General features: G+C 40.9%; 3 protein-coding genes and 1 long non-coding RNA gene across 5 annotated transcripts; 3 read left to right on the top strand and 1 right to left on the bottom strand.

Annotated features, from left to right (window-relative positions):
* The first annotated feature begins 12967 nt into the window (after positions 1 to 12967).
* On the top strand, positions 12968 to 35535 carry LOC307201458 (vomeronasal type-2 receptor 26-like). 2 transcript variants are annotated; one of them, XM_079950692.1, is made up of 5 exons: positions 12968 to 13200; positions 27312 to 28172; positions 28357 to 28584; positions 29814 to 29940; positions 35446 to 35535. In XM_079950692.1, exons 1-5 carry the CDS (start codon positions 13057 to 13059, stop codon positions 35451 to 35453), a joined length of 1368 nt encoding a protein of 455 aa, XP_079806818.1. In that variant the 5' UTR covers positions 12968 to 13056; the 3' UTR covers positions 35454 to 35535. The 2 variants fall into 2 exon arrangements, with proteins under 2 accessions (XP_079806818.1, XP_079806817.1); XM_079950691.1 differs by lacking the exon at positions 35446 to 35535 and adding an exon at positions 33696 to 33811.
* LOC307200443 (vomeronasal type-2 receptor 26-like) lies at positions 14416 to 25476 on the top strand (the record flags this gene model as incomplete). The annotated part of the gene is made up of 4 exons (XM_079948988.1): positions 14416 to 15132; positions 16245 to 16371; positions 22744 to 23656; positions 25196 to 25476. 3 exons carry the CDS (start codon positions 14416 to 14418, stop codon positions 23646 to 23648), a joined length of 1749 nt encoding a protein of 582 aa, XP_079805114.1. The 3' UTR covers positions 23649 to 23656; positions 25196 to 25476.
* On the bottom strand, positions 16507 to 18597 carry LOC307201461. The gene is made up of 3 exons (XR_013832722.1): positions 18277 to 18597; positions 17569 to 17648; positions 16507 to 16640 (listed from the first exon to the last, which is right to left on the bottom strand). It is a non-coding gene; the product is annotated as an uncharacterized lncRNA (long non-coding RNA).
* On the top strand, positions 30646 to 31752 carry LOC307201459 (vomeronasal type-2 receptor 26-like). The gene has a single exon (XM_079950693.1). It carries the CDS (start codon positions 30847 to 30849, stop codon positions 31747 to 31749), a length of 903 nt encoding a protein of 300 aa, XP_079806819.1. The 5' UTR covers positions 30646 to 30846; the 3' UTR covers positions 31750 to 31752.
* Positions 35536 to 60948: the final 25413 nt, after the last annotated feature.

Genomic DNA, 60948 nt, shown 5'->3' with positions numbered 1-60948 from the left:
TGGCTCTGGCTCTGGCCAGAGCAGCGATGTCACGCTGGCCACGTGACCCGGAAGTGTCTCCAGACAGCGCTGGCCCCTGGCCTCTTAAGTGAGATGGGCGCACAACCCCAGAGTCTGTCAAGACTGGCCCATACGGGCAGGGGTACCTTTACCTTTACCTTTATCTATCTATCTATCTATCTTTCATCTATATAGATATATGTATATATGTATATATGTATACATATATCTATATACACAGTAGGACAATGACTATAGCTTTTCTAGATCTAAAGGGTAGGAGGGAAAAACATTTTGAATAATTAAACATGGCGGATGGCCATCTCAGTTACGAAGATGCATGCAAGAGAACAAGGGAAAAGGTGCACCTCAAAAAAGCAGAATAATACTTGAAAATTATTTAAATATGAGGTGACTGAAGTAGTACTTTCTGAATGTCTTGAATCATCAGATGTCTATGAGTTCCAGTGTTATGAGAGAGGGAGAAACACTTTTCTGTATCCACCTCCCCTATGCCAAGCTTAACTTTGTAAATTTCTACCAAATCACCTCTCATTCATTTTTCATTTAGATTAAAGAAGTCCCAAACCTGTAACCTTTCTTTGTAAGGGAGTCACCCCATCCACTTGATTGTATTAGTTCCCCTTTTCCGAACTTTCCCCAACTCTACAATGTCCATTTTGAGGTGATCTGAACTGTACACAGTATTCCAAATGTGGTTGCACCATAGATTTGTGTAATGGCAATACGATTTTGGAAATTTGATATTTTATATTTTATTAGGCTTGGTGTCACAGGTCTATTTTTTCAGGTGGGTAGGGCTGCCCACCTCTTAATCATATGACATCATTAGGATATAACATGAAAGTTGGACAGCTCCACTGCCCACCTCTCAAAATCTCTTGTGCAGGGATGGAAAACCAAATGTGGCCTAGAAACCCTCCCCAATTTGCACCTGAGGCAAATTGTTTTGAACTGTGTTTTGTTCAGAGCATACCCATTTGTCGCAGACCTCATATCATATATATCATATGTGGGACATGTAGAGATGTACCTGGATCCAACCCACCTATTAAATTTGGCTTCTTTTTTGGTAAACAAAGATCTGGGCCCCCTCTGCCCTACAACCTCAGAACTTCCAAGGTAATAATATTAAAATATAATTGTTGTCCTCTTTCATTTGTGGATTAGACACGACCTCTTTCCCTATGCACTGAGACTTGCAAGCCAGGTTTTAGCAAGAAAGTGAAGGAAGGGGAGCCATTTTGCTGTTATGATTGCATCTCATGCCCAGCAGGGAAGATTTCGTATGAGGGTAAGACCCAGAGTTTTCTTAATATGATTGGCTATATGTAAAGAAATAGGCCTCTAAAATAAGGAACACAAAGTGATTATGGTAAGTCTGAGTCAGAGGGCCTTGTTGGAGATGCAAAAATCCAATATGGTTTTCTTGGTGGAATCATTTGACTTTGTTTTGAATGTGAGCTGGTCGCCCATGGCCTCCTTGTCTAAACTTCATCCCAAGACCTCAGAACATGTAAAGAGAGGGGTTGGTCTCATCTGACATCCTTGTATGAGTTTCTGTGTTTATGAGCAATCTCCTCCTTGAAGTCTCATTCAGGTCCACAAATGCAGTGTGGCTAGTTATTTATTGACTCAACAATAGGGAAGTTGGGATAGGCTTGGAAGATTATGGCCTCTGTGGTTCATATTTATCTTCCAAAATCCTGTTGTCTCATTACTGGCAAACAAGAGGGTTGGCTTCCGGAAATTTTGTTTATATAAAATGCAGTTGCATATAAAAATATGCAATATACATATTAATTTCCCTTCTGACACACTCCGCCTCCCAGCCTCTGGGTCCTCATGTAGGGTCCAAACAAACTCTCAGCTCACCCACAAGAGTCTTGCAATGAGAAGAGTTCCTGGAAACAGTGGGCATCACCCTAGTCTCTTGTTTCTTACGAGCAGGCACAAGCAGGATGGTACTTCCTCAGGCTGCCCACAACTATGTGCCATTCAGTTGCACTCTCCACAACCAGTTCCAGGAGCAGCAGGTTTGTTGAGTTTCTCAGGTAGTCCAAAGAATGGGGAAGGCATCCCCTCACTCAGAGCCCCCCTTTTGTATTATTATTGAATTTATATACTGCCCTATACCAGAGGTCTCTCTCTTCACCTCTGTCCTTTTCTCCTCCAGCTGCTAGAGAGAGAGAGAGAGAGAGAGAGAGAGAGAGAGAGGTGTGACATGAGAAGCGAGCACAATGTACTAGTTGAGAAGAAAGTATACATTTTAATTCATTTTAGATTAAATAAATGAAAATAGCATAACAGTTTACTAAATTGTCTTCAACATTGATTATAAACTGCCTTGGAAAAGGAAAATCAGGACCTGGTGTAACATTGTCCTTGGTAATGCACTACATTTGAGGTTTTCTTGTATATATTCAAAAATGCCCAATTTTCATAGATAAGTCATTGCTTGGAGTCTCTTGGGATGACAGGATTACATAAACTTTATGCAAGATTAGCATGTCCCACATATGATTAGCATAAACATGCAAGATTAGCATGGATTGTATGGTTTGGGACACCAGTATAAACCTCATAACTCATTGCTTCTTCTCCAGATATGAATGACTGTTTTAAATGTCCAGATGAATATTATCCCAACAAAAACCAGGATTTGTGTATTCTGAAGGAAATAAGCTTCTTGTCTTATGAAGAACCTTTGGGGATCAGTTTAGCCTCTTTTTCGCTTTCCTCTTCAATCATCACAGCTCTAGTGCTAGGGACGTTTCTGAAGCACCACAACACACCCATTGTCAAAGCCAACAACCGGGATCTCACCTACATGCTCCTCCTCTCCCTCCTGCTCTGCTTCCTTTGTGCATTGCAATTCATTGGACAGCCTCAGAAGGTGACATGTCTTCTTCTCCGTGGCTGTTTCTTGTGTGCTGGCAAAAACGATCACTGTGATTCTGGCTTTCATGGCCACCAAACCAGGATCCAGGATGAGGAAATGGGTGGGGAAGAGGCTGGCCAACTCCATTGTGATTTCCTGCTCCTTTATTCAAGCAACCATTTGTATTATGTGGTTGGCATTTTCTCCCCCATTCCCAGATGTCGATAAGCACTCAATTTATGGAGAAATTGTTCTAGAATGCAATGAGGGTTCTGTAACTATGTTTTACTGTGTCCTTGGTTACATGGGCTTTCTGGACTTCCGGAGCAATGGCTGCCCTCTTCTAACTGTGAAGAGGGAGCTCCACAGGAACGGGTCGTCCGCTACGGCGCAGCGGAGACCCACATCGGAAAACCACAGGCAGCGTAAGCCTGTGGCTGTGGGACTCGGCGGGCACCAGGAGCGCTCCCCGAAACGAAGAAGGGACCTCGTAAGAAGCTCCGGAACGTAGAAGGGTGTGCGGTGCTGTGAGTCAATCGCTCTTTCTGTGGAGTGAAGCCACGTAGCTGCTGTCGGCGAGCGCTGTCCTCTTTTCCTGGAATCATTCGGCTTGAAACAAACAACTCGTGAGTAAGATAAGAAAAGACAAGGTTCGGGACTAAAATTTTTGTTAATTCGGCTAAAAGCGAGAGACGTAACCAGGAAGTCCGTCTCTTGCCACTGCCTAAGATCTAAAGCAAAGGCTTTGATGTTTGGAGTCTTTGAAGAGGTGTTAAAAGACAATCAACTCTTACATCTATTTAAGCTACTTTAGGACTTAACTTTTTAAAGCCTCATTTTATTTCATGAACTGTGTGATACCTCCACTGTTGGATTTACAAATTGACAAAAAATCCCAGGCAGTCGGGCTGCCTAGACACCAGAACTGTCAGATTGCAAGACTTTGATATTTTGTTGCTGGAGCCAGTATTAGCTGAGCCTAAATGGAACTGTTACTTGGAACTGTTACATTCTGCACTTATTGAGACATTGTTATATATTGAGACCAACTCTGCCAAATATAATTGCTGAAGGTTTTCTAGGAAATTAAAGGCTGTTTGGACATTCTTTTTAAAGTATTGAAGTTTGGAAAATTTTTAATAATTGATATTAACTAATTTGACTCCTTCCCTACAATACAAGTGGACTCCCCCTAGAGGATTTTTGGTTTTCTAACTATACGTGACTTTTCTTTTGGTTTCCTTTCCTCCTATTTGGTTGTTTATCTTACGGGCTTGTGGATTCCCATGAGAATATACTCAGTTTGACCTTGACTCGTAGACAGAAGTGGAATGAGCGGCACTGGGAGACAAACAAGAGCGGGTAGAGGAAAAAAGCAAACAACTTTGAATTTACTTTCCCAGCCGCGTAGATCATCAGTCCCTGATGTTTTGGAACTAGAAGAAAGTGAGCAGCTGTTGGGTGAAGATATGGCAGCAGGTGGAACTGCTTCAGTATTAGACAAAATACTTGAAAAATTGGAAAGCTTAGATAAAAAGGTGGATGAACAAACGTCAAAGATTGACCAGACCAGAGAATCTGTTAACAAGTTAACTGAACAAGTCACTCTGAACGCGCAAGCAATTAGCAACTTATCTGAATCCACGGTAGAAAATCGGAAATTGGCAGAGGAAGCCATCCAGAAAACTGCGGTATTGGAGCAGGAGGTGAGACCACTCCACAAGAAGGTTGGGGAACAACAGGCCTATCTGTCTATGATTGAACTTCGGGCCAGGGAAAATAATTTAAAATTGAGGTTTATACCAGAACTTGAACATGAACAAGGGAACTTAACGGAGTTTTTAACAAAAGAATTTTCCAAGTGGTGGCCTTTGGAGGAAGAAAAGGACTTTAAAATTGTGACTGCTTTCAGGCTTGGGAAATTTATAAAGAAGGACAAGCCCAGAGATTGTTTGATTACCTTGAGATCCAAGGAGGAAAGGGACAAAATACTAGGACTACACTATGGAAAGTCACTTGAAATTTTGGACAAAAGAGCAGAGATTTACAAGGATATTCCTAAACAACTTTTGGATCTTAGATCCACCTACCTTGAAGTAGTCAAGCTCTTGAGGAGCAACTTGATTATCTTTAGGTGGGAATTTCCACAAGGACTATCTTTTACGTTCAGGGGGAAGAAGGTGAAAATTAAAACAGCTGAAGACAGAGACAAATTTTTGAATACCTACGGGGAGGACCTTCAGAAAGGACTTGAAAGACCCTCAGGGGCTGGATTACAGCTTGTACCTACACCTACACCTTCGGGGTCTGTAGACCAGGATAAAAAGATACCACCACCAGAACAATAACAGATTTTACCAGGATGTCTCTGCAACTTCTGAGCTGGAACATAAATGGCGCCAACATTCCGGAGAAAAGGAGAAGGATATTTCATATTTTGAAAAAAGAACAATTGGACATTATTTGCTTGCAAGAAACACATGTGACTAGGCTACATAGAAAAGTGTTAATAAATAAAAGATTAGGCCAAGAATTTATCTCATCGGATCGAGTAAAGAAAAGAGGGGTGGTGATATATGTAAAAGAGAGCCTGTCACCAAAATTTTTATTTAAAGATGAACAAGGACGAATTTTGGCAATTGAGATCCAGACCCAAGGAGAAAAGTTTTTGTTATTAGGAATTTATGCGCCAAATGAGGGAAAATCGGAATTTTACAAGAAGCTGCATGAGATTATGCTGGACTATCTGGACTATGATAACATCATCATGATGGGAGATATGAATGGAGTGGTATCAACCAACATGGACAAGTCACATAGTCAAAACGTGACAAAAGACGGCAGACTACCGAAATCATTCTTTGAAATGACTGACAACATGGACTTGATTGACATTTGGAGAACAAAGAACCCTCTAGGAAGAGAAGGAACATTCTTTTCTGAAGCCCAACTGACATGGACAAGAATCGACCAAATTTGGATAACCAGAGGCCTGGCACCCAAGATAAAAAAAGTGGAAATCTGCCCAAAGACTTGCTCCGACCATAATGCGGTGAAAATGGATATGAGTTTAACTCCAACCGGCTCCTTTAGATGGAGAATGAATGACAATTTGTTTAGAGATCAGAACATTATTAAAAAGGCCCAAAAAGCTTTGAAGGACTACTTTGAGATAAACCTGAACACTACGGTGGAAAAAAGAACTGTCTGGGACGCAAGTAAGGCGGTTATGAGGGGGTTTCTGATACAACAGAATACTATTAAGAAAAAAGTACAGAACGATAAGAAAGATAAGATTCTGGAGAAAATTAAAGAAGGAGAGAAGAAGTTAAGATCGAGACCGAAATCAAAGGAGATAGTAAGAGAAATCAAACATTATCAAGCACAATATTCAAAATTGATAAACCAGGAAGTGGAATGGAAAGTTAAGTTAATGAAACAAAGATCCTTTGAATCGGCAAATAAATGTGGAAAGCTGCTAGTATGGCAGCTGAAAAAGAGACAAAAGCTGAACACAGTAACAAGTTTAGAAATTGAGGGAAGAAATATTCAGAACCCAGTGGAAATTAGAAAGTGCTTCCAGAGATATTTCAAACAACTATATACTCAAGGGCCGCAAAATGAATCAGAGATAGAACAGTTTCTAAAGAAGAATGGTTTACCAAAGTTGTCTCTGCGGAACAGAACAATCCTGAATTATAAAATAACACAATTAGAGATCGAGGAGGCCATTCAGAATATGCAACTGGGTAAGTCTCCAGGGCCAGATGGGCTTACCTCCAAATATTATAAGACATTGAAAGACTATTTGATACATCCATTAATGGAGGTTTGCAATGAAATTATGGAGGGGAAGAAGGCACCGGAGTCGTGGAAAGAAGCTTTCATCACATTGATACCCAAACTAGAAACTGAAAAGACACAACTTAAGAACTACCGCCCCATCTCCCTCCTAAATGTGGATTACAAAATATTTGCAGACATTTTAGCAAGTAGATTTAAAAAAAGTTTTGAATGAAGTAATTCACAAGGACCAGGCAGGCTTTCTCCCAGGTAGACATTTGTTTGCAAACACGAGGAACATTATTGATATTCTGGAACTCTTGCAAACAAACATTAATACAAAAGCAGTTTTGATATTTATAGACGCGGAGAAGGCCTTTGACAATATCTCCTGGAAGTTTTTGAAGAAAAATTTGGAAGGATTGGGAGTGGGGCGGGGGTTTTACAATGGGATAGAGGCGATTTATTCAGAGCAAAACAATGTGGTGACAGAAGAGATTAGAATTGAAAAAGGAACACGACAAGGTTGCCCTATATCCCCTTTGTTATTTATATCGGTCCTGGAAGTGCTCTTGAATATGATCAGAGGAGACCGGTTGGTGGAAGGTATCCAGGTCAGAGCGAAACAATATAAACTGAAAGTATTTGCAGATGACCTAGTTTTGACCCTACAGGAGCCAGAGCCTAGTACTAAAAGGGTATTGCAATTGATTTATGAGTTTGGTCGAGTGGCGGGATTTAAACTTAATAAGCAAAAAACCAAGGTTTTAGAAAAAAAATTGACTTCTTTAGAATCAGAAAGGTTTCAGAAAGAGACAGAATTAAATGTGGTTAAAAAAGTAAGATACCTAGGGGTAAACATAACAGCGAAGAACAGGAAGTTATTTAAAGATAATTATGAAAAATGTTGGTCTGAAATTAAAAGGGATCTAGATGTTTGGTCAAGATTGAAACTTTCTTTGACAGGACGTATTGCTGCTATTAAGATGAATGTATTGCCAAAAATGTTGTTTTTGTTTCAAACTTTGCAGATTGTAGACAAAATGGAGTGTTTTGGGAGGTGGCAGAGAGATATTTCAAAATTTGTCTGGCAGGGAAAAAGCTCAGAATTAAGTTTAAGATATTAACTGATGCTAAAGAAAGAGGGGGCTTTGCCCTGCCAGACTTAAAGTTGTATTATGAATCAGCAGCTTTCTGCTGGTTGAAAGACTGGCTACTTCTTGAGAACACTGATGTTTTAGATTTGGAAGGATTCAACAATGCGTTTGGGTGGCATGCATATCTGTGGTATGACAAGGCTAAAATACATAAGAACTTCAAGAACCATGTTGTCAGAAAAGCAGTATTTAATGTCTGGTTGAAATATAAAGACTTATTGGAAAACAAGACCCCAAGGTGGTTATCACCAATGGAGGCTAAGGCCTTGAAAAAACTCAATATGGAGGCCAAATGGCCGAAATATTGGGAAATAATAGAAAAAGATGGAGATAACTGGAGGTTGCAGAGTATGGAGAAAATAAAAGATAAAGTGCGAGATTGGCTACATTATGCTCAGATTAAAGAAGATTTTAAGTTGGACAAAAAGGTAGGATTCCAGGTGGAAAAATCAAAGTTAGAAACAGAACTGTTAGAACCCAGCTCTAAGATACTTTCAAGAGTGTATAATTTGCTGCTAAAATGGAACACACAGGATGAAACGGTCAAATCAGCCATGATAAAATGGGCACAGGATATAGGGTACAACATCATGTTTGCTGACTGGGAAAAGTTATGGACCACAGGTTTGAGATTTACGGCATGTAATGCCTTGAAAGAAAATATTATGAAAATGATTTACAGGTGGTACATGACCCCAGTCAAGCTTGCAAAGATATACCATGTGTCTGATAATAAATGTTGGAAGTGTAAAGAAGCTGAAGGAACATTCTTTCACCTCTGGTGGACTTGCCCAGGAGTGAAGGTTTTCTGGGAAATGATTTATAATGAACTGAAAAAGGTATTTAAGTATACCTTCCTTAAGAAACCAGAGGCCTTTCTCTTGGGCATTGTCGGTCAGAGTGTGCAAAAGAAAGATCGAACCTTTTTTATGTACGCTACAACAGCAGCAAGGATAAAGGTAAAAGGTAAAGGTACCCCTGCCCGTACGGGCCAGTCTTGACAGACTCTGGGGTTGTGCGCCCATCTCACTTAAGAGGCCAGGGGCCAGCGCTCTCCGGAGACACTTCCGGGTCACGTGGCCAGCGTGACATCGCTGCTCTGGCCAGAGCCAGAGCCGCACACGGAAACGCCGTTTACCTTCCCGCTGGTAAGCGGTCCCTATTTATCTACTTGCACCCGGAGGTGCTTTCGAACTGCTAGGTTGGCAGGCGCTGGGATCGAGCAGCGGGAGCGCACCCCGCCGCAGGGATTCGAACCGCCGACCTTTCGATCGGCAAGTCCTAGGCGCTGAGGCTTTAACCCACAGCGCCACCAGCAGCAAGGATACTCATCGCTAAAAGCTGGAAAACTCAAGAATTACCCACACTGGAAGAATGGCAGATGCAACTGATAGACTATATGGAATTGGCGGAGATGACGGGCAGAATCCGAGACCTGGGAGAAGAACTGGTGGAGGAAGATTGGAAGAAATTCAAGGACTATCTACAAAAATATTGTAAATTGTATGATTGTTAAGAAAGATGTAAGATCAGCAAAAACATGGCTTCAACAAACTAATTATAAAGAATACAAATTTAAATTTAATTGGAAGATGAAAAGATAAATTTTGGATAAGTAACATTTTATAATTAAGTGTCAATAAGAGTATGTTAAATTTTAAAATTTGAGATATTAATATTGAAAAATTATATTATATGAATTCAACCAAGTTAATAATTTGCTGGTAAAATTTATGAGCTTAGAAAGCAGGAACAAGGGTTGTGAGGAAGTCCAAAGATGAATATGAAATGTGGATTTTGGAAAAGATTGTGTTATTACATATGTATTTTATTGTTAAACTAAAACTTAATAAATATTATTAAAAAAAAAAAAAAACAATTTATGGAGAAATTGTTCTAGAATGCAATGAGGGTTCTGTAACTGTGTTTTACTGTGTCCTGGGTTACATGGGCTTTCTGGCTATGGCCAGTTTCAATGTGGCTTTCCTTGCCAGGAAATTGCCTGACAGTTTCAATGAAGCCAAGTTCATCACTTTCAGCATGTTGGTCTTTTGCAGTGTTTGGTTATCCTTTATTCCCTCCTACCTGAGCACTAAAGGAAAATACATGGTAGCTGTGGAGATCTTTTCCATCTTAGCCTCCAGTGCTGGGGTGGTGGGGTGCATCTTTTCCCCTAAATGTTACATCATTGTTTTAAGGCCTGAACTGAATGATAAGGAACAGCTGATAAGAAGAAAGGCTGGATGAATGTCGGTGTGTTTTGCTCTAGTTTGCACAATCAATGGATATTTGGTTGTTTGGGTGTTTATGATTTTTTTTTTACTTGGTAGATCTCTTCAATTTCAATTTTCTTTGGACCTTTCTATCTTTTGAACATATATACACACTCTCTTGCCTAAAAAACAAAACCCTTGCACTCTGTAGCAAGATCTCCTTATGTATATACATGTGGCCATACACTTGAATTATTTAGAGCAAGTCATCTTGCAACCCATGAACCTATAACACAGAGTTGAGCAGAGTTGTGTAACTTAAACTCTAAGAGTTGAGGAGATTTCACCCCTCCCATATCCAAGAATCTCCTGATGATCTCCTGATGGTCTCTGCTGACTCTCCAGAGAGGAGGAGGCATGTCCTGCTATCTAATTATTCTGCCCAGCACCACATCTGTGTGTGAGAGAGAGTCAGTCAGTCAGTGTGTCGGAGAGAGAGTGAGTGCTAGAGATCGTGTTTAGAGATAAGATTGCTGCTAGGAGCAGCTGCAGGCACTCAAAGTAGCATTGATTTATGTTCAGAATATTTAGCTCTGTATATAGTTTTGTATTATAGCTGTAGTTATAGAATAAAAGGAAGATACTCTACAGAGCTGCTCTCCGAGTGGTTTATACTCTGCAAGACTCTGCAAAACGCTGCTGCGCAACGACTGTATTATTGTGCAAGTGAATCCGGTGCTCTCAGCTCTAAGCTGTGAGTCCACAGCACTGTGACCTGTCCCTGTGAGAAAGGTGGTCTCTGGCAGTGCTACCCAGCTCGCCTAGCCAAGTCGGGGTTGAGGTGCATGAGTCCAGTTGGTACACTGGCTCACGGGCGATGCTGAGATTCAGAGAATTTAGCCAAATAATGCATGTGCATGGCCTGGACAGATTTTTCCTGGTGCCTAAAGATATATACAGTGGTGCCTCGCAAGACAAAATTAATCCGTTCCGCGAGTCTCTTTGTCTAGCGGTTTTTTCGTCTTGCAAAGCAAGCCCATTGACGGCTTAGCGGATTAGCGCTATTAGCGGCTTTTAGCGGCTTTTAGCGGCTTTTAGCGGCTTAGCGGCTTAGCGGATAAGCAGATAAGCGGCTTAGCAGCTTAGAAAAAGGGGGGAAGGAAAAAAAAACCCGCAGGAAGTCGCAAGACATTTTCGCCTTGCGAAGCAAGCCCATAGGAAATTTGTTTTGCGAAGCACCTCCAAAACGGAAAACCCTTTCGTCTAGCGGGTTTTCCGTCTTGCGAGGCATTTATCTTGCGGGGCACCACTGTAATGACGGTAGCAGGTGAGCCACAATGAGGAGAGCACTCCACAAATAGGGAATCACTGCAAAAAAAGGCCTGTTCTCGTGTTGCCACCCTCTGCATTTCTTGTGGAGCAGGCACAGGAAGAAGGGCCTCATATGATGAGTACATGGTCTGGGTCAGTTCATTTGGGGAGAGGCAGTCCTTGTGGCATTGTGATCCTGAACAACTGAAGGCTTCATTGGAAAAACCAGCACTTTTATTTGGCCTGGAAACTAAAGGGTAGTGTGGCAGTTGTGCCATTATTGCTGTTATATGCTCAAACATTATTGCACCAGTGAGCAACCTGGCCACTGAATTCTACACTAGCGGTAGTTTCCAAACAATCTTCGGACGCAGACCCTTATATAACACATTGCTGTGATCTCACCTAAAAGTTACCTTTCAAATACTCATCCAAGCCAAAGCATCCTTTGATACTCAAGTAGATGGAAGGAAAGAGGAAATCTTCAGATGTAACAAACAAGTTTCCTTCTGCAATTACACAGAGGAACCCCAACCTTGACTTTGTAATTATTTCCCTCTGTTATTACAGCAATTACTATTATTCATTATGTTGCATGTTGAACCCCCTGTGCAATTTGAATAGGAAAGAAATTGAAAGTTGTTATTTAGTCAATATACCCATTAGAATTTGTAACTACTGCTAGGGTATAGTGGTGTTTAAACTTCAGGGTTCTGACCTATTTGAAAACTGAATGAACATTTAAATCAGCTGGTGACATTCAAAGAATGTCATATTTCTCAAGTGAATATTTGCCTTCAGACTCAGGATGGCGACATTTGCTATTTTGCTGCTGACACTGCTTCCTGAAATGACATGCAAGACTCACATTGTGAAGTGTCATGTCCATGATCCACACCCTCCACTTCACAAGTATCACCAGTCAGGAGACCTCATCCTTGGTGGCTTAGCTTCTCACAGCTTCATCATTTCCAATGCATTAGCCTTCACTAAAGAACCCCCACAGGCATTGCCTGAAGAGCTTGCGTAAGGAGTTGCCCTTTTTTTATCTCTTTCTGTTTTTCTTAGCTTCTTTCTCTGAATATTGAAAGCTATGGCATATGGATTTTTGAACATAGAAAGCATAAAGAATTCAATTAAGGATATGTCCCTTGTTCCCCATAGCAAGATAATAGAATATGATAAATATAAATTTCTTTCACTGACTAATATAGGCTTGCATAGACTAGTTCCATATCTATTTTGAAATCTATTGTGGTCCATCTTAACAGGGAAAGGAATCTCAGTGATATGTGATAGATTTTGTATTCTTCCTTTATATGTTCCAGAGTTTAAAAAAATGTTTTTAACACATAAAAGGGGGTTAATAGGCTTACTGAAAAACAAAAACCAAGCAATTTTGTACACTACCCTGGACTGCATCCACAAATGTGGTTTAAAATACTCTACTATTTCATAAAGCAAACAATGATAAGAATTCAAAAATTGTGATTTATAAAATGAGAGATATCTTTTTGATACAGAATGCAATTTGTATTACAGAGTAGTAACTAAGAATTACCAGCACATCCTAGCCTTGGAATTTGCAGTGAAGGAGATCAATGCCAACCCTCAGATCTTACCCAATACCACCTTGGGCTTCCACATATTTGACAGCTATTTCATTGCAAAAGGGACCTATCATGCTACAATGCTGCTAATGTCCAGCCCAAACAGATTGGTCCCCAACTACAAATGCGACATCCATCATCATTTGATAGCAGTCATTGGGGGACTGGACCCCCTAACCTCTCTTCATGCTGCAACAGTCTTGGATATCTATAAAATTCCACAGGTATAATGTATCCATCTCTGTGCTGAGCATCATGGATTTAAAGTTGTTGTTTTACTTTCATGGTTGCTTTGCCTGCCGTATTTCACCTTGTGGTGCAGAGGCCAAAATATGTGAACTGGTGTGGTGAATAAAGCATAAGCTTCAATACCACAGCAAGACTCTTATACAGGGGAAGCAATTTGAATTTATTGATACAATTTGGAAAAAACACACAAAATAAATACTTTTTATATGAAGACAGACTAATTATGCAGGTTGATTTCCATTCAGTCACCAATCTTTCGGGGGGGAAATGTACAAAAGTCTCAGGGTTGGAAACATAACTGCCTCACAAATTTAATACAAGGAGATTGAAATGATGGTGATTGAGTGGGAGTTGAAAATGGCAGCTTTCGGATTGTGCTTCTCAGAAGTGGAGTGACAAGTTATGGAGCATAAATCCCATCAAAGGAAAATTTAGATGAGAATTCATGGGACTATGCTAAAATTAACCCACATGTGGTATCGAATATCTACTAGACTGTAATACATGAAGTTGATGTTATGCCCACATTGTGTTCGCAGGAATGAAGGCAGAAGGGTGTATGTATGTCTTTATGAAGGAAATTTGCATTTACTAAGGATTTGTGGTGCCATAGCATAGGATCAACATGGGCATGCAAATGCAAAATGTTGGCAGAAGGGTGTCTGTGTGTCTTTATGCCGGGAGTATAAGCAAATGTTATAACAGAAGCTGCTAAATGTGTTATGACTGAAAAAGAAAGCTACAACAATGTAGAGTGTCCAGGGTTTAAATACAGCAGGACACTTCTTTTCTTGGAAACATGGTACCTTTCTTGTTCTTCTTTATAGTGACAGTCTTCAACATCCAATTTTCACTTTTATTTGGTGTGTGCGCTTAATTTTCAACAGTAACACAAAATACTTTCAGTATTATTATTTTCAGCATCTTGTATTGAGTGATGGAGCAACATTGTCCATACTCAAAAGGTAACTTAAATGTTGGATAAAAATGACTGAGTATATTCATAAAACTATTCCTATTCTATCTTTTTCTGCAATCCCTTTTAGCTCATATATAGCCCTGCTCCAATCATGGAGGATAAAACTCCAGGCCTTTCCTTCTACCAAATGGTCCCACAGGAAGCCCTTCAGTATAAGGGGATTCTCTCCTTACTTCTGCATTTCAGGTGGACCTGGGTTGGTCTCCTTACCATGGATCTTGAGAACGGAGAAAGATTTGTGCAAGCTGTGGTTCCAATGTTTTCTTCTAGTGGAATTTGTTTTGCCTTTATAGAAAGAATCTCCAAATTATCTCTTGTCACTGAACTTAAAGACTTATTCCAACAGGCTGCAAAAGTATGTGATGAAGTAATGAGTAGCAAAGCCAATGTGATGATCTTCTATGGAGAATCTTATTCTATGATATTTCTGAGATGGTTTCCATATTTATCTGAGCAAATGCATGGGAATATTAACCCAAAGGGTACAGTGTGGATATTGACAGCCCAGGTGGAGCTGACTTCTCTCGTTTATCAAAGGACTTGGGATAAAGAAATAATCCACGGGGCTCTGTCCTTCGCAATTCACTCCAGTTATATATTGGGATTTCAACAATTTACTGCCAGTAGAAAACCTGCCACCTCAAAAGAAGATTATTTCATCAAGGACTTCTGGCAGCAGGCCTTTGCCTGTTCATTTCCAGGTACAGTTGCAGAAGATGTGGATGTGGATATCTGCACCGGAGATGAGAACATGGGGACTCTTCCTGGGCCTTTCTTCGAAATGAACATGATTGGCCATAGCTACAGTATCTACATGGCTGTTTATGCCATGGCGCATGCTGTTCATGACATGGTCTCATGGAGACTCAAATCAAGAATGTTAAAGGACCAAGGGCAGTTGTCATTTCAAAATCAACAGCCATGGAAGGTAATGAAGCCAATTTTCTCTTCCAGTAGAGCACCATATCATGGGTGCTGAAATAGTCCATGGTTTGTTCAATAAATTATCTCCCTGTTTTTGTTTGTTTGTTTCTTTGTTTGTTCTTTTTTGAGACTGTTGCCAGTGAATATATTTGTAAGACTGATACACATCCTCTTCTTCTGATTTCCTTTTTCAAATATAGTTCCATCATTTCCTCAGAGGTGTATTATTTAATAATAGTGCTGGAGATGAGGTTTCCTTTAACCAGAATGGGGAGTTGAAAGTTGGGTTGGATGTTATTAATTGGATTGTTTCCCTAAACCAATCCTTTCATAAAATTAAAGTTGGGAGGATGGATCCCCAGACATCTTCACTTCAAGTGTTCACCATCCATGAAGATGCTATAACATGGCAAACGCGGTTTAACAAGGTAGGGAGATATCCAATATGGAATGAACATTGACTTCAGTACTGAAACCGATTTAGAATTCTTCCCCTGCCCTGTACCTTTTGGTAAAAAAAGGAAATAAAATCTCTCTCTCTCTCTCTCTCTCTCTCACACACACACACACACAGAGAGAGAGAGAGAGAGAGAGAAAGAGAGAGAGAGAGAGAGAGAAACACAAACACAAGCTAGGAATGGGATGATCTATGCAAATTTACAAAGAGCAACCATCATATGAAGAATGCATGGTTGTGATTTGCTTATGGTGAGCAGTCAAAAGCCGGAACTGCAACTGCTTTTTTGTTTGTTTGTGTACCTTTGAGGCTTCTCCTGCTTTACCTTCTAATAGAGTAAAAGGAGCAGACAATTGCTATGCCTGTCATACTTTAAGGCCTTTCATTAAGTGTCTTCCCTCTCTGCAGACAAAGTTGGAGTATGCTGCTTGTGGTTTTTATTACAGGATGTTAGACATGAACATCTAGAAAACATCTCAGTTACAGAAAATGTATTCATATGATTGTGGGTGACAGGAGAAAGCCTTAACCATCCTTGGTGATTGGGGAGGGAGTTGGATTCTTTTCAGGTCTCTGTCCACTTTTCTAGTAACAGGGGTCAACTCTACTGGAACCATAAAGATTCCCAGCTCTATATTTTATTTTGTTTCATGGATTAGGCAAGGCCTATTTCTGTATGCAGTGAGAGTTGCAGTCCTGGTTCAAGCAAGAAAATGAAGGAGGGGGAGCCATTTTGTTGCTACGATTGCACTCCCTGTCCAGAAGGGAAGGTTTCAGACCAGATGGGTAAGCAATATCACATACAGAAATAGGAAGTAGATGGCCAGTAATTCAGAGGAATGGGAATAAGCATAAATATATGCATACAATATGATTACAGGTTTTATTCTTTTTTTAAAAAAAAAAGATTTTTTTTGAGGTGGGGAATGGTAAATCTGAGTGATGCAGATCTTGTTGAAGATGCAAAAATCCAACCAGGTTTCCTTGGTGGAATAATTTACCCTTGTGTTGAATGTAAGTTGATCGGTCCACGGCCTCCTTGCCTCATCTTCATCCTGTGACCTCAGAACAGGCAAAAAGAGGGGTTGGTTTTACCTGTCTTCCTTGTATGAGTTTCTGTGTTTATAAGCAATCTCCTCCTTATAGTCTCATTCAGATCCACAAATGCAGTGTGGCTAATAGTTTATCCACTCAGCTATAAGGAAGTTGAGATGGGCTTGCAAGATTATGGCCTCTGTGGTTGATAATCACCTTCCCCAATCCTGTTGTCTCGTAATAGGAGAACAAGGGGTTTGGCTTCTGGAAACTTTGTTTATATGAAATACACAATTGCATATAAAAATGTTACATTTACACACACACACAAGCACGTGCGCACACACACACACACATTTTCCTTCTGACATACCCTGCCTCTCAGCCTCTGGGTTCTCACCTAGGATCCATGCAAACTCTCAGCTCAACTAAAAAAGTCTAGCAATGAGAAGAGTTCCTGCAAATAGTGGGCATCACCCTAGTCTCTTGTTTCTTATGGGCAGGCAGAAGGGAGTTGGTTCTTCCTCAGGCTACCCTCAGCTGTGTCCCATTCAGCTGCACACCCAGTTCCAGGAGCAATAGGTTTGTTGAGTTTCCCAGGTGGTCCAAAGGGTGGGGAAAAGGCACCTCTTCACTCACACCCCGTTGATTGACTGATTGATTGAATGAATGAATCTGTACACCCGCTATACCCAGAGGTCTCTTCCTTTTTTCCCTTCTGTACCGCTTTATATTTTAAAGAAAAATCTAAAAAAGGCTTTACAGCTTATTAAATCAATAAAACATAAATAAAACAATCGGAAGAAAGTCAAATATAGAGTATGAAGTCAAAGAAACATAACAGAAAACTAAAATATTATCTTAATGATTTCAAAGAAAACATTTCAAAGGAGGTCAACTACGGAATACATATTTAACATAGTAGGGATGGGTCAATGTGGGACCAACCTCCTAGGCCAGGTGGAAAGGGCCTTGCAGGGAGCGGCCTTCACACCTTCTTCACCCTCTGTCATTTTCTCCTCCAGCTGCTGGAGGGAGACAGAGAAAGGTGTGACATCAGAAGAGAGCACAATGTTTTAGTTGACTAGAAAGTTTACATTTTAATCCACCTTAGATTAATATTTTTTAAAAAGAAAAGGCATAAAGTGTAAAGAAGAAATAAAGAGTAGAATGCTTTATTGAAATGTCTTGAACCTTCATGATAAACTGCCTTGGCAGAGGAAAATCAGGACCTGGTGTAACACTGTCCTTGGTAATGTACTACATTTGAGGTTTTGTTGTATATATTTAAAAATGCCCAAATCTCGTAGATAAATTGTTGCTTGGAATCTGTTGGGATGACAGGAGTACACAAACTTTAATCTATGCAAGATTAGCATGGATTGTATGGTTTGGGACACCAATATAAACCGCATAACTCATTGCTTCTTCTTCAGATATGAATGACTGTTTTAAATATCCAGATGAATATTATCCCAACAAAAAACAGGATTTGTGTATATTGAAGGAAATAAGCTTCTTGTCTTATGAAGAACCATTGGGGATCTGTTTAGCCTCTTTTTCGCTTTCCTCTTCAATCATCCCAGCTCTGGTGCTAGGGACGTTTCTGAAGTACCACAACACTCCCATTGTCAAAGCCAGCAATCAGGACCTCACCTACGTGCTCCTCCTCTCCCTCCTGCTCTGCTTCCTTTGTGGATTGCTATTCATTGGACAGCCTCAGAAGGTGACATGTCTTCTGCAACAACCTGTTTTTGGCATCATCTTCTCCGTGGCTGTTTCTTGTGTGCTGGCAAAAACGATCACAGTGATTCTGGCTTTCATGGCCACCAAACCAGGATCCAGGATGAGGAAATGGGTGGGGAAGAGGCTGGCCAACTCCATTGTGATTTCCTGCTCCTTTATTCGAGAAACCATTTGTATTATGTGGTTGGCATTTTCTCCCCCATTCCCAGATGTCGATAAGCACTCAACTTATGGAGAAATTGTTCTAGAATGCAACGAGGGTTCTGTAACTACTGTGTCCTTGGCTACATGGGCTTTCTGGCTATGACCAGTTTCAGTGTGGCTTTCCTTGCCAGGAAGTTGCCTGACAGTTTCAAAGAAGCCAAGTTCATCACTTTCAGCATGTTGGTCTTTTGCAGTATTTGGTTATCCTTTATTCCCTCCTACCTGAGCACTAAAGGAAAATACATGGTAGCTGTGGAGATCTTTTCAATCTTAGCCTCCAGTCCCTAAATGTTATATCATTGTTTTAAGGCCTGAATTGAACTATAAGGAACAATAAGGAACAGCTGATAAGATGAAAGGCTGGATCAATGTGGGTGTGTTTTGCTCTAGTCTGCACAACCAATGGATATTTGGTTGTTTGGGTGTTTATGAATTATTTTCTTGGTAAATTTGTTCTATTTCAAATTTTTTTGGACCTCTCTATCTTTTAAACATATGCACACTCTCCTTCCTAAAAAACAAAACCCTTGCGCTCTGTAGCAAGATCTCCTTATGTATATACATGTGGCCATAAACCTGAATTATTTAGAGCAAGTCATCTTGAAACCCATGAACCTAAAACAAAACTTGATCAGAATTGTGCAACTTATACTCTAAGAATAAGGGCTTAGAGAATTTAGCCAAATATTGCATGGCCTGGTTATATATGATTTTGCCTGGTGCCTAAAGATATATAATGACGGTACCAGGTAAGCCACCATGGGGAGAGCACTCCTCAAATAGAGAATCACAGCAGACAAGGCCTGCTCTTGTGTTGCCACCCTCTAGACCTCTTGTGGAGCAGGCACAGGAAGAAGGGCCTCAGATGATGAGCACACAGTCTGGGTCAGTTCATTTGGGGAGTGGCAGTCGTCGTGACATTGTGGTTCTGAGTAACTGAAGGCTTAATAGATCAAAACCATTACTTTTATTGTTCCTGGGCAACCAGTGCAATTGTGCCAGGATTGGTATTATATGCTCAAACTTTCTTGCACCAGTGAGAAACCTGGTTACTGAATTCTACACCAGCTGTAGTTTCCAAACCATCTTCAGAGGCAGCCCCACATATAACACTTTGCAATAATCTAATTTACAAGTTACCAAAGCTTAGACGAATTACATTAGGCCTTACTTGTCCAGATAGGAGCACAACTGGGCCACCAAGGCCACCTGAGCTTCAAGTGACAGCAGTGAATTGATAATTATTCCCAGGTTGTGTACAATTTCCTTCAGAGGGAGTGTAACAATCAAGAGCAGGCCACCTTCCATCCATACTGTCTAAGGAGCCCCCCCCACTAATGTCCTGCAATGGTAATAGCTCTTCAAATACACTAAGAATTGCATTACATGGTAAAGAAATATGGACCATAAAGGCTGCAGAATAGAAGAAACCCAGAAGATCTCAAATTCATAGAGTAGGCAGTAGTATAATCACCGGGTTCTAAGCACTAAGGCAAACACAGTGACTTGCTGGGTTGTCACCTCTCAAGGCTCCAGAGCTCTGGTGGAATCCTCATTAACTTGTGCATGGTGCCCAGTGCCAAATCCCCGAACTGTTCCAACTGAAACAGAGAGGGTACTGCATTATACAAATTTCAGCAGTTGCTGGTCTCATCTCTTTACCCTGGCTTTCGACACTTGGTATGCCAATTTCTATCACCCCCATATTTACGCAGGTGGCGCTGTGGGTTAAAGCCTCAGCGCCTAGGACTTGCCAATCGAAAGGTCGGCGGTTCGAATCCCTGCGGCGGGGTGCGCTCCCGCTGCTCGGTCCCAGCGCCTGCCAACCTAGCAGTTCGAAAGCACCTCCGGGTGCAAGTAGATAAATAGGGACCGCTTACCAGCGGGAAGGTAAACGGCGTTTCCGTGTGCGGCTCTGGCTCGCCAGAGCAGTGATGTCACGCTGGCCACGTGACCCGGAAGTGTCTCCGGACAGCGCTGGCCCCTGGCCTCTTAAGTGAGATGGGCGCACAACCCCAGAGTCTGTCAAGACTGGCCCGTACGGGCAGGGGTACCTTTACCTTTACCTTTAAGTTGTTTAAAATACTGCTTCATTTGTTGTAACCCACCCCTGAGTGGGAGGACAGGTAATGTAATAGAGGGAACAAGCAAAACCCTTGTGAAGCTACAGACATGGGCAAGCTTCTTGGGACCCTACATCAGTGCCCTCTCTGTCTTCCCAAAGGCTAAGAGGTTCTTTCTCTGGCATTCAGAAGCAAGACAAGAAATAAGTGGCAAAGGAGGGATTTGAGGCTACAGATTGAAAGGACTCAGCAGCTGGATTGTTATCAATTAGGCCTTGCTCTTCTTTCCTACTCAAACAAGAAACCAATTCAGAATTCTTCTCCTGTCCTGTACCTTTTGGTTAAAAAAAGGAAATAAAATCAATCTCTCTCTCTCTCTCTCTCTCACACACACACACACACACAGAGAGAGAGAGAGAGAGAGAGAGAAACACAAGCTTGGGATGGGATGATCTATGCAAATTTGCAAAGAGCAACCATCATATGAAGAATCCATGGTTCTGATTTGCTTATGGTGAGCAGTCAAAAGCCTACCCACAATTGTTTTTTTTGTTAGTTTGTGTGCCTTTGAGGCTGCTCCTGTCTGACCTCTCTGCAGACCAGGTTGGAATCTCCTGCTCATGGTTTTTATTATTGGGTGTTAGACATGAAGCTCTAGAAACCTCTCAGTTACAGAAAATGTATTCATATGATTGTGGGTGACAAGAGAAAGCCTGAACCACCCTTGGTGATTGGAGAGAGAGTTGGAATCTTGTCAGGTCTCTGCCCACTTTGCCATTAATAGGGGTCTCCTCTACTGGAACCATAAAGATTCCCAGCTCTATATCTTCCTTTGTTTCATGGATTAGGCAAGGCCTATTTCTGTATGCAGTGAGAGTTGCAGTCCTGGTTCAAGCAAGAAAATGGAGGGGGAGCCATTTTGTTGCTATGATTGCACTCCCTGTCCAGAAGAGAAGATTTCAGACCAGATGGGTAAGCAATATCACATACAGAAATAGGAAGTAGATGTCCACTAATTCAGAGGAAGGGGAATAAGCATAAATATATGCATACAATATGATTACAGGTTTTATTCTTTTTTGGGGGGTGGGGAATGGTAAATCTGAGTGATGCAAAGGGCCTTGTTGAAGATGCAAAAATCCAACCTGGTATCCTTCGTGGAATAATTTGCTTTTGTTTTGAATGTGAGCTACCGTAATCGGTCCATGGCCTCCTTGCCTCATCTTCATCCCGTGACCTCAGAACAGGCACCGTTGATTGACTGACTGATTGATTGATTGATTGAATCTGTACACCCCCTCCCCTATACCAAGAGGTCTCTTGATTGATTGAATCTGTATACCCCCCCCCCCATACCAAGAGGTCTCTCTCTTATTTTTTTATTTTTTATTTTTCTGTACCGCTTTATGTATTTAAGAAAAATCTTAAAACGCTTTACAGCTTATTGAATCAATAAAACATAAATAAAACAATCTGAAGAAAGTCAAATATATAGTATGACGTCAAAGAAACATAACAGAAAACTAAAATATTATCTTAATGATTTCAAAGAAAAAACATTTCAAAGGAGGTCAACTACGGAATACATATTTAACATAGTAGGGCTGGGTGAATGTGGACCCCACCTCCTAGGCAAGGTGGGCCTTGCAGGGAGCAGCCTTCATGCCTCCTTCACCCTCTGTCCTTTTCTTCTCCAGCTGCTGGAGGGAGAGAGAGAGAGTGAGGTGTGACATCAGGAGAGAGCACAATGTATTCATTGAGAAGAAAGTTTACATTTTAATTCACCTTTGATTAAGATTTTGTTTTAATGGCATAAATAGTAAACCAAAACAAAAAAGATCAGAATGCTTTAATGAAATCTCTTGAACCTTCATGATAAACTGCCTTGGCAGAGGAAAATCGGGACCTGGTGTAACATTGTCCTTGGTAAAGCACTACATCTGAGATTTTGTTGTATATATTCAAAAATGACCAATTCTCATATATAAATCATTGCTTAGAGTCTGTTGGGATGACAGGACTACATAAACTTTAATCTATGCAAGATTAGGATGGATCGTATGGTTTGGGACACCAATATAAAACTCATAACTCACTGCTTCCTCTTCAGATATGAATGACTGTTTTAAATGTCCAGATGAATATTATCCCAACAAAAACCAGGATTTATGTATTCTGAAGGAAATAAGCTTCTTGTCTTATGAAGAACCTTTGGGGATCAGTTTAGCCTCTTTTTCGCTTTCCTCTTCAATCATCACAGCTCTGGTGCTAGGGACGTTTCTGAAGCACCACAACACTCCCATTGTCAAAGCCAACAATCGGGACCTCACCTACGTGCTCCTCCTGTCCCTCCTGCTCTGCTTCCTTTGTGGATTGCTATTCATTGGACAGCCTCAGAAGGTGACATGTCTTCTGCGACAACCTGTTTTTGGCATCATCTTCTCCGTGGCTGTTTCTTGTGTGCTGGCAAAAACGATCACAGTGATTCTGGCTTTCATGGCCACCAAACCAGGATCCAGGATGAGGAAATGGGTGGGGAAGAGGCTGGCCAACTCCATTGTGATTTCCTGCTCCTTTAGTCAAGCAACCATTTGTATTATATGGTTGGCATTTTCTCCCCCATTCCCAGATGTCGATAAGCACTCAACTTATGGAGAAATTGTTCTAGAATGCAATGAGGGTTCTGTAACTATGTTTTACTGTGTCCTTGGTTACATGGGCTTTCTGGCTATGGCCAGTTTCAGTGTGGCTTTCCTTGCCAGGAAATTGCCTGACAGTTTCAATGAAGCCAAGTTCATCACTTTCAGCATGTTGGTCTTTTGCAGTGTTTGGTTATCCTTTATTCCCTCCTACCTCAGCACTAAAGGAAAATACATGGTAGCTGTGGAGATCTTTTCTATCCTAGTCTCCAGTGCTGGGATGCTGGGGTGCATCTTTTTCCCTAAATGTTATATCATTGTTTTAAGGCCTGAATTGAACAATAAGGAACAGCTTATAAGAAGAAAGGCTGGATGAATGTGTGGGTGTGTTTTGCTCTAGTCTCCCAAACCAATGGATATTTGGTTATTTGGGTGTTTGTGAATTATTTTCTTGGTAAATTTGTTCAATTTCAATTTTCTTTGGACCTCTCTATCTTTGAAACATATATACACACACACTTTCCTAAAACCCAAAACCCTTGCACTCTCGAACCAGACTTCCTTATGTATATACATGTGGCCTCAAACCTGAATTATTTAGAGCATGTCATCTTGAAACCCATGAACCTAAATCACATCTTGATCAGAGTTGTGCAACTTATACTCTAAGAATAAGGGCTTAGAGAATTTAGTCAAATAATGAATGTGCATGGCCTGGTTATGTAGGAAAGAATTTGCTGGTGCCTAAAGATATATAATGATGGTAGCAGGTGAGACACCCTGGGGAGAGGACTCCACAATATGGGAACCACTGCAGAAAAGGCCTGTTGTCATGTTGCCAACTTCTGGACCTCTTGTGGAGCAGGCACAGGAAGAAGGGCCTCAGATGATGAGCACACGGTCTGGGTCAGTACATTTGGGGAGAGGCAGTCCTTGTGGCATTGTGGTTCTGAGCAACTAAAGACTTTATAGTTCAAAACTAGCACTTTTATTTGTCCTGGAAAGCAATGGGCAGCCAGGGCAGTTGTGCCACGATTGGTGTTATATGCTCAAACTTTATTGCATCGGTGAGCAACCTGGCCACTGAATTCTACAACAGATGTCGTTTCCAAACCATCTTCAGAGGCAGCCCCACATCTAACACATTGCCATAATCTAACCTACAAGTTACCAAAGCATAGACGGAAGATTTCTGTTCTGGCATTCAGAATCAAGAAAGACACAAGTGTTGAAGGAGGGATTTGAGGCTACAGATTGAAAGGATTCAGCAGCTGGATTGCTGCTAATTAGGCTTTGCTCTTCTAAAAGTAAAGGAATCATTCTGCCCTCCAACTTCATTGATGATCCCTCCCACCACATTTCTGCCACATTCCCTCTTTAGAAAATGTTCCCCTCCCACAACCTGCAGTATGTGCTATTAAGTTGCCTTCAAATCTTCAGCATAGTGCTCCTAAAGCATGTTTAAGTGTACATTAACACCAAACTATGATGTTATACATCTGAAGCCTTGGTGCCTCCCTCATGCAAGCCAAAGTATCATTTGATACTCAACTAGGTGGAAAGTGTGGGGGAATCTTCAGATGTAACAAACAAGTTTCCTTCTGAAGTTACACAGAGGAACCCCAACGTTGACTTGGTAATTATTTTCCTCTGTCATTACAGCAGGGACTATAATTAATTTTATTGCATACTGAAACCCCTGTGGAATTCGAAAAGGAAAGAAATAAAGAAAGTTGTTATTTGATAAATATGCACACAAGAATTTATAACTACCGCTAGGGCTTAGTGGTATTTATACTTCAGAGTTCTGGCCTATTTAAAAACTGAATAAACATTTAAATCAGCCTTCGCAACTGGTGACATTGAAATTTTCTGTGTAAAGAATGTCATGTTTCTCAAGTGAAGATTTGCCTTCACACTCAGGATGGCAACTTTGCTTATGTTGCTGCTGGCACTGCTTCCTGAAATGACATGCAAGACTCACATTGTGAAGTGTCATGTCCATGATCCACACCCTCCACTTCACAAGTATCACCAGTCAGGAGACCTCACCCTTGGTGGCTTAGCTTCTCACAGCTTCATCATTTCCAGTGCATTAGCCTTCACTAAAGAACCCCCACAGGCATTGCCTGAAGAGCTTGCGTAAGGAGTTGCTCTTTCTTTTATCTCTTTCTGTTTTTCTTAGCTTCTTTCTCTGAATATTGAAAGCTATAGCATATGGATTTTTAAACATAAAAAGCATAAAGAATGCAATTGTTTCCCTTGTTCCCCATAACAAGATAACAGAATATGATAAAGATAAATTTCTTTCACAAGTTCCATATCTATTTTGAAATCTGTTGTGGTCCACCTTAACAGGGAATGGAGTCTCAGTGATATGTGATAGATTCTGTATTCTTCCTTTATATGTTCGAAAGTTAAAAAAAATGTTTTTAACACATAAAAGGGGGGTTATCAGACTTACTAGAAAAGAAAATCCAAGCAATTTTGTACCCTACCCTGCACTGTATCTACAAATGTGGTGTAAAATACAGTACTATTTCATAAAGCAAACAATGATGAGAATGCAATAATTGTGATTTATAAAATGAGAGATATTTTTTTGATACAGAATGCAATTCTCATTTTAGCGTGGTGACTAAGAATTACCAGCACATCCTGGCCTTGGTATTTGCAGTGAAGGAGATTAATGACAACCATCAGATCTTACCCAATACCACCTTGGGCTTCCACATATTTGACAGCTATTTCATTGCAAAAGGGACCTATCATGCTACAATGCTGCTAACGTCCAGCCCAGACAGATTGGTCCCCAACTACAAATGTGACATCCATCATCATTTGATAGCAGTCATCGGGGGACTGGACCCCCTAACCTCTCTTCATGCTGCAACAGTCTTGGATATATATAAAATTCCACAGGTATAATGTATCCATCTCTGTGCTGAGCATCATGGATTTAAAGTTGTTGTTTTCCTCCCATTGTTGCTTTGTTTGCTATATTTCGCTCTGTGGTTCAGAGGCCAAAATATGTGAACTGGTGTGGTATTTAAGCATATGCTTAAATAAGTCAGCAAGACTCTTATACAGGGGAAGCAATTTGAATTTATTGATACAATTTGGGGGAAACCAAATAAATACTTTTTAATTTGCAGAAAGGATAATGATGCAGGCTGTTTCCCAAACATTCACCAACCTTTTGGGGAAATTTTTACAAAAGTCTCAGCATTGTAAACGTCATTGCCTCACACATTTAAATATGAGGGTTGATTTTTCTGATGGTGTGCGGTGGGAGTTGAAAATGGCAGCTTTTGGATTGTTCTTCACAAAAGTGGAGTAAAACATTATGGAGCATAAATCCCATCAAAGAACACTTTGATGAGAAGTCATGAGGCTATGGTAAAATTAACCCACCTGCGGCATTTAATATCTACTAGACTGTACTACATAAAATTGATGTTATGCCCACATTGTGTTCGCAGGAATGCAGGCAGAAAGGTGTATGTATGTCTTTATGAAGGCAGTGTGCATTTGCTAAGGATTTGTGGTGCCATAGAAAAGGCTCAACATGGGCATGCAAAATGTGGGCAGAATGGTGTCTGTGTGTCTTTATGCCAGGAGTTCAAGTCCATGTTATATCAGAAGCTGGGAAATCTGTTTCGACTGAAAAATAAAGCTACAGCAATGTAGAGTGCCCAGGGTTTAAATACAGTAGGACACTTTTTTCCTGGAAACATGGTACCATTCTTCCTCTACTTTATCAACTTAGTGACAGTCTTCACCCTCGAATTTTCAGTTTTATTTGAGGGGAGTACCCTATATTTGCTACAGTAACACATATGACTCCAGATGTATTTCAGTATTATTACTTTCTGCATCGTATTGAGTAATGGAGCAACACAGTCCTTACTCTAAAACCCATGGGTTTGTAGTTTTTGTTTATTCTGCTGGTGTACATTTTAACTGTTGAATAAAAATGACTTAATATATCCATAAAATCATGATTATTATTTCTTTTTTTCCCTGCAATCCCTTTTAGCTCATATATAGCCCGGTTCCAGTCATGGAGGATAAAACTCCAGGCCTTTCCTTCTACCAAATGGTCCCACAGGAAGCCTTGCAGTATGAGGGGATTCTCTCCTTACTTCTGCATTTCAGGTGGACGTGGGTTGGACTCCTTACCATGGATCTTGAGAATGGAGAAAGATTTGTGCAAGCCGTGGTTCCAATGTTTACTTCTAGTGGCATTTGTTTTGCCTTTATTGAGAGAGTATCCAAATTATCTCTTGTCACTGATCTTAAAGACTTAATACAGCAGGGTGCAAAAATATATGATAAAGTAATGAGTAGCAAAGCCAATGTGATGATCATCTATGGAGAATCTTATTCTATGATATTTCTGAGATGGTTTCCGTATTTATCTGAGCAAGAACATGTGAATATTAACCCAAAGGGTACAGTGTGGATTATGACAGCCCAGGTGGAGCTGACTTCTCTCGTTTATCAAAGGACTTGGGATAAAGAAATAATCCACGGGGCTCTGTCCTTCGCAGTTCACTCCAATGATATATCAGGATTTCAGCAATTTACTGCCAGTAGAAAACCTGCCACCTCAAAAGAAGATTATTTCATCAAGGACTTCTGGCAGCAGGCCTTTGCCTGTTCATTTCCAGGTAGAGGTGCAGAAGATGTGGATGGGGATATCTGCACTGGAGATGAGAACATGGGGACTCTTCCTGGGCCTTTCTTTGAAATGAACATGATTGGCCACAGCTACAGTATCTACATGGCTGTTTATGCCATGGCACAGGCTGTTCATGACATGTTCTCATGGAGACTCAAATCAAGAATGTTAAAGGACCGGGGGCAGTTGTCATTTCAAAATCAACAGCCATGGCAGGTAATGAAGCCAATTTTCTCTTGCAATAGGGCACCATATCACTGGTGTCAAATAGTCCAAGACTCATTTAATTATCTCCCTGTTTTTGGTTTCTTTTTTCTGTTCTTAGTGAGACTGTTGCCACTGAATATATTTGTAAGACTGATACACATCCTCTTCTTCTCATTTCCTTTTTCAAATATAGTTCCATCATTTCCTCAGAGGTGTATTATTTAATAATAGTGCTGGAGATGAGGTTTCCTTTAACCAGAATGGGGAGTTGAAAGTTGGGTTGGATGTTATTAATTGGATTGTTTCCCTAAACCAATCCTTTCATAAAATTAAAGTTGGGAGGATGGATCCCCATACTTCTTCGCATCAAGTGTTCACCATCCATGAAGATGCTATAACATGGCAAAGGCGGTTTAACAAGGTAGGGAGATTTCCAGTTTGGAATGAACATTGACTTCCATACAGTTTGTAAAGATCATTTCACTTGACCACAATGTTTTTGTGATGTATGAAAAATTCTTGAAATGGTTAGGGAAATGACACTTCATGAATTTATTAACTGGGGCAGTGTTCCAGATTTTATTTGTTGAGAAATTGTTGTATGAGCTAAATATAGTCATATTTTGGTTTAAACATATGTCAAATAATGATCACTAGTTGAGTTCCAAAGTTAGTCATGCACATTGATTTCATTGAGTCAGCTCAGAGCACTCCATCTTTGAATATCACTTAAGATCGTTTTCATTTGAAACCTTCAAAATTCCATCAATAGGACCAAAGTATATGTAACCTTTATTCATTTTGTTTATGAAATAATCTTCGGCGGCATAGTTGAAATCAGCTCTGAACGAAGTGAGGAAACCAGGTAGAATCACCTCTTTTGTTCTCCATCAAGTGGAAAACTTCATTTCCTGCTTGCCTTTATCAAACCAGAACATCACTATTTAGCACACTAACTCTGCCCTCTAACTAGTGACCAATAAAAAAAGGCCATTAGAAGCATTTATTTTTACTTCTTTCCTCCTCAAACAAGGAAACCCATTAGAATGCTTCTCCTGTCCTCTACCTTTTGGTTAAAAAAAGAAATAAAATCTCTCTCTCTCTCTCTCTCTCTCTCTCTCTCTCTCTCTCCCCCCCCCCCCACTTTCTCACAGACACAAACACAAGCTAGGGAAGGGTGATCTATGCAAATTTGCAAAGAGGAACAATCATCTGAAGAACACATGGGTCTAATTTGCTTATCATGGGCAGTCAAAACCCTGGCATGCAACTGCTTTTTTCTTGTTGTATCTTGAGGCTTCTCCTGCTTTAGTTTCTAAGGGAGTAAAAGGAATGGACAATTGCTATGCCTGTCATACTTTAAGGTCTTTCTTTTTAAAATTGTCTTCCCTCTCTGCAGACAAAGTTGGAATCTGCTGCTCGTGGTTTTTATTACTGGATGTTAGACATGAGCATCTAGAAAACATCTCAGTTACAGAAAATGTATTAATGTGATTGTGGTTGACAGGAGAGAGCCTGAACAATCCTTGGTGATTGGAGAGGGGGTTGGATTCTTTTTAGGTCTCTGCCCATTTTTCTAGCAACAGGAGTCAACTCTACTGGAACCATAAAGATTCCCAGGTCTATATTTTCCTTTGTTTCATGGGTTAGGCAAGGCCTATTTCTGTATGCAGTGAGAGTTGCAGTCCTGGTTCAAGCAAGAAAATGAAGGAGGGGGAGCCATTTTGTTGCTACGATTGCACTCCCTGTCCAGAAGAGAAGATTTCAGACCAGATGGGTAAGCAATATCACATACAGAAATAGGAAGCAGATGGCCAGTAATCCAGAGGAATGGGAATAAGCGTAAATATATGCATACAATATGGTTACCGGTTTTATTCTTTAAAAAAAAAGGAAGAGGAAAGATTTACGTATTGAATTTATATACCGCCCTATAACCAAAGGTCTCTTTCTTTTTTCCTTTTCCTTTTTTTAAAAATTTCGTTACCGCTTTGTATTTTTAAGAAATTTCTCAAAGCATTTTACAGCATATTAAATCATTAAAACATAAATAAAATAATCTGAAGAAAGTTGAATATAGAGTAGGCAGTCAAAGCAACATAACAGAAAACTAAAATATTATCTTAAAGATTTCAAAATAAAACATTACAAAAGAGGTCAACTACAGAATTCATATTTAACATAGTTGGGCTGGGTGAATGTGAGACCCACTTCCTAGGCCAGGTGGAAAGGGCCTTGCAGGGAGCGGCCTTCAGGCCTCACGCCTTCTTCACCCTCTGTCCTTTTCTCCTCCAGCTGCTGGAGGGAGACAGAGAAAGGTGTGACATCAGAAGAGAGCACAATGTATTAATTGAGAAGAAAGTTTACATTTTATTCACCTTAGATTAAGATTTTTTTAAAAGAAAAGGCATAAAGTGTAAAGAAAAACAAAAAACAGCAGAATGTTTTAATGAAATATCTTGAACATCCATGAAAATCAGGTGTAACATTGTCCTTGGTAAAGCACTACATTTGAGGTTTTATTGTATATATTCAAAAATTCCCAATTCTCATAGATTAATCATTGCTTAGAGTCTGTTGGGATGACAGGACTACATAAACTTTAATCTATGCAAGATTAGCATGGATTGTATGGTTTGGGACACCAATATAAACCTCATAACCCATTGCTTCCTCTTCAGATATGAATGACTGTTTTAAATGTCCAGATGAATATTATCCCAACAAAAAACAGGATTTGTGTATTCTGAAGGAAATAAGCTTCTTGTCTTATGAAGAACTTTTGGGGATCAGTTTAGCCTGTTTTTCACTTTCCTCTTCAATCATCACAGCTCTGGTGCTAGGGACGTTTCTGAAGCACCACAACACTCCCATTGTCAAAGCCAACAACCGGGACCTCACCTACATGCTCCTCCTCTCCCTTCTGCTCTGCTTCCTTTGTGCATTGCTATTCATTGGACAGCCTCAGAAGGTGACATGTCTTCTGCGACAACCTGTTTTTGGCATCATCTTCTCCGTGGCTGTTTCTTGTGTGCTGGCAAAAACGATCACAGTGATTCTGGCTTTCATGGCCACCAAACCAGGATCCAGGATGAGGAAATGGGTGGGGAAGAGGCTGGCCAACTCCATTGTGATTTCCTGCTCCTTTATTCAAGCAAGCATTTGTATTATGTGGTTGGCATTTTCTCCCCCATTCCCAGATGTCGATAAGCACTCAACTTATGGAGAAATTGTTCTAGAATGCAATGAGGGTTCTGTAACTATGTTTTACTGTGTCCTTGGTTACATGGGCTTTCTAGCTATGGCCAGTTTCAGTGTGGCTTTCCTTGCCAGGAAGTTGCCTGACAGTTTCAATGAAGCCAAGTTCATCACTTTCAGCATGTTGGTCTTTTGCAGTGTTTGGTTATCCTTTATTCCCTCCTACCTGAGCACTAAAGGAAAATACATGGTAGCTGTGGAGATCTTTTCTATCTTAGCCTCCAGTGCTGGGGTGCTGGGGTGCATCTTTTCCCCTAAATGTTATATCATTGTTTTAAGGCCTGGACTGAACAATAAGGAACAACTGATAAGACAAAAGGCTGGATGAATGTGCGGGTGGGTTTTGCTCTAGTCTGCACAACCAATGGATATTGGTTGTTTGGGTGTTTATGAATTATTTTCCTGGTAAATGTGTTCTATCTCAATTTTCTTTGGACCTCTCTATCTTTTAAACATATATGCACACACTCTTTCCTAAAACCCAAAACCCTTGCACTCTCTAACCAGACCTCCTTATTTATATACATGTTGCCATAAACCTGAATTATTTAGAGCAAGTCATCTTGAAACCCATGACCCTGAAACACATCTTGATCAGATTTGTGCAACTTATACTCTAAGAGTAAGGATTCAGAGAATTTAGCCAAATAATGAATGTGCATGGCCTGGACAGATTTTGCCTGGTGCCTAAAGAGATATAATGACGGTAGCAAGTGAGACACCCTGGGGGGAGCACTCCACAATCTGGGAACCACTGCAGAAAAGGCCTGTTCTCATGTTGCCAACCTCTGGGCCTCTGGTGGAGCAGGCACAGGAAGAAGGGCCTCAGATGATGAGCACACGGTCTGGGTCAGTACATTTGGGGAGAGGCAGTCCTTGTGGCATTGTGGTCCTGAGCAACTGAAGACTTTATAGTTCAAAACCAGCACTTTTATTTGTCCTGGAAACCAATGGGCAGCCAGGGCAGATGTGCCAGGATTGGTGTTATATGCTCAAACTTTATTGCATCGGTGAGCAACTGGCCACTGAATTCTACAACAGATCTCGTTTCCAAACCATCTTCAGAGGCAGCCCCACATATAACACATTGCTATAATCTAATCTACAAGTTACCAGAGCATAGACGGAATATCTCAACAGTGACTTGCTGGGTTGTCAACTCTCAAGGCTCTGGTGGAATCCTCAATAACTTGTGCATGGTGCCCAGTGCCAAATCACTGAACTGTTCCAACTGAAACAGAGAGGGCACTTCATTATACAACTTCTAGCAGTTGCTGAAGTGTCACCTATTTTCCCTGGCTTTTGGCACTTGATGCCCATTTCTTTTAACCCCTGATTTATTAAATGTTAAGTTTAAATACTGCTTCAATTGTTGTAAACCACCCCTGGGACCTTAGAGTGAAGGACAGATAATAAATTATGGTAATAACAGGAACAAGCAAAACCCTTCAGAAGTTGCTGGCAGAGGCAACCTTCTGTGGACCGTGCATCAGTGCCCTATTTGTCTTGCCAAAGGCTAAGGGGTTCTTGTTCTGGCATTCAGAAACAAGAAAAGACACAAGTGGTGAAGGAGGGATTTGAGGCTACAGATTGAAAGGACTCAGCAGCCGGATTGCTGCCAGTTAGGCTTTGCTCTTCTAAAAGTAAAGGAATCACTCTGCCCTCCAACTTCATTGAAGAACCCTCCCACCACATTTCTGCCACAGTCCCTCTTTACAAAGTGTCCCCCTCCCACAACCTGCAGTATGTGCTATTAAGTTGCCTTCAAATCTTCAGCATAGTGCTCCTAAAACATGTTTAAGTGTACATTAACTCCATACTATGATGTTGTACGTCTGAAACCTTGCTGTCTTCCTCACCAAGCCAAAGCATCATTTGATGATCAGCTAGGTGGAAGGCACCGGGGAATCTTCAGATGTAACAAACAAGTTACCTTCTGCAATTACACAGAGGAACCCCAAACTTGACTTTGCAATTATTTCCCTCTGTCATTACAGCAATGATTATAATTAATTATGTTGCATGCTGAATCCCTGTGGAATTCAAACAGGAAAGAAATGAAAGTTGTTATTTAGTAAATATACCCATTAGAATGTATAACTACTACTAGGTGGTATTTATAGATTGAAATACTGGAATCTGTGTCCAGAATTATTTGTACTGAGAATGAAGGTAGTAATGGTGTTGCCATTGATACTGATGCTGCCTCGGACAGTATGTAAGGCTTCTGTTGCTAAATGCAGGATCCAGCATCCTCAACCCTTTTTTCACCAGTATTACCAGCAGGAAGATCTAATTTTGGGTGGCATTGTTACTCAGAATATTGTTAAGGAATCTGATATCCAGTTCTTCAAGAGGGATCCTATTGAGACTGAATTTCTACCACTCAGGTAAGGAATTATTGCGGGTTGCCTACAAACTAAGCCACACTTTAGTCCTATTGGACCTATTATTAAGTGTGTGTGTGTGTGTGTGTGTGTGTGTGTGTGTGTGTGTATGTGTGCAGCTTCTGGAAACATCCTATCCCTGGTCCCAACTCAGCAGATTTCTGATGCAGACATGATTGTTATAGATAGACAGACTTCTATGATCATCCTTCAAACGTCTATTAACTACATCATTTCTGTTGTTTACAAACTTAATAAAATTACAATCTAAGGTATAACTAAATGAATTATATATAAAACTTATAACTAAAACTAAAAGCAGTTTAGTTTATAACCAAACCAGTTATGAGCCATTCAAATCAACAGAAAGAATACTTTCTGATTTGCCATCATATACATAAATCATAAATGTAAATTAAATTCAGCACGAAATTCTATTATCCTACCTTATGGCCCAGACCCCAGGTTCTCGAGGCTTCCCAAAACAAAACACAACAGCTGCATCTGTCATGACTATCCAAGATCTAACAAAGCAATATTAACACATGTACTTGGTTTCTACTGCTGGGGGTTATTATTTTTATTTTATTCATTACATTTCTATACTGTCCCTCATCCAAAGATCACAGGGTGGCTTACAATAAAGGTAAAGGTAAAGGTACCCCTGCCCGTACGGGCCAGTCTTGACAGACTCTGGGGTTGTGCGCCCATCTCACTTAAGAGGCCAGGGGCCAGCGCTGTCCGGAGACACTTCCGGGTCACGTGGCCAGCGTGACATCGCTGCTCTGGCGAGCCAGAGCCGCACACGGAAACGCCGTTTACCTTCCCGCTGGTAAGCGGTCCCTATTTATCTACTTGCACCCGGAGGTGCTTTCGAACTGCTAGGTTGGCAGGCGCTGGGACCGAGCAACGGGAGCGCACCCCGCCGCAGGGATTCGAACCGCCGACCTTTCGATCGGCAAGTCCTAGGCGCTGAGGCTTTAACCCACAGCGCCACCTGCGTCCCTCGGCTTACAATATATAATTGCAAAACTATTTTCACAATATGAACATTGGGAATTGTACTTCAAAGTCTGCCACCTTTACATACAATGTGTTATGAATTCATACCAGAAACATCTGCCCTTATATTACTTCCCTGTGTGGGTTTCATTGTGATTTTTGGGACTGCCTGGAAGTTCATCAAGGACTCCTAGCACAACATGTACAACTGTTGAAGAACCTCTAGTACTGAATATGAACAATTTCAGCTCATCTTTTCTGTGTTTCTGTATATCTCAGCATGTGTGATGTATTAAAATGACACTGTCTAATGCACTGCTTGTAAGATAAGGGTATAAATTAAAAAACAATAAGAAGCCCCTGAGTTAGTGTGTATTCCTCTGATTTGGAGTAATATCATTATTTTTAACCTACTCAACTCCAGATATAAGCATTTTGAGCATAGTATAGATAGCAGCATATTCTGAAAACTGATAGGACTCTGGATGTCTGTATCCTTTATGGTCCGTTATAAGAATTGTCTTTTAACATACAGCATATGCAAATTCATATAAACCTTTGTAATTAAGATATACACTACACTGCCACTAGTTTTATGAAGCGTTGTGACAAAAAAGATGTATATCTCATTATAGGGTGGTGACTAAGAACTACCAGCACCTCCTGGCTTTGGTATATACTATAAAGGAGATCAATGAAAATTCTCAGATCTTACCAAATATCACCCTCGGATTCAGTATCTATGACAGCTATTTTGAAGGCAAGTGGATCTATCAGGCCACAATGCAACTTATTTCTACAAGGAACCGATTATTCCCCAACTACAAGTGTGATAGCCAGGACAATATAATAGCTGTTATTGGGGCACTTTTCTCACTAGGTTCTGAGGACATGTCAAATATTTTGAGCATCTACAAGATTTCACAGGTATGATACCTGTTGATTTCTTGTGGGAATGTTCAGGTGTGACTATTACTACCACTGCTGCTGCTATAAATTTAGGACTAGCTCCTTTACTCCTGCATGTATTTAGAGAATATGAATGTCAGAACTGGAGTTTTGAGATATATACATTTTGTTCACTCTCCTTGTATTTCATGTTAGGGCAAACTATCCTGGATCATAAGGCATAAACAAGTTTAATGTGTAGAGGAATGCTGGGCCAAGAAGCCGAAATGGACAATGTTCTCCTATTTATTTTAGCTATCATTAATACATTTTTGTCAAGTGTATATCTGGTGAAGGAAAACAGAATAGAAATAAAACATACAAATTCTTGCATAGATGCGACTGATAATGAGCAAAGCAGTTCTTAAATTTCCCTTCTTGGCAGGGACACCAACTATAGAGGACCCTGGGGCTCAGCACCCACACCACAGGGCCCCTGACGCAACTTCTGGTGCCTCGCGGAGCACTGGAAGTCATGTCTGATGATGCGCGAGACCACAGAGGTGCTGTTTGAGGCTGTTTGAGTGCCATTGGAAGTCAGGTTTCAAGACATCATGAAACCTCGGACATTATCTCTGAGGCCTCGCGATATCTTGGAGATACTGTCTGAGGCCTTGCAAGACCTCAGAACCTCAGGTTCTGTAGCTAAGGGGCACATGACGTCGTGACATTGTCATGTCAGGGCACACGCACTGGGGACCCATAACCCAGGGACCTAGTCAGCACCCCTGCTTGTCAGTAAAGCATGTTTCAAGTGTGTTTCTCTTGTAGTTACTCAGAAGTGTACCTGTGTAATAGTCCATAAAAGGAAGGGGTAGCTTGTCACTAGTGAGCAGCGATATTATATTTCCTCAGAGTAGCGCTATGTATGTTTTCAGACAACATTTTCACTTGTAGCAATGTTTGCACATAGTGTTCTGTTCTTTTTTCTTCCATTTTTCTCAGTCATTCCAAGAGGGCTAGAATTGATCCCCAGAATTATGGGGGGGGGACTTTAATCTTTCACTAAATTACTGGGGGAGTGGAAATTAAACACTGCACAACAAGTCATACCTCACCATGGCTGAGGACCACAAGGAACATAGAGTTGGAAAGAAGCAGACAAAACGTATTATATTCACCCTGCCCTCGCTAGCACTTTCAGGGTACATTTGACCCTACCTGTAGATGGAGGGTGAAGGTTTGTAACTGCAACTTACTTCAGTAATTTATTAATAGATTCTTTTAAGATTTGCTCCAGTTAAATAGGACATTCTCTGTGCAAGTGTTCACTCTTAGGTCAAATCATCTTGATTTGATGATGACTATGCATAGTCTTTGAAATGTTTGAATATTCTCTTAGGTGTTGGAATAGATGACCCATTGGGTCCCATCCAATGCTATAATGCTATGAGCCCATGATTCTATGACATAAGTCTTCAGGCTCTGTACCATCTTTTAATTAATTGCATACTGCCCAGGAAGTTTATACTGAAATGTGTTCCATGTTCTTTTGTTTAAGTGCATTGTTTTGAAAATCTGCATGTCTCCCTGTGTCAAAAATGTCTTTAGCTCTTGTATGGCCCTGCTCCAGTAACAATGGTCAACACTCTTTCCTTCTACACAATGGTACCAAATGAAAACCTGCATTATATGGGGATTCTCCATCTAATTTTCCATTTCGGTTGGAGGTGGATTGGGGTTTTAGCTTCAACATATGAGAATGCAAAAGTATTCATGCAGTTCATGAGCCCAAGGATTTCGAAGGAGGGCATTTGTTATGCCTTTATAGAAACAATTAATGATTTCCCTCTTGATGCTACTAAAGAAGCCTTTGATAAATGGATAATGGAACTGTATGACAAAATCATGAGCAGCACGGCCAATGCAATAGTCCTAATTGGGGAAGACGATGTTATTATATTTCTGAGATTGTTGTTATCTCAGTCGGAAATGAAAGTACCCATTCAAAAACCCAAAGGTAAAGTGTGGATTCTATCAGCCCAAATGGAATTAAAATCATTAAACAATCAAAGGACTTTGGATATACAATTCTTTCATGGTGCTTTATCTTTAGCTACGCAATCCAATGAGCTTCAGGGATTCCAAGAATTTCTTCAGCGAAGAAATCCTTCCAGAGCAAAAGAAGATGGTTTTTTGAAGGACTTTTGGGAAAATGCATTTGACTGTGAATTCTCAAATTCTTCTATGGGAGATGCAAATGGGTCTATTTGCCCTGGGGAGGAGAGGCTGGTGAACCTCCCTGGGCCTTTCTTTGAAATGAGTATGACTGGCCACAGCTATAGCATCTATAATGCAGTCTCTGCAGTGGCTCATGCTTTACATGCCATGTCTTCATCCACATCCTTAGCCAGAGCAGTGATAAAGGGGAATAGAAGACTCATTTCATCCCAACAGATATGGCAGGTAATATCCTCAAGATGAGAGCTACCTGAGTAAGGGTGCTCATTTACCTCTCAGTAATGTTTTAAGCAGCTGGAACCTTTGTAAGTTATGAAACTGTCCTGCCAGCCACCATTGGAGACTGAGCTGATTTCTGGATGACTTGAAATTTCTGATAGGGCTAGGAACTCCAACTGGATATTCAAAGTTTTTTTGTTATGCAAAGATTCAGTTCCTTGTTCTCCAGTTGCATTGCTTTGATACTTATTTCTCTTTCTCTTTTCATTCTAGCTACACCATTTTCTAAAACATATCTCGTTTAACAACAGTGCTGGAGACAAGGTTTCATTTGACCAGAATGGGGTAATAGTAGCAGGATTTGATATTATTAATTGGGTCACATTCCCAAATCAATCTTTTGTTAGAGTCAAAGTTGGAAAGATGGATCCCCAGATACTTTCAGACCAAACATTCATCATTAATGATGATGCAATTACATGGAACACCTGGTTTAATCAGGTAAGTCTTGAATTTGGGTGTATTCTCTGAACTTAAAATGTCCACTAACAATGGGATGGTACACGTCTGAAGTAAGTCATACTGGGGTTCCCAGTTCACAGGGTTGGCAGGGATACATCACAATGCTAACTATGGCCACATTCACACCGTGTTGTTATAGCAGACTGAATAAAATAAGGGTGGCAAAAATGATCATCTTATTTTCTTATGAGAAAAAAAAGAATACTGGACTAAATGTGAGCTGCCCTTTATTTATTTCTTAGTATAGAAAAACCACAGGAACAAATTCTATACAAAAACATTGTTTTATTGAAATCTAGTCCCATGCCAGCTTTTGTACAATTCATAATTGATTCCTTACACACTCACTACATGCAATAGGAAATCCTGTCCATGTTTTCCATGTAGTCAACATTTCCAAATGAGATGAAATCATTGGATACCATGCTTTCTCTTCAATTTCTCATTTCCTAATGAGATGAAATCATTGGATACCATGCTTTCTCTTCAATTTCCAGGACTCCCGCCTTTTCTTTTTTTCTCTTCTGAAGATTAACAGTGTCCTCTTTCATTTATGGATTAGGCACTACCCCTTTCTGTATGCAATGCCTACTGTCAACCTGGTTATATGAAGAAAAAGAAGGAGGGGGAGCCATTTTGCTGCTATGATTGCATTCTGTGTCCAGAAGGAAAGATATCTGATATGCAGGGTAAGTGTTATAGTGATAAGAAATAGCAAACATGGCCAGAGGCATGCTCCACTGTGGTCTCTCCCTTGCCACCACACTGCCACTTCTTTCTTACAACTCCAACCCTCTCCAGCCTCGGCATCAACAACTTCCAACTTGCTTTTGGGTAAGCTGAAGACACAGTCAAAACTGAAGCAGGAGAGAACAGCAGCAATACCTTACAGAATACCCACTTTCCACCAAGACTCTTGTCTGAAATTTAGAGGAACATAAATTTAAGATCAGTGCAAGAATGCGTCTCCAGTGCTATGTTCATTCAGCATTAGATATGTGACTTCTTATTCATGCGTGTTCATGATTTTAATAATCTGCTCCATGCTTTTAGCACTCAAGCAGTGCTAATTAAATCATTGATAAAATGTGGACTATAAAGATAACTAAACCTATCTGTAACAATACTCAACTCATTGTACATGTTTTTGACTGTTTGAGAGTTTCCTAGAGGGTAAGCAGAGCTTACACAGATTATTTTCTGTCATGGCTCAGGGTCCGTCACCATGGTTCTCCAATGATTCCGATACTGAAAAGGTTTCCCTGACCTTCTTTGAAATGCAGAGTCCCGTCCCACAAGTGTAATCAAAAGAGTGTATCACATTTATACATATCACACTGCAACAGATAAAAAAGAAATTGGTTAACTGAGATTTTTTAATTATTGTAGTGACTACAATAATAATTGTAATACTTGATACACATAATATTTGTTCCATATCAAGTATTAGGAGAGAATTACTATAGGGTATTCTTGCATGACTGAAATCACAATCGCTCTTTTTTTCAGATATGGATGACTGCTTCAAATGCTCAGATGATCATTATCCTCACGAGGATAAGACTTCTTGCATTCCCAAAGTTTTAAACTTCTTAATGTATGATGAACCTCTGGGGATTGGTTTAGCTACTTGTGCTCTTTCATTCTCTTTGATCACAGTTTTAGTGCTAGGAATGTTTATGAAGCACCACAATACTCCTATTGTTATAGCGAACAACAGGAACCTCACCTACACTCTCCTCCTCTCCCTCCTGCTGTGCTTCCTTTCTGCATTGCTATTCATTGGACAGCCTCATAAGGTGACGTGTCTCCTCCGACAAACCGCTTTTGGCATCATCTTCTCAGTGGCTGTTTCTTGTGTGCTGGCAAAAACCATCACTGTGGTTCTGGCTTTCATGGCCACCAAGCCAGGATCCACCATAAGGAAACGGGTGGGGAAGAGGCTGGCCAATTCCATTGTTGTTTCTTGCTCCCTTATTCAAGGAAGCATTTGCATTGTGTGGCTGGCAATTTCTCCTCCATTACCAGAGGCTGACATACACTCAGTGGCTGAAGAAATTATCTTGGGATGTAATGAGGGGTCTGTGGTTATGTTTTACTGTGTCATTGGCTATATTGGCTTCCTGGCCATTGCCAGCTTAACTTTAGCTTTCCTTGCCAGAAAGTTACCTGACACTTTCAATGAAGCCAAGTTTATCACTTTTAGCATGCTGGTGTTTTGCAGTGTTTGGTTATCATTTATCCCAACGTACTTGAGCATTAAGGGGAAATATATGGTAGCTGTGGAGATTTTTTCTATCTTAGCCTCCAGTACTGGGTTGTTGGGCTGCATCTTTTCTCCCAAATGTTACATTATTCTGTTGAAGCCTGAATTGAACAATAGAGAGCAGCTAATAAAAAGGAAAGATGTAAGAATCAAATGACTGTGTCTTCTACTATAGTTAGTGATCTCCAGATAGGCTGTTTATAAATTGCCTCTCCATTTCCTAAGAAGGTTGTTGTGTGTTCATAGTTGTTACCACTGAATACAGTTTTATGGAGAGAGAAAAACACAGGTGAATTTTAATGAGGACTTTTATTTCTTTTACTTAGGAAAATCTCTGGCTGATATGGAAATGTGGAGAACTGTATTTAATATTGGGGGAAATGAGAAGTTGGAGTGTGTTGAGTACGATTCTAGCTCTGGATTGGAAGCTAGAGCTCTCGGTGATTGAATTCCATCTCCTCCTCCCTCACCCTGTCCCTACCCCACCATTCTCCTTACATGGTGTAGATAATAATTGCAACACTTTGGAGGCATTCTGTCTGGCTTTAGAGATACTGCTTTTTAGTTCCACATCAGCACAATTCACTATGAACTGATTGAGGTGCACCTAATGGTGTGGTTTGTAGCTGCCTCGATGCAATCTGGATTCAGCACAATTGGGTTACAAATGGCCTGATTTGATTCAAGAATCAGACAAATCAATTATTCAGCCCTAATCACACAATGAAAGATACTGAAAAAAGTTTCTTGGCTGTCATGAATGCCATGTAACTGTGAACATGGATTCAGCACAAATATTGAAGCCTGTGACATCAGCCAGTGCAAGGCATTAATCTGAGTGAAATGGGTCAGCCACAGCAATAAACATATATTATCAAGCTCATTGATATTATCAGTTCATTAGCCAACCTAAAACTGTGATGTGTCTCCTTCACCAAACTGCTTTTTTCGCAATCTTCTTAGTTACAGTTTCTTCTATATTGGCAAAAACTATCACTGTGGTTCTGGCTTTCATGGACAAGAATCCAGGAAGCACAGCCAGAAAATGGGTGGGAAAAACACTGTCCAACTTCATTGTGTTTTGCTCCTCCTTCATCCAAATAGGCATTTGTGCTGTGTGATTAGCAACCTCTGCTCCATGCACTCAGTGACTGAATAAATTGTATTAGTGTGCAACGAGGGATCTTCCACCATGTTTTACTGTGTCCTGGGCTATATGGGCTTGCTAGCCATTGCTAGCTTTACTGTGGCTTTTCTTCAGGAAATTACCTGACAGTTTCAGCAAAGCCAAATTATCACTTTTGTATGCCTGTGTTTTGCAGTGTTGGGTATCCTTTGTTGCAGCCTACTTGAGCTCCAAGGGGAAGTACATGGTGGCTGTGGAGATTTTCTCTATTTTAGCCTCCAGTGGTGGTCTTCTGGATTGCATCTTTTCTCCCAAATATTATATTATTATGTTGAGGCCTGAGCTAAACACGATGGAGCAGTTAATTAGGAAAAGTCAATGAAGTGTTTAGTACCTAATTTATGTAGTCGTTTAAACACTTTTCCAGTTGCAATGGTTTTTAAAAAGATCTACATAGATCTGGGAAGATTTCTGGGTAGGGTGATGATCCTTTGTGAGGGGAGAGTGGTATGACAATGACTACCTTTTTCCTGTTGCATCACTTCTCATATAATGGATGTATGGGTGCAGTGATCCATTTCTTAATGTCATTGGCATCCTTCTGTCTAGGGAGACAATGGAGTGCACCTCGGGGGGGGGGGTTGAAGTCAAACTATGCTGTTTTTGCTGCATTAGCAGCACTGAAATGATCATTTGGGGCACAAGCATGGGCAGTGTATATGGAGTTGCATGCCAAGGCTCTGGGCCCCACAGTTCCCTTTGATAATAAAAAACATGGATATGAGTATTTAAGTTGGGGGGGGGGCAAGACCACAACTTTATTGGTTACAGATGTGAGAAGTTTGGCTCAGGCATTGGGTGAATCCAAGGTATATCTTGACTCCCGCCCATCTGCAGGGAGTCCAACTAAGGGTAAACCACAAGTAGGGGGAACCCTATGGCATACATAAAATAAGGGCACCCCGAGGGGTCCCCAATGGGGTCGTGGCATGGCCCAGCCCACATCTGGGCATTGGACAGAATCCACACCCTTGGATCCCTTTAACAGCATATCCTTGATGAGGAGGGGCAGATGGAGGCTACAACCTCACCTCCATCCAAACAAAGGCTTACCCAATCCCTAACCTTACAAAGTTGGGATGATTGCTACCAGGCAGGTGAAAACCAAATGGCCAATTTGCCAAGTGAAGAAAACTCCTACCTGGCCCCAAAAATATTGTGGCCAACAGATGTCCATACCAAGGTCATATATGAAGAAAGCATAAAAAGAGTGTGGGTGCGTAGGGAGACCCAGCAAAAGGAGACCACACCTACTACCAGAGCTGATTGGCCAGCAAGACCTTGCTGGGTGTAGCCCTGCCCAGTGCTGGTGACATGACCAGGGTGACGCAAGCAAGGGGCGTCAATCTCCGCCCCGTGCCGAATCACTATCAGGTCCTGGATGCCTGACCGCAATGCCATCCACCAGAAAAGGCGGTACCAAGATCACAAGCCCACCCTCCACCACTTGGAATATGTTTGGTACCAGCTTGGCTGTAGGAGCTGCCAGAATGATGCATACAAGATGCCATCCACTCTGGATTTGTGTGGGGTTTGCTGCTTAGCATTTTCTTCTCCCAAATATGTCCTGCAAGGCAATGGAGGTTTGGGATCAGTTTTCCATCTCCTAGATGGACTACTTTCCCAAGTTGATGAGCCCCATCTGCCCATGCCATAATATTCTTAAGTTATACTGAAACATGCTCTACACAGAGCTGTCCTTGAGGAGTATTTTGAAAAATAAAACAGTCAAGACTCTTCTTCCCTGGCATGTGCTTTATGAACCATATAATACATGTCATACTCTGTATCCAGTTTGTTCCCTATCACAACTCAGGTTTTTAGTTCTTATGAAAAACCTCTTCCTTCTCTACGAGCTTGCACAAAATTCACAGTGGTGCCTCGCAAGACGAAAAGAATCCGTTCCGCGAGTCTCTTCGTCTAGCAGTTTTTTCGTCTTGCGAAGCAAGCCCATTGACGGCTTAGCAGATTAGCGCTATTAGTGGTTTAGCGGCTTTTAGCGGTTTATCGGCTTATCGGATAAGCGGATAAGCGTCTTAGCAGCTTAGAAAAAGGGGGGGGAAGGGGGAAAATCCCGCAGGAACTCGCAAGACATTTTCGTCTTGCGAAGCAAGCCCATAGGAAATTCGTTTTGCGAAGCACCTCCAAAACGGAAAACTCTTTCATCTAGCGAGTTTTCCGTCTTGCGAGGCATTCGTCTTGTGGGGCACCACTGTACTATCATATTGAGAGATCATGTTGTATATCCCTCCTCCAAGGGAGACAAGGTTCATGAAAACTTGGGACAGCACCTTTTTCTGCTGTAGTTACCAAATTATGAATCTCCAAATTTATTAATTCAAGTGATAAGATTTACATATTATTACTATCCTTATTATAATTATTATTAGTAGTAGTATGTGTCAGTCATGTTAACTTGCCCTGGGCAAACCAGTGTAACTTATAAGCAAACAGGACACCACTTTTACATGTAATGTAATTTTTTATATATTGCCCCTTAATGAGTCATTGTAAAAACTGAATGTGGGACTACATGTACTGTTGCTTGGGAAGCAGGTGAGCCAAGGATGAGTACCCTTGCTATTGACAACTTTAATAGCAAATGGCTATTTTGATGTTTCTTGCAGTATGAATATTCTCAATTAATAAAGAAATTATGTTTCTTCTGTTAATTAAAAAGAGACTTGCTCATATCTGTCACAGAGTTAGTTAGTTAGTTTGATTTATTACGGCCATTGGCCCATATCGAAAACAATACATCAAAATTTATCCATAAACAATACAATTTAAACAGTATAAAATCCAAGTTAAAACACCCATATAAAACCAATTTTACTTCAATTAAGTAAACACTATACACAATAAGCTCCCTCTATGTAAACCACAATTCAAATCCCTCAGATTTTGGGAGATATGCGTCTTAGTTCTGGCATTTATTGATGGTTCTTAAGTTTAGCTAAGCTGTCAGAGTCATACAGTGATCCATTTCTCCTCTTTTGAAATAAGACATTAATCAAGTATCTAGCGACTGCAAGGGATCTACTTGTGTCTTCGTCGTTTAATAAGTATATTATTTGGGCTTCCTGAGGTCTGTCAGCAATTCTCGATAAATATGGGGCCAGAAACTTGGACCGTGAAGCCGAATGTAGTGGACAACAGAAGATTATATGATATAACGATTCTATAGATCCACTTTTACAGTCACAGAGGAGTGAGATCTGTCCGTTGGAGAGTCTGTTACCCAACACATTTGATGGGAAAACATTAAATCTAGCCTTTATAAAGGCATACCTGTGCATCACCACAGATAAGGTAGTTAAATAAGATGGAAGTTTCGTTGGAGGTGTTAAGCCAAGGTTTATCGGCGAACAGGTGCCACCACCTGTCGCAATATTAAATTGTAAATCCATCTCCTCTAATTTGTGAGATAAAATTCTCTTGGCAGAAATTAAATCCAATTTTAGTAGTTCAGATGGAGATAGTCCTAAGGACACAAGTTTCCCATGTATTATTTTTGCCCAAGGGCTAGGGAAGTCATCTCTCCAGAGACACTGTATCAAGTGGAGATTTGGAAGTTTATGCCATAATGCCAACCAGTAACAGAGGATGCATTTCCATAATGTGGTTTCTAGAGATGTAACATTTAGTTCAAGTCGTATAGCAGTATTGCCTACACACCTGGGTAATTTTAGCAACCTTCTTAGAAGCTGGTTTTGGATTACCTCCAATTGGGTTCGATTAACAAAAGACCCCCATATTGGAATTGCATATGCTATTGTTGCAATCACCTTTGCCTTGAAAACTTTTAACACTGATGGAATATGGAAAGCCCCATCTGAAAAGAAAAAACGCAGTAGCGCAAAGGAAAGGGCTTTAGCTCTATTTAATACATATGCAAGATGGACCTTCCAGCCCATGTTGTGTTGGAGAAGGACTCCCAAGTATTGAAATTTAAAGACTTGGTCAATGGCTTTTCCGTCTATTCTCCAATTATAGGTTTTTCGACTCTTAGTGAAAATTAGGACTTTGGACTTGGCATGATTAATTGTAAGAAAATTTGATTTGCAGTAAACATCGAAAATTTTTAATGCCCTCCTAAGGCCAACTCTTGAAAAAGATAGGATCACTGCGTCGTCTGCGTAGAGTAGAAGGGGGCAACGATATTGGGCAAGACGGGGGGCGTGGATCGTTTCTTGAGAATCTATCAGAGGAGTCCTCATATCACTTATAAATAGATTAAAAAGGGTCGGCGCAAGGATACATCCTTGACGAACACCTCTATTGATGGTTACTGAATTTGAGAGGTCGCCGGCCGGAGTGATTCTCACTCTAGCGGCCGATCCGTCATGCAATTTAGTTATTAGCCACAAAAGTCTTTTGTCTATTCCCCATCGTGCTAATTTTCCCCAGAGTAATCCTCTGGGGATGCTGTCAAAAGCGGCCTTTAAATCAATAAAGGCCGCACAAAGTTGGCCTCTATTTGGGGCAGAATATTTCCGGGCAAGGTGGTATAAAACTAAGACATGATCAACCGCTGACTGATTCGGTCTAAAACCAGCCTGTTCAGGCCCAATCAGGTTGTTCTCTTCGGCCCACTTAGTAAGCTTAGTTAACAAGAACCGTGCATATATTTTCCCAATTATCGACAATAAACTAATGTTCCTGTAATTTCCCGGGTCATCTGTCACAGAATAAAATAAAAGTCATATATGTTTGTGTGTTTTCTTCGAAATATAAAACCTGTCTTCTATATTACTAATCATAACATTAGAAGAAACCCACAATGCTATCTTTTTATAATTCCCCAGTCTACAGATTGCCAAAATATCCATGGAATTATGACAGAAGACGGTGAATTAAATTCAGTATGGACCACAAAAAACCACATTGACCTACATATCTGATCTGCAACCCTTTAATTAAAAAGAAGTGTGTTTTGCTCCTCTGTTCTGATAGAAGGTAGGGTGCATATGCAATGAAATGTGGGCATGTCGTAGGTGGCATAGGAAAGGTCAAGCTACATTGAGCAGTTTTTAATGCATTATGGATTTTTGAAGCATTATATACTGAAACCTTTCATTGGCACAATAGGAGGTACTGGCAGACAGACGGGCATGCAAGGATATAATATTGTTGAACCCAGATGCGGACAATAATGGATTAGATGGACCAAAGGCCTGAAGAAAACTCAAATATTTCTCATCCCCCACTCCCAGCATAAGTTATTTAATTTTGCTAGTATAATTTTCTTATTATTGTTCTGTACTGTCCAACTAATAGGGAGAAAACGCTTCCTTTTGGACATGACAGTCATGCAATTTGAGTCCCCTGCAATTATTCAGTGAACTGCAATTATTGTCACTGTTTTCAAAATCCACTCAAGAGTTAGACTAGCCTAGTCAATAACAAAATGGGGGGGGGGGGAATTCTGAGACTGATGGAATAAAGGGAACTCTCATACAATTCTGGATAGAAATACAGTGTTCCATCACATTTTAAATTTCAGTAAGTAGGAATCAGGGACGCATGTTGTTCTGCTGCTAAGAAACATTAATCATACTTTTACTTCTGCAGAAAAGATAATCTAGATTAAGAGTGGGGGCTTTTTACTCGGAATGGCTGCATCGGTGGTGTTACAGCTGATGATTCTCCTCATAGTGGGCAATAGTCCTTTTGCTAAATGTAGAATCCAGGATCCCTACCATATCCTTCACAAATATTTTCAACCAGGAGACATAATATTTGGAGCTATTTGTTCTCAGAGTCTCATCCTTTCCAGCCCAAAAGACTTCATACATAAACCTCCACAGACGCTATCTGAAGAGCCTGTGTAAGAAATGCTTTTACCCTCTTTAGTATTTTGAATAAACATTCACAAACTTTTTTATTGATAATTATTACTTAAATAGTTTGAGGATCTATACAACTGTGTAACATGCAGAAAACAGCATTTTAGAGAAATCAAAGACTGGAACTGAGGGAAGTCGGAGTTGGGGGTGAGTGGGTTCTGTGGGGGGAGGGAGAAAAAAGGGGGGAAATATGGATGATATGTTTCTAGATAATACGTTTTGTTTTAATTTTGAATAAAAAGTAATTTTTAAAAAAGAAATGTAATAGATGATATTAATGGTAGGCAGACAGTAATACGTACACAGTACTAGGTTATAGCAACATTGTGGTGAATAGTAATAATGAAATATGTGCACAGCACGGTAGAAATATTTTTATAAAATGTGGAAAATGCATGGAACACTAAATGCAAATATCTTTGCAGTATAGTGACAAAGAATTACCAGCACATCCTGGCCTTGGTGTTTGCAGTAAAGGAGCTAAATAAAAATCTCAAGCTCCTACCAAATGTGACCTTGGGATTCAACATTTATGACATCTATTCCAGTGCTGAATTGACCTATCATGCCACAATGAAACTGCTTTCCACAAGGAATATATTTATCCCCAACTACAAATGTGACATCCAGGAAAATCTGATTTCCATCATTGGGGCACTGCATTCAGAAACATCTCACCAGATAGCAAATGTTTTGAGTATCTTCAAGATTCCTCAGGTAGAGTGCTTGTGTGATTCAGGAATCTACATTTTATGCCATTTTCTTCTTTATTTTCAGATGTGTTATAACCATTCAAAGACAGCAATGGGTATAAACATTTCATCATTTCATTGAACATGTTATTCAGATAAATCAAAATAATGTTTATCTTTATTACATAGTGAATAGAAACCTTTCCTTATATGAGCATTAGTAATAGTGTTATCAACACATCTGAGGAGATCAGGTCATGTACACGTGAATTTTTCATTTGATGGTTCAGATGGGCTTAGAATTCTTTATGTCTTTTAATTTTTCTACTGTTCATGTTGAGGGCTGTTTATACGTTATTGGACTGTTATCCTTCTTTTGCATTGGACTACATACTTCTCCTCTACAATCTGTAAGAAGGAACTATATTGTTTGATGAGTGACATGACTCTATGGCAGCTTAGTACCACAACTTTCCCTATGGTAAGATAATAATTCTGCCTACTTCTCTCCAAATTGACCTTTAGCTTTTGTATGGTTCTATGTCTTGGAGGACACTTCAAACTGAATTCCTTTCCTCCTATCGAATGGTCCCAGATGATATCCTCCAGTACTTGGGGATTCTACAGTTACTCATTCACTTCAAATGGATATGGTTTGGATTCATTGCTGATGACAATGATAAGGTAGAAATGTTTCTGCAACACATGCTTCCCTTATTTTCCCAGAAGGGCATCTGTTTAGCCTTTGTAGAAACATGCCCTTCAAGTTTTAGTTTTGATGAAGATGATGAGAATGGAGAAGTAATGAAAAAAGGGATTGAAACCTACAACAGAGTCATGAGCAGCACAGCCAATGCATTGGTGTTCTATGGAGAAGCAGATTCCATAATCTTTTTGAGATGGGTACTATTTCTACCAGAGGTGGATGACACAATACGAAAGCCAAAAGGTAGGATCTGGATTCTAACAGCTCAGATGGAGTTAAAATCATTTGTCCACCAACGGCATTGGGATATCCAAGTCCTCCATGGTGCTCTATCTTTCGCAATCCACTCCAAAGAGGTTCAAGGGTTCAAGGAATTTCTTCAGGGCAGAAGCCCTTCCAGTACAACAGAAGATGGTTTTATCAGAGATTTCTGGGAACAGGCATTTGGCTGTGTATTCCCAAGCTCTGCTTCGGATGATGTGGTGGGTGATATTTGTACTGGAGATGAGAGTCTGGAGAACCTTCCTGGGCCTTTTTTTGAAATGAGCATGACTGGTCACAGTTACAGTATCTATAATGCTGTCTATGCAGTGGCCCATGCTTTACATGCCTTGCTTTCATCCAGATCCAAATATACAACAATAGCAGAAGAAGAAAGAAGGGAACTTCAGAATATTGTACCATGGCAGGTAAGGCCTGTGAGAAATATTCAAACATAAATGGTGTTGTCATTAATAACATTTCACTACTGATATATTACATTATTTAATACAGGTAACATCATATAGAGAAAGAGGAGTTTCAGTGTGACTTGTGACATCCTCATACTCAAGTTGGGGCAAACCCCAGCTCCCCCTCAGAAGAAGATTCTGTTGATTTGTCATGGTGGGCATGGGTGGGTTGGCCTATGTGAGAAGGTTGGCCAACCCAGGCCACTAGAGGGAGAAGCACTCTAGTCTTCTCTTTGGAGTGCCTTCCCTCCCTCCCTCCTTCCCTGTGCAGTATGGACTTTGCTAACTGCCTATTTGGGAGCTGAGTAGGAATTTTGCAGGAGCTCCAAATAGGCCTGGGAGCTCCCCTTATTCATCTACTTCAAGCTGTTGAGAGCAACTTGCATGGAGTGGCAATGCGTTTTGATTGGTTTAATTAGCTGATAGGCTGCCAGTAAAGACAAGTGAAGAGATGGTAAGGCAGTATTGGATTAAGGGTTCTCTTTGGCCACTTTACACTGCCTTGTGTAGGATCACTGGGAGAGGGGGGCTTTGCATGTGTGTTAGGGTGAATGACGAGCTGTTGGGACTGTTGGGCACTTGTTAACTTTAAATATCCGATGCTTTCGAAGCAAGGAGGTCCCTTGTTCCAAGACCACAGGTTTCAATTAGAAACATACCAGACAAAGAGAGAGAGAGGGAGGGAGAGGGAGGGAGACATGGCTTCTCCCATCTTAGTAACTTCGCTACCTGAATGATATTTTGATTAGTATAATTATGTGTGTTGGCTTGCAGATCTTCTAAGATGTTATATTGAATAAATATAATGTTTTTCCCACGACAGTGTGGAAACCTTTTCACTGGTGTTGACAAGGTCCAGGATAAAAAACAACAACCCAACACAATGGCAGACTATTATATCTCAGAGATAATGGTTCAAGTTCCTTTTGTTAAGCACCTGTGTTTTCCTTTTCAATCTAGATCCACCACTTTCTGAAACAAGTCTCATTTAACAACACTGCTGGGGATGTGGTTTCTTTTGATCAAAATAGAGTATTAATAGGTGGATTTGATATTTTAAACTGGGTCACATTCCCAAACCAATCTTTTGTTCGAGTAAAAGTTGGAAAGATGGATCCTGAAACCCCAATTCCAGAGCAAGAATTCACTGTTAATGAAGATGCCATTGTGTGGCACAGCTGGTTTAACCAGGTAGGACTTAGAAACAGCAGTTTGTGCAGTTTCCTTACAGAGGCACTGGGCTCATCCACACTTCTTTTTTGTGTCATGCTTTCGAGGCAGGGACGCAGGTGGCGCTGTGGGTTAAAGCCTCAGCGCCTAGGACTTGCCGATCGAAAGGTCGACGGTTCGAATCCCTGCGGCGGGGTGCGCTCCCGCTGCTCGGTCCCAGCGCCTGCCAACCTAGCAGTTTGAAAGCACCTCCGGGTGCAAGTAGATAAATAGGGACCGCTTACCAGCGGGAAGGTAAACGGCGTTTCCGTGTGTGGCTCTGGCTCGCCAGAGCAGCGATGTCACACTGGCCACGTGACCCGGAAGTGTCTCCGGACAGCGCTGGCCCCTGGCCTCTTAAGTGAGATGGGCGCACAACCCCAGAGTCTGTCAAGACTGGCCCGTATGGGCAGGGGTACCTTTACCTTTACCTTTACCTTTACCTTTGAGGCACAGGTCCGGGATTTTGAAATCCATGTCTAAGTAGTTTGGTTTTTATTTTTATAAAATATTTTCATTTTTGTCTCACTGCTTTCCCTGAGGAAACCCACTGGAAAATAAAATAAAATAATCACTGTTAGTAATGCATATTTTTAAACAAAATGGGCATCCTTTTCTGAAGATCTTCCTCTATTCATAATAAAAATGACAGATATTTTGCATGGCTGTCTCCCTCTAGTGCCTGTGTGTTAGCATTCATTAAAGGACAGTGAAGCATTGTCACTGTAAGAGGGCTGTACTGAAAGGAAAGGAGACACATCCCAATGGGTAACTTTCACACTGTAAGAGGTAACTGCGTCACTTTCTGAGTGTGCCTATCTTCAATTTGCTATCTGAATGGTGTTAATCTTACTTATCAAACACCTTGGTATTAAAACCACACAAAATTCACATTCTCCCCTTTCACTTATGGATTAGGTACAGCCCCTTTCTCTATGCAACGATCACTGCAATTCAGGTTATAGCAAGAAAAAGAAGGAAGGACAGCTGTCTTGCTGTTATGACTGCATTCTGTGTCCAGAAAATAAGATATCAAATGAGAAAGGTAAGATTGGTTGCACACAGGGTTATCAAATAAGTTGTACATAATTCAGAGAATAATGCATGCAGACCTCGACATCAAAAAGTAATCTCAACAGATAATTGGAATAGGTTTGGGGAACCTCTGTCCCTCCAGGTATTGCTGAACTACAATTCCCATCAGCCCCAGCATTCATGTAAATGGCCAGGGATGATGGGAACTGTAGTTCAGGAACACCTGAAGGCCCAAAGGTTACCCATACCTACTGCAGAATGAGACAACAGACAATAGCAGGATGGCTAAAACCAGGGTGGGGAAAATGTTAAGCCCAAGGGCCACATACTCCTATGAACAGATTTTCAGGGATGTATCCAGATATAACAGTAGATAGATCAAATTATGACTCTTGCCTTAATACAATAGACTACATTCCAGCTACACAGAAGATAAATTTGTGCACCTTCACACACCTTTCTACCCTCTCAGTCCAGGCTAGCAAGAGGCATTATTATTGTTAAAAGGCACAGTCCATCCAGACAAAAGCGCTCTAGTAGGATGCTGAGCTCTGTGGGGTTTGTGGGGAGTCCTGAGGTAAGGAAAGAGATAGCTGGAGGATTTGAGGTTCCAGTCCCATTGGGTAATAGCTCAACACTTAATTTAACTATAATTAAAGATTTGCAACAAGATAACTAATAATCCAGGGACGCAGGTGGCGCTGTGGGTTAAAGCCTCAGCACCTAGGGCTTGCCGATCGAAAGGTCGGCGGTTCGAATCCCTGCGGCGGGGTGCGCTCCCGTTGCTCGGTCCCAGCGCCTGCCAACCTAGCAGTTCGAAAGCACCTCCGGGTGCAAGTAGATAAATAGGGACCGCTTACCAGCGGGAAGGTAAACGGCGTTTCCGTGTGTGGCTCTGGCTCGCCAGAGCAGCGATGTCACGCTGGCCACGTGACCCGGAAGTGTCTCCGGACAGCGCTGGCCCCTGGCCTCTTAAGTGAGATGGGCGCACAACCTCAGAGTCTGTCAAGACTGGCCCGTACGGGCAGGGGTACCTATACCTTTACCTTTAACTAATAATCCAATCCTATATTTAAGCATAACTAAAGTTTGCACCAATTCTGCAACACCGCAGCACTACACTGGCTCGAGATTATAGGTCAGTGCTTTTCATTGCTGGCCCTTATCGAATGCAAGCTGAGGGGGCTCCTGACTCTTTCATCCCATATCTCTTGGGCAGCATTTGGAAAGAAGAAGCTTCTTGAACCTTGACCCCACTCCCTAATACACTTCAAGGCAGCTAGCAATAAGAGGAAAGTTGGGAAAGCATTATTTCACAAGGGAATAACTCCAAGCACCCACCTCCTCCCTATATGATGTACTTGCCAAATTTAGGTCAAATGCACGTGACCAAAGTAAAAGAGCCAATTAACAAATTAAACCACCACATCCTGCATTAACTGTAGTCTAATAATGGAAAACCCCATGGGCATAGGTGGGGGGGCAACGCTCCCCCAATCTAGTAAATAAAAACAAATACTTAACTAACTGACCAATTGTGTCACAAATAACTCAGTTCTGCCTCCCAACATAATACCTGTCTCTCCTAAAATAAATCCTGGCTATGCCTATGGAACCCCCCCCCCCCCAAAAAAAAAATACTTTCGGTTGCCCTTCTCCCAAAAGATAAATGTGTAATCCCAAATTGATACAGAGGAATGAGTAAGCAGAAAACTGTATTGAGACTGGTACAGAAGGGAACAGATGCCTCAAGTAAACCCAATTCCGTGTCCTCTGATAGGCTTGATCCTTGAACATAATAGGGCCTAGCCAGCCATTCTCCCATGATACTTCTCGGGCTAAATGATGGGACAAAATGGTGCATGATACATTCAACAAGAGGAGATAGATCATTCTGTATTTGAAATGTGTGCACAATTTGGAAGTAACACAATGAGCCTTACATTGTTACAGTTTCAAATGATGACATGCTAGAGGAGTTGAAGGGGCTAGGACTAATAGGATAAATTATTCTAGATGTTCTGGAAAATGCTTTGAAATGTGATAATTCTTTTGGAATATGTAATGAACCATAGTTGTGACCAACTGTTATGTACACACATTTCACAACCCATGGAACATTGAGCGTTCAGTAAGTGTAATATAGTGCATATGTTATATTTATTCATTATATAGGTCACTTTATACAAAAACAAGATCTCAAATCAATCTTCTTTTTATAAAAACCTACTTTGATATAATAGAGACCACAACATTTCTTCCTTTTTTCAGATATGCCTGACTGCTTTCAATGCCAAGAAGATCATTATCCAAACGAGGATAAAAATGCATGCATTCCCAAGCGTATACATTTCTTGTCATATGAGGAACCTTTGGGGATCATCTTAGCCGCTGGTGCTCTCACATGTTCATTGATCACAGCTCTAGTGCTAGGGATTTTCAGGAAGCACCATGACACCCCCATTGTGAAAGCCAACAACAGGGACCTCACCTACACTCTCCTCATCTCCCTTCTGCTCTGCTTCCTTTGTGCTTTGATATTCATTGGCCAGCCTCAGAGGGTGACGTGTCTCTTCCGACAAACTGCCTTTGGCATCATCTTCTCAGTGGCTGTTTCTTGTCTGCTGTCCAAAACGGTGACTGTGGTTCTGGCTTTCATGGCTACCAAACCAGGATCCAGGATGAGGAAGTGGGTGGGGAAAAGATTGTCCACCTCCATTGTTCTTTCTTGCTCACTTATCCAAACAGGGCTTTGTGTAGTATGGTGGGAGACCTCTCCCCCATTTCCACATACTGACACTCATTCCATGAATGATGAAATTTTATTAGAATGTAATGAGGGCTCCACTATCATGTTTTACTGTGTCTTGGGCTACATGGGTTTCCTGGCACTTACCTGCTTCACTCTGGCTTTCTTTGCCAGAAAGTTACCTGACAGTTTCAATGAGGCCAAGTTTATCACTTTCAGCATGTTGGTCTTTTGCAGTGTGTGGCTGTCCTTTGTTCCAACCTATCTGAGCACCAAAGGAAAATACACTGTTGCCGTTGAGATCTTCTCTATTTTAGCTTCCAGCTCTGGGTTGCTGGGGTGCATCTTTCTCCCCAAGTGTTACATTATTGTGATGAAGCCTCAGCTGAACAATAGGGAACAACTAATAAGAAAAAAACCTTGATTTTTCATTGTGTAATACAACAGATGTGTTGTTCTGTGAGCTATCCTAGTCTGTACATGCACTAGAGCTCTACAGATGCCTACTAATTTATAAATAATTTTAGAGGCAAGATATTCTTGAAATTGTTCCCCTTTATAAAGACATCTTGAAATTCCCTTTCTGCCACTGAAATGAGGGCTGAACCACAGTGTTTTACTGTACCTTGAGCTTTCCTGCGCCTTTCCTTTCCAAGAACCTCCATGAAGCCAAGTTCACCACTTTCAGCATGTTATATATAAAAGGAAAAAAGGAGGAGCCTGCAAACTACAGACGGATAGTCTCTTCAGCATCATCAGAAAACTCTGCACAAGACACCTACAATGGAAACTCCTTGATTGGAGCAAGCTGGCTTTAGGGATGCTCGATCCACTACTGATCAGTGCTCAGTACTTCAGCACCTAATTGAAAAGTTCTCCTCCTGTAAAACAACCTCCCTTTATGCTGCTTTCATAGACCTCAAAGCAGCATTTGACTCCATATCCATAAAAACTGGAGGCTACCTCAATAGACCGACAAATGCTTCATCTAATATGTACATTTCATGAAGGGACCTCACTCAAAGTAAAATGTAACCCCTGGGGCCATCTTACTGATGCCATTGAATCTGAGAAAGGTGTCAAGCAAGGCTGCATACAGGCCCCACTCTTATTTAATTATTACATTAATTCCATGGTGGGCCATCTCCACAACATAAACATTCACCCTCCAAAACTTGCTCGAAGACACATCTCTGTCCTGCTGTATGCAGATGATGCAGCAATACTTTCAAGAACACCTTTTGGTCTCAAAAGAGCACTGGGAACATTAACACAATACTGCAAGGAGGACCAGCTAGAACTCAACTATCAGAAAACTAACCTCATGGCATTTGTCAAAAGGCCTTTGAGCCGCTCTTGGAGCATAGATGGCCACAATATTGAGCAGGTCTCTTGTTTCAAATACCTGGGGGTAGTTTTTCACTCTACCAGCAGTAGGAAAGCCCATGGGGAACATGTTGCTGAAACTGCACAGAGAAGCTCACCTGCAATCCTTAAATTTCTTAAAACAAGAGGTGGCCACTATATACCTGCAGCACTCAAATTCATTGAAGCCAAAACAATAGCACAACTTGTCTATGGTGCCCAGCTGGGCCCCTTCTCTATTTTTTCATCTCTAGAATTTGTACAATACAAATTTCTAAAATCAGCCCTTCAAGTCCCACAATGTGTCTCTAATGCCATCCTGAGACTAGAGAAAGGTTTCATAGAAGTGGAGGCTTCAGTGTGGGTGACCATACTCAACTACTGGTTCAGACTATCTTTATTTCCCCTTGGCCTTGCACCACTAACTATGAACTATGATTTTCAATCCACATGGAAACAGGCTGTGGTAACCTCAGCCAGTCGCCCAATCCCACCTGGGGAGGCGTTGCCAGGGGATTGGCCAGATAGGGGTAGGGACCGCCCTGCCCACACAACAGAGGGTGGATCTTACATGCGAATCGGTTTCAGGCCTTGGGCAGAATCTTTATTCTACCTTCCCTAAATGGGGAGAGTGTGAAGTGGTGACCCACACCCCCCTTGCGGCGGTGATCCCAGGGTTCCCCATTAAAGGGGTCTTGAGGGGAGGCATTAGTCATATGCCGAGAGGTTGTCATTGCTCTCCCCTGTGACGACAGTGAAACGGGGGGTGGGTTCTCTGCTTGAACATATGTTCTCCAGAGCCAGCCCAATCTTCACACATTTTGGATAACCCTTATGTCCCCCAGATCCCCGGCTGGGGACTGGGAAGGATAAATGGCCAATGCCTGAGCCAAGGTCTCCCTACATCTGAAACTTAATAAAGTTGTGGCCAATATTAATCCCATAGCACGTTGCCTTGAGTCATCATTCCAATCGGGAGTCGCCTGGGGTGGTGGGGTGGGGACTCCGTCTGTCCACGCAATGGGCACCCATATTGGAGTGCTCTGTAGACTGATATCTGTGGTCTTATATATACTAGCCTTTTGTTTTCTTTCACTCTTGCATGATGTTCCTAACCCTTCTTTAAGACTTTCTTAGCTTCTTTTGGATTCTTATATATATTCTGTTTTAACTTCCTTGTTTTTTTGATCTTTTTTATTTTAAATGACTTTAAAAGATTGTACCCCTCCCTCCTTGTGCTGGTCTACGACTGTAATAAAGTGTTGTTGTTAGTATTTTGCAGTGTTTGGTTATCCTTCATTACAGCCTACCTGAGTTCTATGGGGAAATACAGGGTAGCTATGGAGATCTTCTTTATCTTAGCCTCCAGCCTTGAGTTGCTGGCTTGCATCTTTACTCCAAAAATGTTACATCATTGTGATCAATACTGAGCTGTGGTTCAGTGCTTCTCATACAGATAATCTGTACTTCAATCTCTTGTTCAACCAATGGCTGGCAGGGTGAGGAGCAACCTCATGTGAAATATTTAAGAATTACTACCTTTCTGTAAACTGTCCTGAGCTAAACTGAACAGTGGTCTAACTCAATGTGTGACTGCTTTCTAAGTTCCGGTGACATTACAGTAATATTTTATGTGTGGGATAGTCATAATATACTGTGTTGCTCAGTCACATAATCTTGCAACCCGGTGTAGAAACCAACTCCCACTGTCAGGCTGAGGCAGAGCAACAGCTCTACAGCTGAGCATGTTTAGGGAGTGCTGTAAATTTATGCCACCTTAACTTACACCAAATTGTTTTATACCAGCTTCTTGTGTGTAGGATTGCTCCCTCAGTGAGCCATAACTTTGTACTAAATTAGTCAGAATACACCAGAATTCATGTCTCAATCCCAATTCAGAGCAGCGATGTCACGCTGGCCACGTAACCCGGAAGTGTCTCCGGACAGCGCTGGCCCCTGGCCTCTTAAGTGAGATGGGCGCACAACCCCAGAGTCTGTCAAGACTGGCCCGTACGGGCAGGGGTACCTTTACCTTTACCTATGTTTTAAATTTTCCTTCCTTCCTTAAAGGGTGGGGAGGGAGAGAAAAGCCTGTGATAAATTTACCCATAATCTTTTTTTCAATCTGCATTCAATTAAGTCCTCTACAATCATAACCATCAAGTGTGGAGAAAACACATAAGGGAAGGTAGCAGGGGCAGACCAAGACATTTTATTGTTGAGGTGAAGAACTAAATTGCAGCCCCCTCTCCATTCCAACTACATAAGGTGACTGGGGTGACAGTGGAATCACCCGTTAACACTGCAGTAGTTTTTCCTCCACTCTGACCAACTCCAATGGACCAACTTGGAAACTACATTGCAAGCTAATGAACACATACAGCCCTGTCCTCCAACATATTGTCACCACTGCTTTCATCTAGCACTGCTTACATGTACCAATTTGGGGAATAGGCCATAGTTAAGTGGTAGAGCTTCAGCTAACAATAATGATGGTATCAGGTTCAAATGCTGGTATCTGCAGGTAAGATTCAGAGACTCCTGTTTTAAAAGGTGGATAACCCATGCCAGTCAGTGTAGACAATATGGGGCTAGGTGAACAAATTGTCTGGCTTAGTTTAAGGCAGCTTCCCATGTTTTTGATTTTGGCTCCAGATCAATTTCATTAACTACTAGCCCCATTTTCTTCTTGTTACTCAAGGCTACCCCCTAAGAGATAATACTTTCCTTCAGAGATGACAACCATGTATTTATTTCACTGTTCTCCAGAGAATACATCTTTCATATGAGTCCCCTGTAATTAGCTAACAAACTGCAATTGATTCTGCTGCTTGCAGAATCCCCCTGAGAGCTATAGTTTCATAGTCAATAACAGAACTAATTAAAATACTGTAATTTTAGAATAAATATAACTCAGTCCCATACAATTCTGAACTAAGGAGCAGAATTAGGGAGAGATAAAGCTCCATGAGTTTCCTGTTTGAGATGCAAGATCTTAAACTCCAAAATTAGGGTACAGGGACATACAAGGATCAACATTGAAGGAACACTGATAATTATGTTACACCTGAACACAGGGAGCAAGATCAATAATAAAGATTAGTATTCAGGATGCCTGCATCAGTGGTATTGCATATGCTCCTACTGTCCCAAATATTGGCCACTTCTGTTGTTAAATATAGAATGCAGGATCCTTTTGATATTCTTCACAGGTATTATCAGCCTGGAGACATAATCTTTGGAAGCATTGGTTCTCAGAGCATAATCCTTTCCAGTCCAAAGGCTTTTGATGAACAACCTCCCCAGAAACTATCTGAAGAGCCAATGTAAGAAATACTCTTTTCTACAGTATACCTAGGATATTTTCTATTTTACAAGCTCCCAATACAGTAGAGTTGGCAAATTTGTTCTGTAGCAGTGCATGAAAGATATATTTTCATTACTAAACCTTTTAGCATGATGTGTTAATATATTTCTATGTTGACTCACACTCCAAGATGACAAGAAATTACAGCTGTTAAGGGCCACAGCTTTAGCAAGCATGATATTTAGGCACTATTGATATGGTATGGTAATCCAGCTTCATTGCTACTTTGGAGCTGCATGACCGTCAATGGCTGAATGATGGACCCAAGGCTCAGATTCCCTGTTCATTGGAGTAGACACATGCTGCCTATTCAACTGATTCTCTCATGAAATTGAAGCTACCATTTAGCATTAGAAGTTCTGAACTGGCAACTAGTGTCATCCCTATAAAATGATAAAGTTGGAAGGGAAATTGAAAAGCATCTGGTCCAATTCTCTCCTTAGTGCATGATAGCCATAGTTGAAACATTCCTCCTTACTCTTGCTATCAATCTTTCACACAGGTTTGGGCTACCTTTCTCAAACTGAAGCAAATATCCTGTCCGATATTTTCATATTTCCCCATGGTTCAGAAGTAGCAAAATAAATGAGAAAAATAGAGACATTTTAAGTACTTTTTCAGTTTATGGGACAGGAAATATTTAAGCTTAGAACTTGAATATAGAGTCTCAATAGAACACACCCTGGAAATATTCCACATAAAGATAATGTGGTCCAGCAGCTGCAGAAGGACACAGGAAATCAATTCAGAGAGCCCAATGCATCACAGATTAAAATACAAGTGCTGAAAAGACTTGTAAAGAGAAACTTTATGCAAGTGTTTATACATTAATGCCAGACGCCTCCAATGGGGTGAACTGGAGTACTTAGTCTTAGAAGACATCATTGATATAGTGGGCATAATGGAAATCTAGTAGAATGGAAAGAGCCAGTGAGAAACAATTACCTCAGAATATAATCTCCATAGGAAGGAAAGAGAATGACAGAGGTGCTTTGTATAACAAAGAGATCACGGAGTCCAGTCAACTAGAAATATCTGAACAGGGATATAGCTTAGTCCAGGTATTTTAGTCTCAGTAATCTACACACTGGAAGTTTTCCAGGTAGAGATAAT

This window comes from Podarcis cretensis (assembly GCF_951804945.1).
Source record: "Podarcis cretensis genome assembly, chromosome: 13".
NCBI lineage: Eukaryota > Metazoa > Chordata > Lepidosauria > Squamata > Lacertidae > Podarcis > Podarcis cretensis.
The sequence above is the reverse complement of the archived record's forward strand: the minus strand, read 5'-3'. Positions and strand labels throughout refer to the sequence as shown.

Bases quoted from the DNA above. Each gene is read 5' to 3' on its own strand.
- LOC307201458 (XM_079950691.1), top strand. From the start codon at position 13,057: ATGCTGCTAATGTCCAGCCCAAACAGATTGGTCCCCAACTACAAATGC. The intron at 13,201-27,311 runs GTATAATGTATC...AATCCCTTTTAG, and splicing joins ATATCTATAAAATTCCACAG to CTCATATATAGCCCGGTTCC. The intron at 28,173-28,356 runs GTAATGAAGCCA...TTTCAAATATAG, and splicing joins AAAATCAACAGCCATGGCAG to TTCCATCATTTCCTCAGAGG.
- LOC307201459 (XM_079950693.1), top strand. From the start codon at position 30,847: ATGAATGACTGTTTTAAATGTCCAGATGAATATTATCCCAACAAAAAA.